Genomic DNA, 72,089 nt, shown 5'->3' on the forward strand with positions numbered 1-72,089 from the left:
TGTTTTAAGCTACCCCTCTCACAGCCCTGATCTCACACCCAGTGACGATCATCTGTTCACTAAATTGAAGGAACACTTGGGTGGAAAACACTTTTCTGAAGAGGACGAGGTGAAAATTGAAGTGATGAACTGGCTAAAAAAGGCAGCAGGAGACTTCTATGACACAGGTATCAAAAAACTTGTGGCATGGATGACAAAATGTACTGAACTGAATGGTGATTATGTGGAAAAGAGTACAAATAATGTAATACCTATGCTATAATCCATGTAAGTCTTATTAAAATCTATTCATTCTTTGTATTTTTTAAAAAAATCTTGTAACCTTACTTTCTGGATATCCCTCGTATACACACACACACACACACACACACACACGAATTAATAATAACAGTAATATGAGGGTTGAATAAAAAGTAAAGCTTCCACCTTCGTAACTCCTCAACAGATGGCAGTACTGGTATGCAGCAGTTACTGGCTTGTTCAGTAGACTCTCCTCCTCTACAGTTCCATTTTGGCAGGAAGCTTTTGCATTGAATGGTTGTCTTGTTAAAGTGCAAAGTATGGAACCCTGCACAGATGGTCAGTCAATGTGACTTAAGCAATGTGCAGTCATTGAATTCTTGACAGCAGAAGGTGTCATCCCAAAGGGGATTCATCAGAGAATGCAAGCTGATTGTGGTGATTGTGTTGATGTGATTACTGAGCATCGTTGGGCAAGTAAGTTTAAAGATGTTGATTCAGGACGATCGTCATATCACTCAAAGAGAAATTTCAAGCATTATTAGCTTTTCACAAGAATGTGTGGGTTACATTATTGCTTTGCTTGGCTATTGGAAGATCTGTGCACGATGGCTTGCGGAAACAGTGTCGACTTCTTCCAAGAGGGCTTCAGAAAACTTGTTCATTATTGGCAGAAATGTATCCAATTGTCTGGTGATTATGTGGAAAAGTGAATAGTGATAGTTAAAGAGCACATTCTAAGGATTATTTCTGCGTTTGATTTATTAAAATATTCCCATCCAAACCCAGCACTACTTTTCATTCAGCCCTTGTACAAAAGAAACTGTGAGAATTTTATAACACAATTAAAGATCTGTGTCTTCTACCCAATCAATTTTTTGGTGATAGCATGATAGCTGGGTCTGGAAGTTCCGAGAGTCATGGAGATGCCGCAAAGGCAGCTGTGGATAAGGGAGGGGGGGGGAGGAGTGAGAGTGGGGAGAGCGAAGGAAGGATAGAAAGGAGGATAGAAAGGAGGGGACGTTTAAGGTAAGGGTTAGACCAAGGTTTAGGGTTTGGGTTAGGGTTACAGTTAGGGTAAGGGTTAGGGGTTATGGTTAGAGTACGGATTAGGGTAAGGTTTAGGGTTTGGGTTTGGGTAAGGGGTTAGGCTTAGGCTTATAGTAGGGTTCAAAGTTAGGGTAAGGGTTAGGGTTTCACCATTAAAGAACTCTTACATTCCTTCTATATTATCTGTCTCCGGCTTGGCTTACATTAGCTAAGTCTCTCTTGTGCAAACAGCGCTCCTGATAGAGTGATGCAGCATCTCCGTAACGCTCGGAGCTTCCGGACCCAGCTATTGTACTATTACCTTATCAGACAGATGGCAAGCTGTTTAACCTCAGCAGACTGAAAGCCAAAACCAAAGTTACAACAACACCTATTATAGAATTCCAATATGCCAATGACAACGTCATCTGTGTGCATTCAGAAGACCTACAAGCCACTCTAAACACCTTTGCAGAAGCATACGAGAAGCTTGGCCTGTCATTGAACATCGAGAAAACCAAAGTGTTCTTCCAGCAGTCACCAGTCAATCCCTCTCCAATGCCAGGAATGCAGCTTAATGGTGTAACCAGGGGCAGCTCAATCCATTATGCAAAGTAAGCATTTGCAGTATAGTTGATTTTGCCCTGGGGCACTCTTGAGGCGCTCCTGGGGGAAAATAGATCTTGACATATGCGAGTTGTAGTTACTGGGATGTATAGTTCACCTACAATCAAAGAGCATTCTGAACTCCACCAATGATGGAATTGAACCAAATATGGCACACAGAACTCCCACGATGAACAGAAAATATATATCAGTGATTGGTTTGGGGGGGGGTGCCAAAATACTGTTTGCTTTACCGTTGAAAATTACCTAGGGCCGCCTCTGGGTGTAACATTAGAAAATGTTTATTTATTATTTATTTAGAGGTTTTCTATACCGGCCTTCTCAACCTCGATGAGGGACTCAGGTCGGTTTACAGAACATATCAAATACAATCATATGAAAGAACAACAGATACAAATCATTACATATTAAAATAGTACAACACAGTACACAGTATGTTGACCATTTCCGCTATCTTGGCAGCCACCTCTCCACAAAAGTCAACATTGACACTGAAATGCAAAACCGCCTGCCTGAGCTCTGCGAGTGCAGCATTTTTCTGAATGAAGCAGAGAGTGTTTGAAGACCGGGACATCCGTAGGGTTACCAAGGTGCTTGTTTATAAAGCTAGAATGAATCCATCTGTGTTGCCTCCAACAAAATCCTACAAATCTCTTGGGAAAACAAGTGGACAAATGTCACCGTGCTGGAAGGAGCAAAGACCACCAGCACTGAAGCGATGGTCCACTGCCATCAACTCTGCTGGACTGGCCACATTGTCTGGATGCCTGACCACTGTCTCCCAAAGTGGTTGCTCTACTCCAAACTCAAGAACGGAAAATGGAATGTTGGTGGGCAGGAAAAGAGAATTAAAGATGGCCCCAAAGCCAGCCTTAAAAACTCTGGCATAGACACTGAGAACTGGGAAGCCATGCCCTTGATCCCTCCAGTTGGAGGTCAGCTGTGACCAGCAGTGCTGTAAAATTTGAAGAGGCACAAATGGAGGGCGAAAGAGGGAAACGTGCCAAGAGGAAGGTGCGTCAAGCCAACCCCAACTGGGACCGCCTCCCACCTGGAAACCAATGACCTCACTGTGGGAGAAGATGCAGGTCAAGAATAGGGCTCCACAGCCACCTACGGACCCACCGCCAGGGCACCGAACTTGGAGGACAATCTTACTCAGACAACGAGGGATCGCCTAAGTAAGTACGATTACCTTAACTTCTGCATTTAAATGTAGCACAAATGAGTTTTAATGTGTTTTAAGCGTGTGTCTCTTTTAATATGTGTGTTTTAAAGATCATATCTATCTATCTATCTATCTAGCAAGTGCATTAATTAACCCTTCCTTTTCTCTTTGGAAAGGGTGGCAACCCCTCCCCCCCCGCCCGAGGCTGGAGGAGAAAGCGAGGGGCCTGCCGGGCACTGATTGGCTCTCCCGACCTGGGGTCTCGTCCACTGGGCGCCCGTGGAGACAAAAAGGCGGCGCGTCCACTCCTCCGCTCGCCCCGCGCGCGGACCCTTCGGAGGCCAAGATGGGGCAGGAGCAGGAGCAGGAGCAGCGCCGCCGCCGCCGCCGCCCCAGAAGCCCGGCTCCCACCCCAGCCCGGCAGCGCCCGCCCACGCTCCCCTTCCTCCTCTTGCTCACCTGCCTTTGCTCCGGACGGGACGCCGCCTCAGGTAAGCCAACGTCGGGCAACCCCCAGCAGAGGGTTTGCTCGGCATGATTGGCTCGGAGACGTTTGCCATCCGAGCCGGGAGAAGGCCACTTCCCTGCCATGCTTTAGAGAGGAAAGTGGGAAGGGAGGCGGACAAGAGGGACTGGGGTCCCCACCACCCTCTCCTCCTCCTCCTCGTCCCTTCATTTCTTTATTTGCCTGGAAAACTTTGGAAAGAGTACAGTTAAAACAACAGGGGAGGGTTTCGGGAGAGGTAGCAGCACCTCTAAGTTTATTACCACGACAAGGCACCTGTTGAGATAATGATGCCCGGAAAGCTGTTCCTCTTGTCGAAGGCTTTCACGGCTGGAATCACTGGGTTGTTGTAGGTTTTTCGGGCTATATGGCCACGTTCTAGAAGCATTCTCTCCTGACGTTTCGCCTGCATCTATGGCAAGCATCCTCAGAGATTGTGAGGTCTGAGGATGCTTGCCATAGATGCAGGTGAAAGGTCAGGAGAGAATGCTTCTAGCACATGGCCATATAGTCCAAAAAGCCTACAATCACCCATCGAAAACTTCCCCTGTTTGGGTGGAAGCAGGCTGCAAGCATGAGAGCTGATGCTCACAAAGCTGCCTTGTTCCTCCAAGTTCCACAATCTATCCCAGTTTGCCTTCTCACTGTGCAGTTCTAACACTCCCATTCCAGGAGTGCCTTCTACCCAACCCAGGGGTTTGTTTATTTGCTTATTTATTCATCATGTCAGAAGCAAGTTGAGGGTACAGTTAAAATGTATTTAAAAACACAAACGAGTTAAAAACTTGGCATTGCACTAAATGTCCTTTGACTAGAAGCTGACTACTTGGAGTGCCTCTGGTATTGCTATAAGAAGGTCCTCCATTGTGTACGTGGCAGGGCTCAGACTGCATTGTAATAGGTGATCTGTGGTTAGCTCTTTTCCACACTCCCATGTTGTGGACTCCACTTTGTGGCCCCATTTCTTAAGGTTGGCTGGGCATCTCATGGTGCTAGAGCTCAGTCTGTTCCTCACCTTCCAGGTCGCCCAGCCTTCTGTGTGCCCAGGAGAGAGTTTCTCATCCAATCTCAGCCACTGACTGAGGTGCTGGGTTTTAGCCTGCCACTTTTGGACTCTTGCTTGCTGAGGTGTTCCTGGAAGTATCTCTGCAATAACAACAACAACTTTATTTTTATACCCTGCCAATCATCTCCCCTAGGGGATTTGGGGCGGTTTAAAAGGGACAAGCCCAAAATTACACGTAAAAACACAACCAATTAAAAACATCAGATAAAATATAAAAACAAACATAATTGTAAACAACGTCAAACAATATGGCTGAAAAAAGAGCATAGCTAAGGTACAGACTCACTCAGTGCAATACATTCTGATGGGAGCGCAAAGAAAGTATAACACCCAAGTAGGCAGGGCTGGAAATACTGTCATCAAAAATGTTGAGGTAAACAATAAAAGGGCTGACATAAAGTGCTGAACTTAAAGTAGGGGCAGGAAAATTACTGATGGAACTGCTTAATCAAAAGCTGTAGATCTTAGGAAGCTGTTTTTTGATTTAAGGCATTGGCATGCTGGCTGATATCCGAACTGAGGATGAGCCGAAGATATCAATGCGTTGGTCCTTTCATTATTGGCTGCTACTTCCCGGCGGATGTCAGGTGGTTTGACACCTGCTAAACAGTGTAATTTATCCAGTGGTGTGGGGCATAGACATCCTGTGATAATGGTACAGAATGGAGGACACGTAGCTCGAGAGCAGTACATGTGAAAAAGATCTTGGAGTCCTTGTGGACAACAAGTTAAACATGAGCCAACAATGGGATGCAGCAGCCAAAAAGGCCAATTGGATTTTGGCCTGTATCAATAGGAGCATAGTGTCTAGATCCAGGGAAGTCATGCTCTCCCTCTATCCTGCCTTGGTTAGACCATACTTGGAATCACACTGTGTCCAGTTCTGGCCACCGCAGTTGAAGGGAGATGTTGACAAGCTGGAATGTATCCAGAGGAGGGTGACTAAAATGATCAAGGAGAACAAGCTGTATGAAGAGCAGCTCAAAGAGCTGGGCATGTTTAGCTTGCAGAAGAGACAGCTGAGAAGAGAGATGATAGCTAGGGGAAATTATGGGGAGGAAGGCTCAGGTTTGTTTTCTGCTGCTCTGGAGACTAGAATGTGAAACAATGGTTTCAAACTACAAGAAAGGAGATTCCACCAGAACATTAGGAATAACTTCTTGACTGTAAGAGCTGTTCAGCAGTGGAACTCTCTGCCCAGGAGTGTGATGGAGACTCCTTCTTTGGAGGGTTTTAAACAGAGGCTGGATGGCCATCTGTCGGGGATACTTTGAATGTGATTTTCCTGCTTCTTGGCAGGGGGTTGGACTAGCATGGTCAGGCCATCCCTTTATACAAGCTTTCTCATTTGACATAGACATGATGGTGGGGGAAGAAGCTATCAAAATCAAGTTACAGATAAAGAAACAAAGCATTTTTTTAACTGTGCTTCAATATTTGTTGCACACATTTGATTTACCTAAAGTCTACGCCCTCTCTTTGAGAAATCCATTTCCATTTGATTTATTATCAGTTTATTTTCCTCACCCTCTTCTCAAGAATGACAACATTTTTTTAAATACTAAGCACTGACAGTGAAAAATTATCCTAAATTCAGGTCCATCGTTCCAAGGGAAAGCATAGCTTTGGTTTTCCGAATTGTCTTGTGCCATTTGTTGTCCCTGGTCGTTTAGGATTTGTCCCAATTTTCTTCACACACTCCTGTCTTTATGCTCATTATTTCTGCTTTAATTAAAAACATTTCTATTCTGTCTAAATGCTTCTTCGCTGTTTTTCAGGTTTTCCTCAACCTTTTGCTGGATATCTAAGTGAATCAGACATTCCTAAAAGTGAGGTACATAACTTTTTTAATGTCCTATGTGTTTGCTAGAAACAATATGAACTCTGGGCTGTTGTAGGTTTTTTCGGGCTATATGGCCATGTTCTAGAGGCATTCTCTCCTGACGTTTCACCTGCATCTATGGCAAGCATCCTCATTACCTCTGAGGATGCTTGCCATAGATGCAGGCAAAACATCAGGAGAGAATGCCTCTAGAATATAGCCATATAGCCCGAAAAAACCTACAACATCCCAGTGATTCCGGCCATGGAAGCCTTCAACAATACAATATGAACTCTCATGGGGAAAGTGGGTTCAATCTCTGTTATAGAGGGAAGGAGAAAGATTGTGATGGACACAGTCAGTTTTGGTGTGTGACTTACTTTCTTAGGCGATCCCTCACAGCCCAACGATGATGGTCCTCCAAGTTTAGTGTCTTGGCGGTGGATTCGTAGGTAGATGTAGAGCCCTATTCTTGATCCACATGTTCTTCCACAGTGAGGACATTGGTTTCCAAGTGGAAAGCAGTCTGGGTCAGGATTGGCTTGATGTGCTTTCCTCTTGGCATGTTTCTGCCTTTTGCCTCCATTCATGCCTCTGAATTCTGCAGCACTGCTGGTCACAGCTGATCTCCAGTTAGAGTTCTCAAGGGCTTCCCAGTTCTCAGTGTCTATGCCATAGTTATTAAGCTTGGTTTTAAGCCCGTCTTTAAATCTTTTTTCCTGTCCACCAACATTACATTTCCCATGGTGTGTGACTATTCCTCAATTCCTGTTACTTTAAGATGGGCTGCCACTGTTCTACATTGGCTGTGAGATCAAAATATACGAGTGTAACGTATATACTAGTGTACATATTTGAGCTTAATCTTCGGGGAATGTTACAAGCCTCACAAAATCAAGTGATAAGCTTTAGTGTAAACTGCAGACTGCACTTGACATCTGAGTTTCTTTTCTTTTCACATTTTTTTTGTAGAGACTGGCACTGTGTTTCAGTCAGTGGATAGAACTCTCTGACCAACCTCAGGTAAAATCGTATTGTGATTAGCTTTGAATTTTATTAATATTTCTCAATGCCACCAAACAGTGTGTTTCAGGGTTAAAGATTATTCATACAAACCTTTTCTACATTGCCTGAACTACAAACAATAACTTGGTGTATTTCTTTATATTTCTTTGCATCACTTCAAGATGCATACTCAGTTTGGTTTCTTATCTCTAGATTAGGTATGGGGGCAAAATTGGGCCCTCCAGGTGTTTTGGACTTCAACTCCCACCATTCCTAACAGCCTCAGACCCATTCCTTTTCCCCCTCAGCCGCTTAAGTGACTGAGGGGGAAAAGGAAAGGGCCTGAGGCTGTTAGGAATGGTGGGAGTTGAAGTCCAAAACACCTGGAGGGCCAAAGTTTGCCCATGCCTACTCTAGATCATATAATAATACCATCACTTCACTTTCCATGATTATTTTTACAAAATATATTTATCTTGTAGGTCTCCAGTTCTGTTATGGATCTTTGTAACTCTATGTTCAATGGTCTGCAGATAGATGAGGTAAGATCCGAGTTTTGTATTTCCAAAGGAGCTTCGGTATTTTACCTAGTTTAAGTCATCATTAACTACTGTGTAATCTAATATCATCATTGTCCTCACTAGGAAAATAATCAGGAGATATATAAAAGGGTAAGTATTTGCATTTCTTCATCCTAAAAATTATGTACATTATGCAACTTTGTCGAAATAGTGTAATGTACTAAAACAGCTTTTTCTGTACAGTTTTTATTTCACTACTCCAGAGCGCAAGACCCAACCTATCCACTTAAAGCTGGGGTTAGTATTTTGTCATACATTGTACACTATACACACAAAGTGGTCTAGAACAGAGACAATTAATTTGTCTTAAATACAATGGCATATACTCAGTAGCTCAAAACACATGCATGAAGTCGATTAGCAGTTTTCTCCTATGTATATATTTATATATGGCTTAGTTCTAAAGAGTCATCAAACTACTTTAATAAACACAGTAGAACTTTGGATAAGGCTATTCCTAGAATATACAAAATAGTTTGTGATAGGATGGAAACAAACATTTTAAAAATAAGATGGGTTAATGCAAACTGAGTTTATTTGGACTACTGTATTTAATGGTAAATTATTTCATCCAAAGGGAAATATATGACTATGAAATGCTTTTAAGACATAATTAATACTTGGATAATGATGATTCACTTTATTACTACAAAGAAAACTATTGGGTTGCTGTGAGTTTTCTGAGCTGTGTGGCCATGTTACAGAAGCATTCTCTCCTGGCGTTTCACCCACATCTATGGCAGGCATCCTCAGAGGTTGTTTAGGTCTGTTGGATCTAGGCAAGTGGGGTTTATATATCTCTGGAATGTCCAAGGTGGGAGAAAGAACTCTTGTCTGCTTGAGGTAAGTGTGGATGTTGCAATTGGCCAACTTGATTGAACAGTACTAAAAAAAACTCTAAAATCGGGACATTAAATAAAGAGCAATACTCAAAAAAACACAGGGGAATTCCAGACAAGAATCAATCAGAGCCAACTAACACTTCCCAAGAAAGGATCCCCCAGGCAGCAACCAGCCAGTCTTTGAAGCTACAAGGCCATTAAATGCTAATGAAGGTGGCCAATTGAAACATTCAAACTTGTCTCAATCAGACAAGAGCTCTTTCTCCCACCTTTGACATTCCACAGCTATATAAACCTCATTTGCCTAGTTTCCAACAGACCTCACAATCTCTGCCGTAGATGTGGGTGAAACATCAGGAGAGAATGCTTCTGGAACATGGCCACACCATCCAGAAAACTCACAGCAACCCAGTGATTCTGCCCATAAAAGCCTTCGACAACACAATAAAACAATTGCTTTGAAATATATTTCTACACATGAACCCCATTTAAAGCAATGCTTTGAAATATATTTCTACACATGAATTGCTTTGAAATATTTTTCTACACATGAACCCCATTTAAATCAATGGGTTTTAGTCACTAAGAAGCATGTTAGAATGCACCATGGGTGGCCAATAGAACTGAACTGATGTTTGCATTAACTCAGAAATAATGAAATTGCTATTTCTATGATAGAAGCAATTATGCATAGATATCTCATAAGCGTAGGTCAACTCAAGATTGAGACAGAAGTGACAAAAGCCATGGGTCAAGTCCCCAAATGGTGTCTAAAAAGTGTTTGATATTTATTACCAAACTTAGCTTGGAATTAACTAGTTAGAATGACCCAGTACTCTGTGCATATGTCTCTTTTGAAATATGTGTGTTCATATGTTAGGAGTATAAGACTGTCAAAACCAAATAGGTTGTTCTAAGCTTTAGATATTTCCTTTTTTCTGATGTTTATCACAATATAAAACTAGTGTTCATAATATCTCTTTGTTGTAGTCTTTCCCTGTGCATCCTTTAATGAGCCTTGCTCCAAAGCTCTCGGAGAGAAGAATGAAAAGATTCCTTGATCCAGTATGCACTTATTACTTCCATAGTATTTTGTGGCACTACAATGTCATCTCAACTGTTGTCCTTTAAAAAGCTATTGTGCCAGTGTTAATACTGTGAGCTTTTAATATGAAATAAAAGCACCATCACTGCCCAATCCCCTTTCCTTCTTCTCTCCTTATTTTATTTCTTTCTGTTTTCATTTCTCCATGACTTTCATGCAAATGTCTCTAAGGTTTTTCACAAAAAATACTGATGAGGCACACTAATTAATGTATTTATTTACCATATCTATATCTCGCCTTTCTCACCCCGAAGGGGACTCAAGGTGGCCTTACAACAGGCAAAAATTTGATGCCATACACACATATATCAAGTAAACAATTACAATTAAAACCAAACAATTAAAACCAGAATAATAAAATTGACCATTAAAATAACTCCACTCAAAACATAATCCAGGGCAGTTCCATTTGTCAATCACATTATTTCATAGCCACTTATTGCACTGCCCCAGTTACTTGCCAAAAGCATGGAACCAAAGACACGTCTTAAGTTTTTTCCTGAAGGTCAGGAGAGAAGGGGCTGATCTAATTTCATTGGGGAGGGAGTTCCACAGTCGAGGGGCCACCACTGAGAAGACCCTGTCTCTCAACCCCATCAATCACACCTGTGAAGGAAGTGGGACTGAGAGCAGGGCTTTCCAGACTATTTTAATCTCCAATATGGTTCATAGAGGGAGATACATTCCATAAGATGTAGAAGTCTCCATAAAATGGAGTTGATATTGGTACTCAATCCTAGGCAGCATGGGATGTGAAGTTGCAAATCTACTCCAAGCTTAACTTTAAAGGAGTTGTCCAAGGTCCTGAACTATTTAAATTCCAGCTATAACTCCACTAACAACTATTACTGGGAATGTAATGGCAGCATTTTCCACGCACATCAAAAATAACACTGCCCATGCAATGACCATTTACAAAACTGTTAGAATGTAGGAGCATATAGTCTTGCCATTTCTTATGGAATAATTAATTTCTATTTGTCATCTGGAAGGAATGGTTCAGTTGACTACCATCCACAGAAGGCTTGAGCGTAGACTCATATGTGTAGAGTATCACAAAATGTACACACCCTTTAACAGCAAATGGTGATTATTTGAAGGCTAAGAAAATACATTTAATTAAATACATTAAAATCCTCTAGAACATGGCCATATAGCCCAAAAAATCTACAACAAACCAAATACATTTAAATTGAAGAATGTTATAATAAGGATTTAATCACAATTATCAAATCAAATCATTTATTTCGGTCATTGACCAGCACAGGAAATATTAATCACAATTATAACATAGTGAATTGCCATTTTTGGAGACTGTTCAAATTGCCATCCTTCATGCAGCAATGCACTCCCCTCATCGTTGAAGCACAGAGTTGCAAACTTTACTTAAAGTGTCTTTTGTAATTTCACAACACTCTACTGTTGAAAATGTTAATGCTATTCAGGATGTATACCTTTTTTGAAAAAAATGGGGGGGGGATCTAGAATTATAAACCCTTAAGGGTATGTATATGTGTGTGTGTGAGGGAGTGCATCTTTACTGGATTGTAAATAAGCATCTGTGGCTTGTGACTGCATTGAAATATCTTTTGAAAAACATAGAGTGGTAGATACAATATTCCAACAAAAATAAAATTGCCCTTTCAAAAACCAGCCCTAGAATGTTATTTTTCATCTAAGCTTTTGCACTGTGTTCAAGAGACTGAAGTATGCAATTCTGTATGTAGCAGGGTCTAAGAAAGGCCTCTGCTAAACTCAAGAAGTGTATTCTCTCTCTGTTTCAACATTGCCTGTTTTGTGTTTTAAATGTTCCAATACACTACCCAGATCTACTAAATTCCATTGCAAGGCTGCAGTGTGCTAGCTTTTGAGTAAGACGAAATTAACATCCTGATCTCTCATTGCAGGAATCGCAGGTGGCTGCTGCAGAATTCACGAAGAAGGTAGGAAAACACGGTCATTGTGACTGACAAGGCAGGGAAGGGGGGGGGGTGTCAAAATGAGGAGGCAGCATGCTGCAAAATAAGAGAGATGAATATTTTAATAAAAATAAATGAAACTCATCCAAGAAGAAACACATCTGTTATGATGCCATCTTGTCAGGTCAGAAAGAAACCAGAGTTCTTGGTTTACTTGTCATGATAAATAATTCACAGAGGGAAGGGCCATGGCAAGTTTACCACCATCCCAACTCACAAGAGTAACCAAATGCAAGTGATTAAGGATACTCTGCTGCCTCATTCAAACTTATGCATGGAGTGGCTGAAACAAGGGGGTTGACATTTTAGGAAAGGACATTTTATAATCCAGAAACAAAAATTGTGTTACAAGGTGTAATATTTTGTACCTCTCTTGCAGGGTGGACAGTTCTTTGCACTCTGCTTGCTGCGGGATCAGTTTCCTTCCCCGATCTGTGTCTGACTGTTTCCATGTTATACCCCAATATGTAGATAAACAATGCTGGCCTTTGTCAAGGAACTTAAGTCTACTTTACTTCTTTTATTTTACAGGATGGTTTGGATACCTTGGGCCGTCCCTTTTTCCTTTTTCGGGTATCTAATTTTTCTCTTTCCTTTGAAAACAATTTCCCTTCCACCTTCATCCACACAAAGAGTCCTTGCATACTATATAATGATAGCACAAAGACTCCACTTTGATTGCCATTCCTACATTTGATGAAATCCAAGAGTTTGTAGTTTGGTTAAGCAGTGCTAAAAATTCTAAGGCCTAAACTTCAAACCCCAGGATTTTGTAGGATGGAATCATGGCAATTAAAATAAATTGATAGTGCTAAAATTGTGAAAGGACCCATAGACCTGATTCGTATTGGTTAGTGCCAACCAAAATAGCCTTATGAAATCAACAGTTAAGTAACGGGTCAACATGTAGATAAATCTGAGTCAACAGGTCAACTTTAGTTAGGGCTAGCAATAGGCCACAATTGTGTCTTGCTAACAGGTGTGGAAGCAATGCTTTTGTTTCAGTTAGCAACAACTAATATGACCCATCAATTTCAATGTAAAATCTAAAATATCAAATTATTTTTTACACTTGAAGAAAAAAAATCCCAATGTGTTCTAAACAGACTCAAGCTCTTTTTTGAGGTCCAAATGCCCATGAGATTGTTGTATAATCATTATCTTGGCTACATCAAAATAAGTTCACATGTTTGAAGTAGCCATAAAGATTTTAGTGATATTTTTGGCACCTCTGCTAAAGTTAACCTAAACTAATACACACCAACATTTTAAGATAAACTTGGCTTCATGAAAGTAATTGGGATTTTCAGCATTGGCTTTATTAGTACTTCTTTGTGTGTGTGTGTCAGGATCGACTTGTGTGTGCAAGTCACTTCTGGTGTGAGAGAATTGGCTGTCTGCAAGGACATTGCCATGGGACGCCCAGATGATTTATGTTTTACCATCCTTGTGGGAGGCTTCTCTCATGTCCTGCATGGGGAGCTGGAGTTGACAGAGGGAGCTCATTCCCGCTCTCCCCAGATTCAAACCTCCGACCTGTCGGTCTTCAGTTCGGCTGGCATTAAACTGAATTTAACCACAGAACCTTGGCTTAGGTTAAAGCTTATTCATAGCTATGGAAAAAAAACAGAAAATAATGCAAAGAGGACCTTTAGCTTTTCATTGATGTTTAATTCTATTTTTTAAAAAAATGAAAATATTCACCTTTTCTGCAATTCTGGTTAGCCAGGATCACTTGGAAGATCAGCTCAGGAAATTTTGTCATTGGTCTTAATTAGTTTATTTTTATTTGCATTTGGTTATATCATCGCACTTCTGGACTCATAAATCTGAACACTATTGTTAATTCCAACTAGACAAATCCATTCAGTCAATGGGAATTATTTATGTGTTGATTCACCGGTGATCAGTTGATTCAATGAGTTTAATCTATTTGGGACTAATAAAAAAAATCAGGGCATTGGTTGGATGTATCACCATATCTAGTACACAATATTTAACTTTTGGAAGTTGATTTGACAAGAAAGCCCAAAGAAGAAAAAATGTGCCAAAAATCAGCATGCTTACTCTAGCTTCCATTCCAAGCATCTTTGAGATACGAGCCATGGTGGCGCAATGGGTTAAACCTTTGTGCCAGCTGAACTGCTGACCTGAAGGCTGGTGATTCAAATCCACAAGATGGGGTGGACTCCCATTTGTCAGCTCCAGCTTCCCATGCATGGACATGAGAGAAGCCTCCCACAGGTGGTAACTCATCCAAGGTGTCCCCTGTGCAACTTCTCTGCAGATGGCCAATTCTTTCACACCAGAAGTGACTTGCAGTTTTTCAAGTCGCTTCTGACACCACACAAAAAAATCCTTTTGAGATTGCAGACTAATAGATATACAGTTGTCCCACCACCTTTGCAATTTTGACTCTTGTGAATTTGAGTATTCATGGTTTGATTTAAATGTTCTTTCTAGAAATCTTGAGTTTCTTAAGTGTGACTCTTTTTCTGGTCATGCTGAGGGACCTAGAGATTTAGAAAATGCACATCTCTAACAATCTCCAGTGTGATTCTATGGATAGCTTCCAGCAGAATTAAACTATGGAGTCATTCTGGAAATCCTAGGATTTCCTGGAGGGATGCTCCATCAGATTAAAAAAGGGGAATTTTCTTTATGTTTTTAAACTTAGGGAGCATCTGTATTACACAAGATCCTGCAGTGTAGAAGAAAGGCCTAAAGTTAAGCCTAGATCAGCACCCCACCCCAAAATAAAAGACAAAGCAGAGAGCAATTATTCTCATCAATGATGCTGCTCTTTTGTGAATTCTTTCATTTCAAACTAGTAAGTCCATGAGGTACTGACAAAGCCAGGTCCGCACATGTTCTTTTCTAATGCTCACTTTGCCTGGCACAGAACTCTCATTATTTCTCAGGTTTAGTGCATAAACAATATTATAACATTTGTTTGCATATTGCATTTACAGCCTAGGAATGGAAGGACAGTGGATAATGGAGGTGAATAGGCCAAAACAAAAGGTGATTTTCATTTATCATCATGGTTGTTCTATTTGCTTATGTATAGAGCAGCACTGACATCAATGGAAGCTTCCTCCTCCCTTGAATTTATTATGAATGTGGCTGGAGAAATGTGGCCTAAATCCAAATACTATTTTAACTAGATTTGATGCATTTGATCAATAGATTTATTTATTTTTTTACAATTAGTGGGATGTTGATTTGCCATTTGGGGAAATCACTTATTTATTACAATGTCCCAAACCACATACTCAGGATGGGAACTGTAATTCAATCTGCTCAACAGGGAAGATTACTTACAATGTTTTTGTTTTTGTTTTTAAATTTAGTGATCTTTTTCCATACACCTGTGGAACCAGAAATCTTTGGCTCGGCCTCCATGCTCCATCCATTTGTACTACAAAGTGAAATGCTGGGACTATGCTTAGCCCCTGGTTGAAGAGACATGCCTCTCGACTATATGAAGTCAAACACAATAAACTTGCAGCCATGAATTATGCTTGTAAATTTTCTCTCTGTGTTTGCATCTTTATTTTTAATTCATTCAAACCTTTCATGTTCTTATTCAGCTGAAACCCAGGTGGGATTCTCCTGCCTCATTGCCCAAAAGGAAGCCAAGCAAAATCTAGATTCCCCGTGGCTTTGCGGAGATTCATTCACATTTCTCCAATCTCACTTGTGGCTTTTTAAAAGGGACATGGAGAGTGCTTAATAAACCCTTCACAAAGATTTACAAGTGGTCCAGTCATGAGGCTATGGGTTGTATTATTTGTGACTGTGTTGACTAATTGATATCACAACACAATACAGTTACCTTCCTTTTCTATGTTTTCTAGCATGATGTGGGCGGGAAGTATAGTCAGTCCCCAAGTTATGAACAAGATAAGTTCAGTAGGTCTGTTCTTAAGTTGAATTTGTATGTAAGTTGAAACAGGTACATTTTAAATGTAACTCCAGCCAAGGATAGATAGATAGATAGAGGGAGAGGGGTGAAATTTAGTTAAACCTTGTTCTGTTTAAGATATCTGGATTTTGGTGGACATTCAGATCCATTTTTCAATCTGACAACCAAAAGATCTGGCCCATTGATAGCAATGGGGAACTTAGGAGGATATAAATAAAGTTTGATGGATGGATGGATGGGATCTGGCAGGCTCCGTGCCTGAAGTGAGGTCGCACTAGGATGGGCAATTTTGCCTGTGTGATGAAGTCATAGCAATCTGTAGTCTGGATCTCTGCCCAGTCATAGAAATCTACTGGGAAGTCTTGGACAAGTTGGACTCAGTCTTAGATGATGACACCCTCAAGGTGAGAAAAACGGTATACAAATACTGTAAATAAATTTATTCCCCACAATAAATATTGTAAAAAAAACAAACAAAACCATTAGCTGAGAGTAATCTTGAAGGCATATAACAGCCACAGCAATAATTCCCCTTCAATGCTGCCTCTGTATCCCATGATCTGATCCCAGATTATCTGTATATCCCAGATTATCTGGCAGTGGAGACTCATATAACCCAGTTCAAAGCAGATAATCTGGGATCAGATCCTGGGATATAGGGCAATGTAGAAGGGGTCTAAGCAAACAGTTAGTCTAAAACAGTGATTCCCAAACTCTGGTTCTCTAGGAGTTTTGGACTTCAACTCCCAACTTCAACTCACTTTGGCCAATGGTCTGAGATTCTGAGAGCTGAAGTCCAAGATACCCAGAGGACCAAATTAGTATATCAACAGAGGCCCCCTGAAATTTAAGAATACTTTTATATTTTGCAGTCCATATTGTTCAATGTGACCAGGACTTCATTAGGATGAAGCTCACCTGATTTTGGCACGTAATACTTTAAAAAATATTTTAGCAGTTGCATGGCAGAGCAGTGCATCCGTTCTTTCCCTTTTAGAGCCTCAAAATGGTTTGCATACCAATTCCTTTAAGGCTGAGCTATTGTACCTGGCATTATGGGAGCTGTAATTCGAAATATTTGGATGACACCAGGTTGCCTGCTACCTGTAGTAACATTTTAGTTGTGTCCAAATACATGTCATTTTTATCTTACTTTTCTCCCAGTATAGGGATTCATGTTCTTTGTGGAGGGGTCTGTTTGTGTAACAATATAAGTTTTGGCACTTGGATGAATGTTTGGAGAAAGGAACAGCTGTCCATTACCACCCCAGAAAAGAAAAGATGAACTGTTTAGATGCATAAATACAAAATCCTTCTAAGAGAATTGGCTTTTTATTTTAACATGTACAAATTGTGAAAAATATTTTACAGTTCATAAAGATATGGTGTTATTTTACATTAGAAAGCGCACAGATCATTGCTGCATGTATAGCCCAAAGCTACGATGCTTACAAATTATTACCCAAGTCCATCTCTGTGAGATAGTAAGATTTTAGCAGGCTTTAGAATTCCTGAGACCGAGTATCTTCGGCAACCCCTTTCTCCCTCATAGTCTTCTTAGGGAGAAGCGAGGCATGGATATGCGGAGGAACTCCTCCTTCAGCAATGGTCACACCGTTAAACAACTGGTCTAGTTCTTCATCATTCTTCACTGCCAACTGGATGTGTCGTGGCGAAATCCGATGCTTTTTGTTTGCAGAAGCAGCAGTGGCTGACATATTCACTACCTCGAAAACCAGGTATTCCAACGCAGCTGCAAGAAACACTGCGGCTCCAGGGCTTACTCGGTCAGCATAGCGACCCTCCTTCAAGTAGCGTCTGACCCGTCCCACTGGGAACACCAGGCCAGCTTTGACACTCTTGTTTTTGTGGGGAGTAGAAGCAGGCTTTGCAGGCTTCTTGCCCCGTCCAGACATTATAGCCCCTATAAACAGAGAAAAATATCCCTTTAATATCACCATTTATTAGGCTTCATTAGATAGCATACCATCTAACATATTACTGATAAAAACCAGGACAAAGCAGAATGTGGTCAAGATGGGAAAAGTTATTAATGACAATGAAGAAGGCCCAGGCTATAGCAGGCATAGGTAAACTTTGGTCCTCCAAGTGTTTTGGACTTCAACTCCCACAATTCTGAACAGCCTACAGGCTGTTGGGAATTGTGGAAGTAAAAGTCCAAAACACCCAGAGGACTGAAGTTTGCTTACGCCTGAGTTATTGCAATTTGGTTTTGCCTGAACCTATTGGGAAAGGCAGGATTTCACTCCTTTTTCTCCCCCCTGTTTTAATTGTATGCAAACTACCTTTTTTTTTTTACCCTAAACTCAATTTGCACCAGTGGAAGTAAGATAAAGACAAATGGGGAAAGTGGAACTACAGAGGATTCATTGTAACTGTTCATACCAAATTGGGAGAGCTGAAAGATAAGAATAGATGAATAGTTGACTTCCTTGCTAGCTTGTCAGAAAGATAACAATTAAAGCTTGAACTTCTAAGCACGGTATTATTATCTATATCACCTTCCATGTGTATTAGATCACAGTATGTGCCACACCCATGGTGGAGCATGCAAGCAATCTGTGAGTGTGTGTCAACTGTAAAGGAAGATGCATGAAGCTGATTGGTCGGGCAATGCACCAGGTGATTGCTGAGTCTTGAACTTTTGGATACTGTTGCATTTTTGTTCAGGCTCAAGCTATGCAGTTGCAGAGAGATGAAGAGAGAAGCAGAGAGAGACAGACTGTTTTGCTTCTTGGCTGCTGAAAGAAGGTCTCTTGTTCATTACTATTCACCCACGTGGCTTATTTTCTTTATCTGGCAAGGCAGTGTGTGGGCTGATCAAACGTGAACTACACGTGGTGTATTTTTACATTACACCACAACCCAGGCCTCAGTTAGGCAAAGTCCTTAGCCTAAAATCAGTAGAACCTCTCAAAGTATATCAAAGTATTCCAAGTGAGAACCAGAAATACAAACTAACCCCCACCCCCCAAACTATGCTCAGGTCTGTGCTAGGTTTACTTAATTTCTATCATTGACAGGCCGTAGCCAGGATTTTGATTCAGGAGGGGCTGAGTTTGATTCGGGGGGGGGGGGGGGCTGAGTCTGAGTGAAAGAGGGTCTACCCTAGCAAACCTTTTGTATTGTTTCCCCAATACCCCCATGCATATGGGATATATTGAGCATGGTGATCAGATCATGATATGAATAAACATAACAGTTTAAATAATGTACCAGAAAGGCCTTCTCGCGGACCACCATGAGAATTTCGGGGGGGGGGGGCTAAGCCCCTCAAGCCCCCCCCCCCCCCCCGGCTACATACCTGATCATTGATATTCCTTATGTCTCTCATTACTCAAATAAACTTGGGATGAGTAGCAGTACATTATATACAGATATAAACAAGTATCAGAATTCCTTTGTTTTAATTCCGTTTTGAAACAACTGCATTAAGCATTTCTTCCTATTAACTTGTTCAGCAGTCAACATTCCCTTCTTGTAAAATATATGAAGATGTACTTTCTATAGGAATTGACTATGCATGTGGAAATAGATGCATACAAACATAAATACACACACCAAAATCACAAGTTTACACAAATACCATGCAGCTCAAGACAGAATAGTTAAGTTGAAGAGAAACTTACTTCCAAAATGTAGGGAAAGATTTCTTTCACTACACTTCACCCAACACCGAGGATGCCTCTCTCTGAGTGCCAGCAGCAGAAAAGTTTTTCCTGTCAAAATATTTCTGATGAAAAGAGGGAAACCCAAAATTTGCCCTTGATTGTCTTTTAAGCTCTCTATTGCAGCAAGCTCATTAGATTCCTTTCAGCTGAAATCATTTCATTAACTTGATTTAATCAACCACCCAATTAGAGAGACAGACAAGCACATGATGGAGAAATGTCAACTGCTTTATCTTGCAACAGGTGAGTTCTCTGCTAAATGGTAAATGTTACTGTATATTTCAACCTTCTCTCTCTCTCTCTCTCTCTCTCTCTCTCTCTCTATATATATATATATATATATAGTGTCAGGAACAACTTGACATGGTGGCGCAGTGGGTTAAACTCTTGTGCCTGCAGGACTGAAGACCGACAGGTCGGAGGTTCAAATCCAGGGAGAGCACGGATAAGCTCCCTCTGACAGCTCCACCTCCCTATGCAGGGAAATGAAACAAGCCTCCCACAAGGATAGTAAAACAAAAACATCCAGGTGTCCCCTGGGCAACATCCTTGCAGACAGCCAGTTCTTTCACACCAGAAGCAACCTGCAGAAGCAACTTAATTTATATGATTCAATGTTGTTTCATAGAGGACACTGCATTCACATCAATAGATATGCAATTGATAGGCCTACCAAACTGTGATTCTCTTAGATATGTTTGACTTTACACCTTCTAGGTTCAGAAAAACATGGCAAAATGGTAAAAAACAATCAGAACAGTAGGCCAACGTTGTGATTCCCAAATTTTGGTCCTCCAGGTGTTGGACTTCAATTCCCAAAAGCCTTAGCCATCTTTCCCACAGTTGGGGATCCAAGGTGGCATCTGCACTATAGAATTAATGTAGTTTGACACTACTTTAACCATCATGGCTCAATGCAATGGAATCACAGGAGCTGTAATGTTACAAGCTACTGTATTTAGCCCACTTTGCTAAAGAATGCTGGTGCCTCGCCAAATTATAACTCTCAAGACTCCATAACGTGGAGCCATGCAATTAAGAAACAAACTGCATTAATTGTACAGTTTAGATGCATCCTCAATTGAAGTGCAAAGCATCTGGAGGATCAAAGTTTGGGAACCATTGGTTCAACAACATATGGAGAACCAATAAGTTTGCAAACAATTCATCTCCTTCACCTTGTTCCAGGGTGCTCATGTTTTGCTACCATAAATCTATTATTGAGATACCACTAAACAGACCTTTGCATAGCTTAAAGGTGCTTGCTTAAATTAGCTTTTTTGGGGTTTTTCTAATGCTAAATGTAAAATTTAGTATGTAACCTGCTAGGGTAGGTGATATATGAGGAAGATTTTAGAAGCTGAGATGTAGCCAGTAATTCAAAATGAAGTTTAGATTTTGCAGGTGGGTGACAAAATTGTGTGTGAGTTCTGTTGCACAAATTGCATGCTATTTATTATTGAGGGGTGTAATGCTTGTGTGGGTGCTGTGGGAATCTGTGTGTACCCCCCCCCCCCCATATTCATTCTAAGTTTCTGAATAAACAGAAGGCTTGCCTTGTGAAAGGCAGAGTTTTCTGAAGGATCTTATGACTTGGAGAACTAGAGTACACATACATAATTATACATATGCACACACTCCATGGTGACTCTTGAGTTCCCAAAGATTATAATAGATGTGTATAAAGTCAACAAGGCTTCACCGATAACCATAGAAGTGAACTCTTCAATTATTGTTCAAGGCTAAATATGAAGAGGCTAATCAGTAGAAGAATGGCTACCAGGTAATAAACTGGTTTTAGCAACAATTCATGGGTTAGCAGCCCCTTCCATTGATGGAGGCACTTCCCCTTTAGCAAAATCACATATATTCAAAAATATAGCTGTAGTGATATAAGAGGAGCCCCTGGTGGCTCCCTTGTGCCGGCAGGACTGAAAACCGACAGGTTGGAGGTTCAAATCTGGGGAGAGCACGGATGAGTTCCTTCTGTCAGTTCCAGCTCCCCATGTGGGGACATGAGAGAAGCCTCCCACAAGGATGATAAAACATCAAAACCTCCAGGCATCCCCTGGGCAATGTCCTTGTAGACAGCCAATTTTCTCACACCAGAAGCAACTTGCAGTTTCTCAAGTCACTTCTGACACGAAATAAAAAAAAGAAGTGATATAAGAAAACAGTGAGATAAGGCAGACACAAAGCTTTGTTACATTGCAACTACATCATCCACTTAGATTAGTTGTCAACCTTTGGTTATCCAGATGTTTAGGACTTCAATTCCCAAAAATTTGTGTGAATTGGACTTATTGGCTGGGATTTCCGATAGCTGAGAACCACTGACTTTGATAGAGCCAGTCACTGGCATTAGAGAATACCTGGTCATTTTGCACCCACCAGCATATCAATAGATACTTCCAAATTTGTCTTCCATGCTTCTTGTTCAGACTGCCACTTTTAGCCACATTAGGAACTTATATACTAACCAGAGCTGAGCCTGTTTAGCTTTCAAGATCAAACATCTGGAGGGTGCACAATCCCTAGCCTCGTCCTCGGAGACTGTGCAGCAGGATCTTGGGACCAGTACCGTAAAAAGCAGTTCAGAATGCAGAAGGGGTTGAGGAGCACAAGCAAACAAGTTCAGCTCCAGGACTTGTATCTTTCTGCCTTGAAGGTGGCTTTAAGAGTAGACCAGAGTTACTTTGCACTGCAGCTTCATACAGGTGAAACATTTCATATTGGTGAAATGCTATAATTCTTTTTTTAAAAACTCATACCACTTAGCACCAGTTAAAGTGATAATGGGCATTATATGAAACACTCAAGATCTGTGGCTTAAACTGCTATTCTAGGAAACCAATTTAATTTTTCAAAATGAGTGCCAGGAGGTTGTAGGGAATCAAGAAGAACCCGTGTATGCATTTGTTTTAATGATTCAGTAGCAGCTGAATTTGTCAGTTTTAATGCAGTAACCAAACACGGGCCTCCTGGTGACACAGCAGGTTAAACCACTGAGCTGCTGAACTTGGTTGGTGGTTCAAATCCGGGGAGCTGTTAGGCCTAGCTTCTGCCAATGTAGCAGTTCGAAAACATGCAAGTGTGAGTAGATCAATAGGTAGTGCTTCTGCAGGAAGGTAACAGCGCTCTAGGCAGTCATGCTGGGCACATGACCTTGGAGGTGTTTACGGACATCGCCAGCTCTTTGGCTTAGAAATGGAGATGCACACCACCCCTCAGGGTCGGACACAACTAGACTTAATGTCAAGGGGAAACCTTTACCTACCAAACACTCTGCTCCTGTTCAGAAACCACTTTACACTTTAACAGTAGCTTCACATTATGTGCTGTAAAAAGTGAAAGTAGCCCTAAGGGCATAAGACATCAAGCCTCACTCCCTCTTTTGCTGGGCATGAATGGGAAGTTAAATTTTGAGCTTAAACTATTGTTTAATATGCTATTGGTTGTATCTTGTTTTGCATTCTGTGTTTATTTTATGCATTGGGTTGGGCACATTGTGCCATATGTAAGGCACCCTGAGTCCCTTCGGGGAGATGGAGGCAGGGTCCAAAAATACAGTTGTTGTTACTGAAGCTCAAAGCTTTTCAAGGACCCTTTGTTACAATGTAACAGAAGAAGAGTCTGTTAATGCTTGGAAATATTCTCTATCTGGATAATTTTCAAAATAAAGTCTTACCTGATGAGCAGGAAGGAAGAGAAAATCTCCCACAAGGATGTAAATGCTAGAAGAACACATGGGTGTTTGCTTAAGACTGCAAATTTGTTCAAATTATATGACCTAGACAAATTTGAATTTGTTTCCGAGCCCAGTCTTTAAGCAATGGAGAATAACACTGAGGATTTTTGGAGATGCAAGACCTTCTTCATCTGGCATCCCAAGAGTCTGTTGTTTTGCAACAAGAACAAATATTAAACAACGGGTAGATATTAATAGTTGTTTGAACTCAATGTAACTTCAACCCGTAGTGCTGCTAAAGGATGTGGGTGGACTTAAAGATTTTACCAATATGAAATGTTTCACCTGTATGAAGATGCACTCATAACTGCCTGGTGAGTCTCATCAACAAGCCCCCTTAAAGGCAAAGAATCTCAAATGTTAAGAATAAGGTATTTGGGAATATGGAGGAAAAAAAATTCTCTGAAAAAAAAAAAAACACAACCAGGTGCCTCTGCCAGGGCCCTTTCACACTACACATTTATAACACTATAATTCTACTGTAACTGCCACGATAACATCCTGTGGGATCCTAGGATTTGTAGTCTAGTCAGACACTAGAATTCTCTATTGCAGAATTCATAAATTCTAAATTGGAGCCTTCCATAGGCAATTGCAGTTAAAGTGGAATTCTGGCACTGTTATTGTGGGGTGTGAAAATGTCCCAAAGAGCCCATAATGAAGAGAGGGCCTTTTGCTCTTACCCTCCAACCTGCCCTGAGCATTAACAGCCCTACAAAGCAACTGTCAAGAGTCACTGGCTACTACCTATTAGGAAATAGCATAGAAAGAACTTTTCTCAAGTCTGTTTAAGCTTCTTCTGAACATTGTGTAGCCAAACTTTGAAAATATTACACTAACTGCATAGAAAACTCACTTCTCTTGTCACACATGAGCATTTGATCGGGTTTTTGTTGTTTTTTGCTGAAAGAGACACCAGTCAATTTTTGCATTGTGGAAATTTATTACTACAAAACATACTAAAACAAAAATTAAGTGCATACTTATTAAATGGTCACGAATGCCATGTAAGTCACATGGGCTGGCTTTCAGAAGCAGCTAAGGATGCTGTCTTCTTTGGGAGAAGCTCGGCTTGGATGTTAGGCCGCACTCCTCCTTCTGCAATGGTCACATGGGCAAACAGCTTGTTCAGTTCGTCATCATTCCTCACTGCCAACTGGATATGCCGTGGTGCAATCCGCTGCTTCTTGTTTTCATGCGCAGCATTGCCTGCCAACTCCAGTATCTCTGCGGTCAGGTACTCTAGGACAGCTGTCAGGTACACAGAGGCACCGACACCTATCCGTTCAGCATAGTTGCCTTGCTTCAGGTACCGGGCAACACGAGCCACAGAGAACTGCAAACCAGCGATTTTGCTCTTGGTTTTCTGGGTAGCAGCTAAGGGCTTTGATGGTTTCTTACCACGTGCTGACATGGTGACTCCTACAAACAAAGAAGACAATCTCCTTTTATTGCCACCATTTAATTGGTTTTGTCCCATACAGAAAATCTGGTTATAAAGCTGAGTAAATAAGTAAATGTCAAATACAATTTCCTTATTTCTCACCCAGCCCAAGATAGCCTGTAAGAAATTGTAACTAAAAGAATGTATATCAGAGAATGATTTCAAGCCTGGTATTACATCTTTCCAGAGGTGATACACTACAGCATCCATCACCTCCCAAGTTGGCTGGGTATAATAGGAGCTCAAAAATTACTCCCACCTAACTGAGGAAGGCCATGCTAGGTCTTCAAATTCTACTACTTTTTATAGTAGAGCAAATTCTGAGTACAGTCTCAATACCCCATGGCAAAAAATAATAATACTCTAGAAACACTTGCAGAGTTTTGACATTAAAACAATAATTTCAGCTAATAGAAAACCAAAAGGAAAACAGGAGTGGTATTATTTAAAACGACACTAGATGTGCCACAAGGCTCCCAGGTATTACTGAAGGTAGCTCTACCAAGAAGACAACTTACTTCACTTGTAATCCTGGTTTTGCCCCACATGTAGCATTTGGTTTTTAAGAGAAAACTCCTATGTCACACACTCTCAGCCCAAGAATACTGTGTTAAGTTTGCCTTAGAGTCATCACAAGTTGTAAATGACATGAAGATGCACAAAACAACTACATGATGTTTACAAAGTGCAGGGGCCTTCCAAACACATCTCCTAACCCTCCCTGATCCAATGCAACATCCAAAGCCATGCAATATTTATATACCCATGCAGAAGTGATTTATTACATTGGCCCCTGAACCTTTTTTTTTTTCCGTGTCAGGAGATACTTAAGAAACCATAAGCCGCTTCTGGTGTGAGAGAATTGGCCATCTGCAAGGACATTGCCCAGGGGAAGCCCAGAAGTTAGATGTTTTTACCATCCTTGTGGGAGGCTACTCTTATGTCCCTGCATGGGGAGCTGGAGCTAACAGAGGGAGCTCATCCATGCTCTCCTCAGATTCGAACCTTCAACCTGTCAGTCTTCGGTCCTGCCAGCATAAGGGTTTAACCCATTGCACCACTGGCAGCTCCATCCCTGAACCTTGAACAGTGCTAGTTATAGAGAAAAGTAAATGGGCAAGAGAAACTCTCAAAATACTGTGAAAACCTTAACCCACTGGCTATCTATAAAAAAGTGACTGACTGGTGTTTCTAGTTTATTGATAGGCTTATGTCTTTGCAATGTTTCATTAAAAGTTGTTTATACTTCTCCAAAACAAATTATAACATCTTTCATTGACATATACAACTTACTATTTAAGTTTTATATATTACAAACAACATTATAAACTAACAGTTGTTAAAGTACTATTGCATATAGCAAAACAACTCAACTCACCGTTAAATTTTTAATAGTCTTCTCTAGCCAGACAGCAAATTCTTACTGATTTGCAATCAATGGTGCCTCTTTTTAAGCCCTCCTAGTTAGACCTAAGGAGGTCGGCTCATTCACCTGCATCAATTTTCCCACTGAACTGTACTGGTTTCCCCTTGATTAATTAGACTGCAAAACCCAACATGTTTTCTCTAGAGAAGTCTCATTATGACCAATGGGATTGTCTGTGTTTTACGACCTTGAGATAAGACACTTCCATTTTGAGAATGGCAATTTTATGGTTAAATATATTAAATACCTATGGTGTTTCATTCAATGTTGTTTCACATTCATATAGGATTTTATTTATACAATATCATCAGTGTACACCTTCACTTTAGTTTTCATTTGTTTTCTTATTATCTGAAAAAAGGATATATTTTCCCATTATTTTACAAGATCAGTTCAGTAGTGTGGGTTAATGGCAACCCATTGAAATTATAGGGTATCTTTAGAAAAGGAAAACTCAGTGATGGCTTTGTCAGTTCCTTTCTCTAAAGTATAGCCCACTGTTCACAATCTTCCATCCAGGATTGACCCTACTTAGCTTACAAGATCAGTCAGGATCCTCTGTGACAATCCAAATGACTAGATGTTGCTTTGCATTTCTTGGAGAGTGCTAGGTAATACTATTTGTATTTTTAAAAGCTATTCACATGAGTTTAGTATACAGCCTCACAATTGGGGGAGGTGGAGAAGATCCAAGTCTTATATTCATTATATTGCAATGGTGGTGCAGCAGCTTAAACCACTGAGCTGCTGAACTTGCTGACTGAAAGTTTGGTGGATCGAATCTGGAGAGCAGGGTGAGCTCCCACTGTTAGGCCAGCTTCTGCCAACCTAGCAGTTTGAAAACATGCAAATGTGAGTAGATCAGTAGATCAATAGGTACTGCTCCAGCGGCAAGGTAATGGCGCTCCATGCAGTCATGCTGGCCACATGACCTTGGAGGCATCTATGGACAACGCTGGGTTAGAGCACCACCCCCCAGAGTCAAACACGACTAGAGTTAATATCAGGGGAAACCTTTGCTTTTACTTACCTGGGGTTTTTTTTTTGGGGGGGGGGGGTGGCTTCAGGTTGCCATTGAACCACAAACCTGACTGGGTAATTGGGTGACCTTTGGCCACACCATGCACTCTGTTTGATCCTAACTTACAGAACTGTTGTAGGGATAAAGTAGGAGGAAGAAAGTCATGCGCAGCTCATTAACAAAAAGGTGGGCTATACCCGCAAAACTACCTAATATCCTTCATCTATTTACAAAAGGCTTGGTAAAGAAGAAAGGCATTTTGCCAGGGCAACAAAATACAGATCTGAAGTAGCCACCACCTGCATCATGTTTTGAGATCTACAACCTCATGAGTAAGAGGTTAACAACACTCACAATATTATTTTCTCACTTAGGTTTTAAACATCCTCATCCATTTTACTGAAGGGTATTTGAGGTGGGGGAGGGGATGGGGGCTGTGATGCTGCCAGGCTGTGTTGTAACTTTTGAGTTATCCTGTGAGTATCACATGCACGACTGGGTCAAGGGTGTAGCTACAAGGAGGACACAAAATGAGAGCATCTTTTTTCAGTCCTCAAATGTATAGCATTGCAGTAAATTTAAACTTCAACTGAGTATGTAGAGCCTGGAGAAAAAAAATTACGTTTTTGAACAAAACTCCTAGAATCCCCTAACTCAGTGCTACTCAGAATGTGGATAGGGGCTGGTCTCTGAGCCAATGGCTACTCATTCCTAGCAAGTTCCTACAAAGGAAAGAAAGACTTGTAGTCAAATGGAAACAGTTGTGCACCAGTTCTTGGTTTCTGTTAACTATGTAAAGCCAAACGTCAACTTACAATCACCCTATGAATGTGTGAATGAGAGACAGACACAAACACACAGTCATCAACAGCCCTGATCAGGTCTTGCAGACTCAGGGCCATCTTGTATGTGATTTTCCTTTTTTTCTGCTGCCTTCTGTCTTACCAAGCATTATTGCCTTTTCTAGAGAGTATTGTGGGATTTTCAGCCTTGATATTCTGGATTACATGGTTGTGTGGAAGGGTCCATGGTTTCTAGGAATTGTTTAGATTTAATTTGGGCAAGGACCCATTGAGTTTTCTTTTTAGCAGTCCATAGTATCCTCAAAAAGCTTTTTTCACTGTCCAGTTTTCCCAGTGACACATAGAAATGGGAAATACGATGGCATGGACCACCCTAACTTTAATCTTCAACTATGTATCTTCAACCATTCACAATCGTGTCCAGTTCCTTCATGGCTGCCTTTCCAAGTCCTACTCTTCCTCTTACTTCTTGACTGGAGTTCCCACTCTGATTAATGACTAAGCCAAAGGCTGGAAAATCTAAAACAAATTCAATGTACTCATCCCAACTTTATGTAAATAATCTGTGGTGCAGCAGGTTAAACAGCTAAACTGTAGAATTTACTTACCAGAAGGTCTGTGGTTCGAATCCGCGGACAGGCTGAGCTCCCATTGTTAGCCCCAGCTTCTGCCAACCTAGCAAATTAAAGAATCTGCAAATGTGAGTAGATCAATAGGTACCGCTATGGCGGGAAGGTAACAGCACTCCATGCAGTCATGCCTGCCACATGACCTAGGAGGTGTCTACGGACAACACCGGCTCTTCAACTTAGAAATTGAGATGAGCACCCCCCCCCCCCCCAAGAGTAAGACACAAATAGACTTAATGTCAAGGGAAACCTTTACCTTTAGTCAGTGCTTGGAACTAGGCAACAGTGGTGACCAGGGCCTGAATCTCCTTTTGACGATGGAAACCCACTGGGCAACTTTTGGCAAAGTCACATTCTTTCAACTACAGAGGAAGGCAAACTACTACCAAACAAACAATGCCATAATGCTATAAATTGGAAATGACCTGAAGGCACACAAAGTGATGCAGAGTCTTTATTTTATTTCCTTTATGTTTCAACTCCAAACAATGAACAAAATCTGGCTGCCAGTATTTAGAAACTCTAAAATCAGGATAATACATACATACATAATACAAGACTCAAAAAGCAGGGGAGTTCAGGAGAAGAATCAATCATGGCCAGCAGGGCCGTAGCCAGAAAAAGTTTTTGGGAAGGGTTGAAATTTTCGGGGGGGGGGGGGGTGGGAGTTGAAAATTTCGCGCGGGGGGGGGGGGGGGGTTGAAACCTGCCTCCTAGCTCACGCTGAATCAAAAAGCACAGCAGGGGGCAGAACAGTCTTCCATAGCCTGCAGCTCTGCCTCTGTCAACCACCTCCACCAAGTCTGGCCTCCTTAATGAGAGCATTCAACACACCCCCAACTTGGTTGCTTCACTACATCGGCTATTGTTGCAAGTAATGACAGTGTGAATAAATTGTCAATATTTGCCTGAGACAGTGCTTGCAGTTCTGGAGGGACTCTTAATTTTTTGCATCTCATAGACTTAGCATGGGAATTTGGTTAACCAGTTAAAATTCATGAGTAAACCAGGCTTTTTTTAACCTGAAAATTTTCAGGGGGGGGGGTTGAACCCCTAAAACCACCCCCTCGCTACAGGCCTGATGGCCAACAAACACCTCCCAACAAAGGATTCCCCAGGCAGGAATCAGCCAGGCTTTGAAGCTGCAAAGGCATTAAATTCTAATCAAGGTGGCAAATTGCAACATTCACACGTACCTCTAGTACAGTAGTTCTCAACCTTCCTAATGCCACGGCCCCTTAATACAGTTCCTCATGTTGTGGTGACCCCCAACCATAAAATTATTCTTGCTGCTCCTTCATAACTGTAATTTTGCTACTGTTTAGTTTTGGAGTTCACTTACATCCAGGGAACACTGTGGACTCAAACAATGATAGATCTAGACCAAACTTGGCATGAATATTCAATATGCCCAAATGTGATCATTGGTGGAGTTTGGGGGAATAGACCTTAACATTTGGGAGTTGTAGTTGCTGGGATTTATAGTTCACCTACAATCAAAGAGCATTCTGAACCCTGCCAACAATAGAATTGGGCCGAACGCCCACACAGAACCCTCACAACCAACAGAAAATACTGTGTTTTCCGATGGTCTTTGGCGACCCCTCTGACACCCCCCTCATGACCCTTCCCCCCCAGGGATCCCGACCCCCAGATTGAGAAACACTGCTCTAGGAAATAAGGGTTATTTTCCCCCACCTTGGACATGCCACAAAAATATAAACCTCATTAGCCGTCCCCTGCCACGTGTTGCTGTGGCCCAGTCTGTGTATATGTGCTACCTGTGTGTATTTGTATGTGTATATATTTGTGTATATGTGTATATATGTGTGTTTGCATATATATGTGTGGTTTTGTGCATGCTTGTAATGTATTTTTATATTTTTTGGCTTTTTAAGTCTCTTCTACTGTGTTTTTCAGTGTTTATATGAGTGATGGTCACTTGCTGGCCTGATACATGGATTGTATCCAAATTTGGTATCAATTCGTCCAATGGTTTTTGGATTATGTTAATCCCACAAATGAACATTACATTTTTATTGATATAGATTTACTTAGTTTCCAACAGACCTTTTTCCTGGGTCTTTATTGTTATTGTGAAGTATAAATATAGATCAGGTATGGGCCAACTTGGGCCCTCCCTCCAGGTGTTTTGAACTTCAACTCCCACCATTCCTAACAGCCTCAGGCCCCTTCCTTTCCCCCCTCAGGCCTGAGTCTGTTAGGAATGTGGAGTTGGAAGTCCAAAACACCGGGAGGGGGGCTCAAGTTGGCCCATGCCTGATCTATATTTATACTACACAATAACAATAAAGATCCTGGAAAAGGTCTGCTGGGAAACTCAAAGATGCTGTAGGTGATATTTCAAAGGAAGGGGGAGCAATGAATATCGGGAGGGGGCGCTGAGCATGCCTCTCCCATATCATGGAATTCAGGCGCAGGTTGAGCCTCCTCCTGGCCAGCCTGGGCTCCGCCTTTGGCCTCTCCTCGCGCCGCCTCCCTGGAAGTGCCCGGATGAGTCCTAATACGGGCAATTCAGGAAGCTGCGCGCGAGCTCTCCCTGAAGGCGGCTCGCGACCGCTAGGAAAGTGGCCTGTGTCCGAGGATCCCTTCCTTTCCTCTCCGGTTGAGCCCCTCCTTCCACACCCAGAATGCAGGTGAGCCGTGGTAAAGTGAAGGGCCTGGAGGGACCTCTATATGCCGGGGAACGTGGCGCGCGACAGAGTTTGGTGGCAAAAGCAAGGGAAGGAAACCCGGAAGACCCTCCCTTGGCCCACGCGCTTTCTGCTTCCCCGATTGGGTGTCACGTGATCGCTCTCCCCTCTGCAAAATGTCACCCTTTTTAAAAAAAATCCCTAGCCTCTCAAGCGTCCATTTCGATATAATTAAGCATTTATTTATTTAGTTATTATTTACAATATTTATATTCCGCCCTTTTCACCCCGCAGGGGAACTCAGGGCGGATTACAATGTACATATTACATGGCCAACATTCATTGCCATAAGACACACAACATATATAGACAGACACTCAGAAGCTATTTAACAATCCAGCTTTTTCATGAGGGTATTCTGGCCACCAGGGGAGCTGTCGCTTCACCGTCCATTTGTGACACTGATGAAGTACGTCCTCATTATTTGCATGCTTGCTGGAGATGTTTATGGCCTCGTAACCCTAAGAAAGTCATAGACACATATACCCATGGTTTTCCCTAAGCTTTCAATCAGAAGCGCTGCTTTTTACCTCATTGTCTCTTTGACATGACACAATAATTGTGGGTGACACAGCCTTCTTCGTCGTGGCCCTACTTTGCCAGGCATAATCTAGATAGGGGTGGCTAGAAGTGCGGTCTTCCTAATATTGTTAGACAGTGTTGGTTCCCTTAGCCAACCATGGGAGATGCACTTCATTCATCTCTGCAGTACCATAGTCACGAGGCTTCATTGTGTATACTGTACAACACAACATCCTAATCTGCAGAACAAATATACATGGCTTCATTTATTCACAGTTTCACTTAAATACCCTTCATCAATAATCCCATTGAAAATAATTGAGTTCACTATAACACCACATGTCTATGCAAAATCTGTGAATGCATCCCTGCAGATACAGGGGTTGTTTTGTATTCTGAAATACCAAATAATTTGCTGCTTATGGTAATTCCATACATTTTCACCCTGCAATTTTTCATTGTTATTGCTTTAATTTCTGCAGTTTTTCCCCCCACATAGCTATTTGATTTATGTAAGCAGAATTTTTCTTCCAGTTCATCAGTAGAACATGGAATAAAGATTGTTATTGTTTACCTTGAAGTAAGTTCCACTCATTTCAATGCTTACTCCCAGATTGATGTGCACAGAGAATCATGCCCTTACTTACTTACTTACTTCTTTATTACATTTATATACTGCTTTTCTCCCCCTAAGGGCACTCAAAGCGGTTTCCAACATTATAAAGGCAAAATGCAATGCCGTACATACATGTGACAACCAAAAAATAATAGCAAAACAATAGCAAAGAACTATAAATTAACCTAACCAAATTAAAACATCAACAGAAAAGAACATTTAGACATAAAGCATAAAAACTAAACATAGATAATATAATGACATTTATATTAAAACTCACTGATAAACAACACAATTTATTAAAACCACGCCATCCAAAATCAAGTCCATAGTCGTTCCATTGATCCATTCACTATTCCTTATTTCACTACGAGCTTGCGATTTGAAATCTTGGTCACATAACCATGTTTTTACTTTCTTCCTGAATGTCAGGAGGGAGGGGGCTGATCTAATTTTACTAGGGAAGGAGTTCCATAGCTGAGGGGCCACCACTGAGAAGGCCCTGTCCCCACCAACCGCACCTGCAAAGAAGGAAAGACCGAGAGCGGGGTCTCCCCATAAGATCTTAATCTCATGTACATTTTATGCAATATATTTGTGAATACCTAACAGTAATGTTTGTACTGTTAAACACTCTTGGTTCTTATCATAGTTGAATGTATAGGATTACAGGCCCAGTTGGAATATCCTGTGCAGGGATCTGTTTGGCTGGCATGATCTCTGTAATCTAAAACATGTATTACATTGTATTGACAAGGTGGAATGTGTCCAGAGGAGGGCGACTAAAATGATCAAGGGTCTGGAAAACAAGCCCTATGAGGAGTGGCTTAAGGAGCTGGGCATGTTTAGCCTGAAGAAGAGAAGGCTGAGAGGAGATATGATAGCCATGTATAAATATGTGAGAGGAAGCCACAGGGAGGAGGGAGCAAGCTTGTTTTCTGCTTCCCTGGAGACTAGGACGCGGAACAATGGCTTCAAACTACAAGAGAGGAGATTCCATCTGAACATGAGGAAGAACTTCCTGACTGTGAGGGCCGTTCAGCAGTGGAACTCTCTGCCCCGGAGTGTGGTGGAGGCTCCTTCTTTGAAAGTTTTTAAACAGGGGCTGGATGGCCATCTGTCAGGGGTGATTTGAGTGCAGTGTTCCTGCTTCTTGGCAGGGGGTTGGACTGGATGGCCCATGAGGTCTCTTCCAACTCTTTGATTCTATGATTCTATGTGAGGCACTATTAGAATCTGAAAGGGGCAAATTTTTTTTTGGACTACAGCTTTCAGTGGCCATTCTGATAGAGGAATTCTGAGAGTTGTAGTTCAAGAGCCACTTGATGTTGCATAGTGTAACTCTTTGATTTCATTTGCTGTATTTACGTCCTATGGGATGTTTGTATTTGTATTTGGTGGCACAAGAGATTTGTGCTTTACAACTCTGAATACCCCTCCCTAAATGACAGATCCCATGTTTCCATGGCATGTTGTTATGGAAGTAGAATATAGAACAGGCATGAGCCAACTTGGGCCCTCTGGATGTTTTGGATTTCAACTCCCACAATTGCTGTTAGGAATTGTGGGAGTTGAAGTCCAGAACCCCTGGAGGACCGAAGTTTGCCCATGCCTGATATAGAACCATAACTGTGTGGTGTGAAAAGGTCCAAAAGTGACTTTCCCAATCTCTGCAACCCAGCATGTCAAGAACTAAACAACCACAGTTTTGTTACACCAAGCGCAATGCCAAATGCTGTGGATCATAGAGGTCCAAATGACAACTTGAAGTTCGGGAACCAGTTGTTTACCTCCCATCATTATGTCTGTTCTAGGATCCTAATGCAGATACAGAATGGAATGACATCTTACGTAAAAAGGGCATCCTTCCTCCCAAAGAGAAGCTGAGAGAGCAAGAGCAGGCTGAAGAGGAACGGGAGCAACAGATCCTCCAGCAACAATCTGTTGGTGAGTAGCCTAGTTTTACGGGATATATGAATGCTTTCTGCAACCCAACTTAGGTGACCACTTACCACTTCAAAGTCTGTAAGTCTTAATACTGCAGACAAAACCCTCATTAACTTCAGTGGCCCTTATGGCGTTGGTTGCCTATATGAGATGTTTTGGAAGCGGTAATAGTATTTTGTCTCTGTTTGCCCAGTGATTTATGAAGAATATCAATACTGGCAAGCATATAGAGCATTCCTTGAAAAGAACATACAATAAGGACTTATAAAGAAAAGTCCTTACTGATTAAGAGGAATGGAGAGTATGTAGTTATTCAGAAGCAGCTGGGCTACAACTCCTGTCATCCATCACCATTATCTATGTTAGCTAGGGTTGATGAGAGTTGCAGTCCACCAACAAGGGTCCAGTAGTATTCTTCTGCTATATGAGTTGGTTGTTGTGGGATTTAATTTAATCTGTAGTATATACCACACAGATGTAGGTTTGGGTATGGATTTAAATTTAATTTTTGATTCACTCAAATCCTGAGTTGAGGTGAAGCATGGCCAGGGGTCCTTAGGTTAGTGATGGACTGAAGGACCCAACATGACTCAACATTGGCTATGCTGGTTAGGTGTGATGGCATGATTCCCTAGTGTAAATAGAGGTGATTCCTAGTGTAAATAGAGGTGGAATTTCTTAAGCCTTACTGGACTTTCATCGCTTACAATCAGCATTATTGTAAATAGTGATATAGTACAACACATACAGTAGAGTCTCACTTATTCAACATAAACGGACTGGCAGAACATTGGATAAGCAAAAATGTTGGATAATAAGGAGGGATTAAGGAAAAGCCTATTAAATGTCAAATTACTTAATGATTTTACAAATCAAGCACCAAAACATCATGTTTTACAACAAATCGACAGAAAAAGCAGTTCAATACATGGTAACATTATATAGTAATTACTGTATTCATGAATATAGCACCAAAACATTGCAATGTATTAAAACAGCTGTGAATCCGGGCGGGTGGCAGACTGCGTTGGATAATACAGAACACTGGATGAGCAAAAGTTGGATAAGCGAGACTCTACTGTACATCCATCAGTCAAGGATACATTCCAAGAATCCCCATCCATACCTGAAACCATGGATTTGCGAACCCTGTATATATTTGAAGTGTACTTGGGCTTGAAGTATGCCATAGAATTGCACTGGAGGATCTAGAGGGGCCAGCAAACATATCCAGAGGGGAGATACATTTTATGGATATTAAATCTGTGGATAAGAGGGTTGTATGGTACTTCTTTTTGCTCCAGTGTGTTTTTCCAGAGGGCATCTTCTGTGCTCACTACAGAAAATAAATTGTATCTGCCCCACTAAATCTAAGCTGGCAAGGCAGTGTGAAGTGACTATCTCAAGCAGCAGGTACTGGAGGGCAACAATGGCAGTTTTCTTCCTCTTCCTCTTGAATGCCTCGTGTTGGAGCACAGCACATTATAGGCCACACAACCTGTCTTGAGTCCCATAAACTAGGTAGTTACCTCAAGTGTAGTCAAAGACACATTGCCAGAATAATAATAATAATAATAATAATAATAATAATAAAAAATATCATCATCATCTTTATTAATACCTCTCCACCATCTCCCTGAAGGGTCTTGGGGCAACTCACAGAAGCACTGCCAGTGCGTTAAAATGAACAATACATAAACATAGAGACTATAACAACATATATGCATAAAATGACACCTAATAAAATTCTTAAAATTAATAAATTGCAGCAGTTCCTGCGGATAATACTGGCAGTCTTAAATTAGCAACCCAAGTGTCGTAGTAAAGCAACCACTGGAAATAGTTCAGCTGCCAGTCCAGTTGGCTTCTGTATGTGGACCGACAGTGGTGTTCTTGGTAGGGTGCCGTTTTGCTCTTTACTTGTGGCAGAAATATGTTTGGGCTGGCTCTTAACTTGGCTCCAGCGATAAAAGTTTAAAAAGACAATTGTTGGCATCCTGTTTCCCAGAGTTCAGATCTTGTAATTTGTGTATTCATGTTTACAGTTGTTAATAAGCAAGTGTGATCCCCAAAATATACCTCTTAGGCCTCACAGTACTCCATCTAAAGATCTTCTTAGGTCCCTTCCACACAGCTTTATAAAATCCCACATTTTCTGCTTTGAACTGGATTCTATGGCAGTGTGAACTCTGATAACCCAGTTCAAAGCAGATATTGTAGATTATCTGCCTTGATATTCTGGGTTATATGATTATGTGGAAGTGCCTTCAGACCCTTCAGTTCACAAAACTGGGAAATAACAGCTACAGTCCTCTCCCGGTTACAGAATTAGTTGTAGCAGGACCTCAAATGGGGTCACTCCAGCTGCTTGTCTCATTGTGACCTGTGAGTGGGAGAGGACACCAGTCATCATTTCCATTGCCCCAAGTTGCAGTGCCTTAGAAACCCTGCTATTGGGGCTCTGTATGACTTCAGAGGCAAGTTCATGGGGCAAGCATTGTCAGAAATAGCCAAGGCAACGAGTTCCCCATCATTGTAGCTGCATCTGACAATGTAAGATTTTGATCCATAGTTTGAAAAACAAGCAAACACATGACTGCATTTCACAATGTGATAATGGAGTAGGCTAGAACTTTATGGACCTTTATAGCATGGAAATAGTACCCTTTACTTGACCTTATGTACTTTTGTTAGTTTACTTGTGCAGATTGAGAGAGAAAGCTTGAAAGTGTCCTCAATAAAGAAATTGTTACACACACACACACACACACACACACACACACACATGATAGCTCTCTTGACACCCAAGGGGCACTCTTGTGGTTGTTAAAAAAAACCCTTTATTGAACACGAGCCTATCTCTCAGTGTGGGTTGTAATTGTGGTTGTTAAAAACCTTTATTGAACAAGAGCCTATCTCTCAGTGTGGATTGTAATTGCCTTTCATGTTTTACGTCATTTAAAAAAGAAACGGATGATTGCCACCTAAAATAAGAATTGGCTCTGTGAGGCTGTAGCCTTGTAACAAATGAACGCTCTTGGGAGTAAGTGGTGGGAGCAGAGCTAATAAGACAATGTGTGCTTTTGAATTCTATACAGATTGGCCTTTGAATTGTTGCTTAAAACTAGTTCCCACTTCTTTTACAGCAGGTGAATTTGCCACACTCACTGCCGTCCACAAAGACGTTATCTCCACACGTTGTATTGTTTGTTTCCGCAAACACAAACGTATACAAGGCAGATACTTTTACAGAATAAAATATAAACTTGTTTCTAAATTGTTAAGGTGTCTTGTGTGGAGATTAAATTATTTACAGAATGAAAATATTGTTTGAGTTATTCTCATTCTAATTTTGTCAAAATTTCCTCTGATTTAAGAGAACGCTTCAACCCTCCCCCCCCCCCCAATGCTGTACCTTACAACATATCATGACCTTGAATTTCTTAACTATTAGTGAAAACATATGAAGACATGACATTGGAGGAACTTGAAGAAAATGAAGATGAATTCAATGAGGAAGATGAACGTGCTATAGAAATGTACAGGTGAGAGATTTTACATTCCACAGGCAGAAATACCAATCAGTTGATTAATCAAGTGATGGGATTATTGGATGAGGGAGTGGGGTGCTATTAGCTGAATCAACAAAATCCACTTCTTGGCTCCTCAGGTTTTCAACACATGGTCTTCTGGTAGCTAAGTGAACCATGGCCTACCTCATTACCATCAACACTAGATTCGATCCCATTGTTAGCATAAGTTGTTGTTGTTGTTTATTGATTCAATCGCTTCCAACTCTTTGTGATCTCATTGACCAGCCCACTTCAGAGCTCCCTGTCAGCCATGGCCATCCCCAGCTCTTTCAAGGACAATCCAGTCATTTCAAGAATAACATGCATCCATCTTGTCCTGGGTCGGCCCCTCTTCCTTTTTCCTTCCTTTTCCCCCATCATCATTATTTTCTCCAAGCTTTCCTGTCTTCTCATTATGTGGCCAAAGTACTTCATCTTTACTTCCAATATCCTTCCCTCCAGTGAGCAGATGGGCATTATTTCCTGGAGTATGGACTAGTTTGCTCTTGCAGTCCAAGGCACTCCCAGAATTTTCCTCCAGCATCACAGTTCAAAAGCATCTATCTTTCTTTGCTCAGCCTTCCTAATGTTATATGCATGAATTTAACTAATATATAGAACATTACTAATATGCATGGAACATTGAAATAAATGTAATGCTGGGAAGAATAACTCATAAAGATACAAACTAAGCAAAGCAAGAAAATCGGAAGTTATTCATTACCTTTCTAAAGAATGAAAATTGCTTTTGATAGAAAAATGAGATGTGGTCATGAGTCTACATGTGTGAATAGTATGGAGAGAGTCAGCATGATGCAACAGTTAGATTGATGGACTTGGGATAGTAGTTTCAAGCCATGAAACACAGTGAATGACCTATTTCCCAGGGCTGTTGTGACAATAAGAAGAAGGTGAGCAAGGAAATAATATGCTGGCTTGATTGAGATCTTTTTCATGGAGTCAACACAAGTCAAAGTTGACTTAACAACAAGAAGGTGTAGTAAAGACTGGAGAAATCCTGAGCACCAAGGGTTCTGGACACACAGTACTGTCAATTTTTAATTCATTTTTATCTTTTTGTTTCTCTCCCAACTTTCTGTGGTACAGGCAGCAAAGGCTAGCAGAATGGAAAGCCTCTCAAGAAAGCAATAAATTTGGACAAGTTTTGGAGATCTCAGGTCAGGATTACGTCCAAGAAATTACAAAAGCTGGAAAGGATATATGGGTGGTGTTGCATCTATATAAACAAGGGTAAGCAAGTGTTTCAAGAGGGTTTTTTTTTCTAGTTTTTTTCCCTTCCTCAAACATCCCAACATTTTAAGATTGTGTTTTCCTGAAACGGATTATGTGTCAATTTTGACCTCATGGTTGAGGAATGATTGCTTTTCCAGATATTTTGGACTACAAGTCCCATCATCGTTTGTAAGACATGCTGGCTGGGAAATAGTCCAAAACATCCAAATGCATGTACAGCATTCTGAGAACCATGAAGCCATGCAAAGGAAAGGAATTTTACAAAATGATAAAAATATGTTATTTAACTTAACAGCAGGCAGTGCTAACACCTGTTGAACCTTGAAAGGAAGGACATTCCACACAGGAAATAATGCCTTATTTTATGTCTTCACACAATATTTCTTCCACTGGTGAAACAGACCTTTAACAGATCTCAGTCATTAGGAAGAAGTTTAGAGGTCATAGTGTATATTTGTGAGAACATACTGCACATTGTAGAAATTCCAGTACAATATCTATATCAACAGGGATACATGCCGGAACTTTTTGTGGGTATAAATAAAATCACAGATAATACAGAAACTTATTGGAAAAAAGGACTTCTGGCCCAAGAATAGAGCTGGAGGACCTAGATAATGCCTGGAGAGGAGCCATTTTGTGGGATGTGAATAAATGAAACCATGGGTGCCTGTTCTGCAAATAATAACATTATCTTTATTTATAACCCACCCTCTGTTCCCAGAGGGACTCAGGGTGGTTTCCAAAAATATAACAGAAATGGCAAACATTCAATGCCATGTTAAAGAAACAGCAATCAAAAGGAAGCAAAAAATAAACAAACTCAGTAAGGAATTTGTACTGTGATTATTTATTTATTTATTGTATTTTTACTATCTCACTCTGGAGGGTACTCAGAGCACCTTACAGATATTACCTATCTTTCAGAAAAAAGAATGGCTTTCAATTGATGTCTTTTATTTTTCTTTTCCATTTAGTATTCCTCTTTGTGCCTTGATCAACCAACACTTAAATGGACTTGCCAAGAAGTTTCCAGATGTCAAGTTTGTCAAAGCCATTTCTACAACTTGCATCCCCAACTATCCTGATAGAAACCTCCCCACAATCTTCATCTATCTCGAAGGAGACATCAAGGCCCAGTTTATTGGACCGTTGGTGTTTGGAGGCATGAACCTGACAAGAGAGGGTAAGTTTTTGCTTCTTAGCTGGAGAGACCAGAGAGCGAACTTGGGGTCTAGGAATTTCTAGGTCCTCCAGAAACAGTTTGTGGTCAACGTCTGCCAGAAGCTGATCATAAAATTGCACTAGTGGCCCTAAAGATTCCTAAAAAAGGAACATTTTAATCAAGTCCATGAAAAATCAGATCCACAAAAGTCAGATCTGCAAATGTAGAGGGCTGAGTGTATTTAGGTTGGGCTAAACATGTATTCATAAGGACAATGTGCAACTTTTTAAAATGTTTCTTTGCATCAAATTGGAAGCTGGTCACCTGCTGCTGATGCTGAAATATAACATAAGTCCTGAACAGTGTTCATATTCAATAGGACTGATGGTCTTACTGGTTCAACAATATCTGGGGGAATCAGGGGAAAAAGTGGTGTTTAGCCATCTCAAGAAGTTCATAGGGCCAGGTTCGGATAGAAGTCCAGCTGGATTTGGCCTTGGATCATGACGTTCCCCACCTTAACTATTTAACATTTCACAAAATGGCTTGAAGGAGTGAGAAAACAGCACATAGGCGTGTATGTCCACACAGTTAGGAACACTGTGAGAGTTTCCATGTTTGCAAGTTGACATGTTGTTTTCTCTGCTTGAGTTTAGAACTGGAATGGAAGATTTCCGAGTCAGGTGCCATCAAGACGGATCTAGAAGAGAACCCCAGGAAGCAGATCCAGGACCAGCTGATGACTTCAATCAAGTGCTCTGTTCCAACAAGGAGAGAAGAAAGTGACTCAGAAGAGGACTAAGGCATTCCTTCTGGACTAGTTTTATGCCTGATTACAAAACATTTAGTTTTGACTGAAATCAGTAGGACTAACTTTTGCACCAGAGTGCATGTGAATGCCTCCTAATAAATACCATTGGTGGTATTTCTTCTTTTCTAATTTGTTTTTTAAAACCAAAACAACACGGGTTATGGTTTTCTGTATCCTGAAAGGGAACTAAAATGCCTCCTGACAAACCACAGTTCAAGTGCTACTGGAAATAATTGTTATGGACATTCACAGTAGTGAAGTTAGTAGCAGCATTAGTGTGCTGGTCATAGCATTTGTGTGTTCCTTTTTTACTGAGTAGTAATGATTACCTCTGCACCACTTTGAGGTTGTTATAGTTTTGCTAGAGGTTATCAGGGGCCCCTGCTGGCGCAGCGAGTTGCTGAACTTGGTTTGAATCCGGGGAGCAGAGTGAGCTCCCATTGTTAGCCCCAGCTTCTGCCAACCTAGCAGTTCAAATCATGCAAATGTGAGTAGATCAATAGGTACCACCTTGGTGGGAAGGTAACGGTGCTCCAAGCAGTCATGCTGGCCACATGACTTTGGAGGTGTCTATGGACAACGCCACCTCTTCAGCTTAGAAATGGAGATGAGCACTACCCCCCAAAGTTGGACATGACTAGACATCATGTTAGGAAAACACTTTACTTAGAAGTTATCAGCATTTGAATATTGTCCCCAAATGGCCATTATGCAACATTCAATTTTTTTTCTCAAAGACGTTTGGAAGACTGGCCTGAAAATCATGAATGCTTTTATTGAACACATCCAGAAGTTGTTGGTTATGATTGCCACCAACACATCTGAATTATATTGGGAGATATGTCAATGTATTTTAGCATCCTGCAAACTCAAGCAGCTGACTTCTCAGAGGAAATGCAATGTTAATTTCATCTTGAAATCCAATCTGATCTCAGCCTTGTCCATGACAGAAGTTTAAAGAGTAGTACCTCCCCAAGTTTTTGATTCAGGTTCCATTAACACAACATAATGGTTTCATCCCTTTTTTTTCTTTGAAGAAAACAGTATGTTCAGTAAAAATTGAAATTATTTAATGATTATTTGTTTGTCAGAGTTATAAAAATAGGCAACAAAATAAGGAGAATATTCAGCCTTTATGGACATTTTAATTAGTAACAGTTTGGATGCAATGCCAAAGCAAACGTGTTGAAAATTGGTTCTACCATTTTAAATTGGAAGTATGATTGATCAGATATTGCAGTTCTGCACCTTTAGAGAGTGACATATCGTGAAAAGACTGGACTACTGATCTTATTGGCCAAAATACATTTTGATGCTGATAGAGTATTTAGGTATAGGATGGCCAAGGTTTGCTGGGAGGGCAATAGGCCTAGAAGGATATTTTGCAGTGCCTACATGGTTCACCATTAGCCGTTTTGGCTGAGAGGGCAGAATTGTATGTGACAACCATCCTGATGCAAACTATCACTAGGAAGTCGTCATTGTGAAAAGAAGTATTTGATGCCTCCTTATGCAACAATAAAAAAGGATTTCTGCTTATAGAATCATAGAGTTGGAAGAGACCATGTGGGCCATCCAATCCAGCCCCCTGCCAAGAAACATGAAAATCGCATTCAAAGCACCCCCGACAGATGGCCATTCAGCCTCTGCTTAAAAGTCTTCAAAGAAGGAGCCTCCACCACACTCCAGGACAGAGAGTTCCACTGCTGAACAGCTCTCACAGGAAGTTCTTCCTAATGTTCAGGTTTCCACCTGTAGTTCTCCTTTCCTGTAGTTTGAAGCCATTATTCTGCGTCTTTGTCTCCAGGGCAGCAGAGAACAAACTTGCTCCCTCCTTCCTATGACCTCTCCTCACATATTTATACATGGCTATCATGTCTCCTCTCTGCCTTCTCCTCTGCAGGCTAAACATGCCCAGCTCTTTAAGACGCTCCTCATAGGACTTATTACACAAGCCTAAATAATAAAGAATATTATGGCCACTGTTAGTGGTCTATCTTTCTGTCTGGAAACTCAGGGCAGTGTCATCTTGCATTTTGCCCCAGAGTGTATCTACACTGTAGAATTAATGCAGTTTGACACTACTTTAACTACCATGGCTCAATTCTATAGAATACTGGGAGTTGGAGTTTTACAAGGTCTTTAGCCTCCTCTCTTAAAAAGTGCTGGTGCCTCATCAAACTACAGCTCCCATGACTTCATAGCATTGAGCCATAGCAGTTAGACTGCATCAATTCTACAGTGTAGAAACCCCCTCCTCCCCTGTATTTCTCTTTGCTTGAACCTCTTGATGAAAAGATTTACAGCAGTTGTTCCCAGCTGGAGTAAGCGTTTGTGCTTTAGGGCTTCCAGAATACCCAGCTCTTGGCCATGGTGCCAACAACTTTTGAGAGCTGAAGTTTAACATCTCATGCTCTGCTGGTTGTGAACTATTGGTCTTGAAGTTAACTTTCTATGCATTTTCTGTAGCATTTTAACCCACAACATACTATAATTCACATAGGTTTCTTAGTAGCTGGATGAAACTTGTTTCTTCTTTCAACTAATGACGACATATTAGTATAGACGACTACTGCAGCAAACAATGATGGGACATTAAAGAAATGGAGTGTTGACTCTGTGAGAAGACCTAGCCATGAGTTATTCTGGAGCCATGCAGACAGCAATTTATCTCTTCTCTTTGCTTCTTGGCACCCACGCTTCTGTGAGAATAATTTCTTACCATCCTATCAACACTTCCTCCATTTCCAATCATTTTCCCAACTTGGGGGCTTTTAAGTCAAAATGAGATCTCTACAGGAAGCAGATAATGAGGTCAGATATACTATGACACAGTATGGGCTATACAAGCATGCGGCCAAAGGAACAAATGTGATTCAAATGGTCCTTGGAAGTAAAAAGAAAATGTCAAAAATACATAAAAATCAGAAACCAGGTTCCACATTATCCAGTTATTTATTATATTCCTACTTTCTTGCTAGGAGCCCCTGGTGGCGCAGTGGATTAAAGCGCTGAGGTGCTGAACTTGCAGACGGAAAGGTTGCAGGTTCGAATCCGGGGAGCAGCATGAGTTCCTGCTGTTAGCCCCAGCTTCTGCCAACCTAGCAGTTTGAAAACATGCAAATGTGAGTAGATCAATAGGTACCACTCCTGCGGGAAGGTAACGGCACTCCATGCAGACATGCCAGCCACATGACCTTGGAGGTGTCTACGGACAACGGCAGCTCTTTGGCTTAGAAACGGAGATGAGCAATAACCCCCAGAGTCAGACACGACTGGTTTTAATGTCAGGAGAAAAAACTTTACCTTTTACCTTTCTTACTGATGAGCCCACAGTGATATGTATTGTTCTTCTCTCCCTGCTTCATACTGCCCTTGGTGGCTCAATGGGTTAAACCCTAATGCTGTCAGGACTGAAGTCAGAGGTTCGAATCCAGGGTGGATGAGTTCCCTCTGTCAGCTCCAGCTCCCCACGTGGGGACATGAGAGAAGCCTCCCATAAGGATGGTAAAACATCAAAACATCCGGACATCTTCTCTGCAATGTCCATTATCTCACAGCAGAAGCGATTTGCAGTTTCTCAAAATCGCTCCTCACACACACACACACACACAAATCCACAGGATTTTTTTTTTTGTCGTGTCAGGAGCAACCGCTCCTGTTGTGAGAGAATTGGCCATCTGCAAGGATTTTTGATTTTTGATGTTTTATCATCCTTGTGGGAGGCTTCTCTCATGTCCCCGCATGAGGAGCTGGAGCTAATAGAGGGAAGCTCATCCGCCTCTCCCCAGATTCAAACCTGCGACCTGTCGGTCTTCAGTCCTGCTGCCACAGTGCTTTAACCCACTGCGCCACCGGGGGCTCCATCCACAGGATGAGGAGATACTAATAGATGTTGGTGTTATCAACAGAACTTGAGAAAGTTAGCTTTTTGAACTCCCTAATTCCCCTGGTTTAGTCTTGGGGATCATTATGCAAAGAGTGTTTATTCCCAGCTCTGCATTTAACCTTACCTTCTAGGTCCACGTGACATCTTCTGTTTGATTTAGTTTGCTTCAAGGTTGTTTTTTTAACTTTAAAATATGTGTCACCCCAACAAAGGTTGTGTACTTGTGTACTATCAAGTCATTTTCGACTTACAATGATCCTAGATGATGGTCTTTTGGGGAAGATTTGTTCAGTGGGCGTTTGAATCTACCTTTGAGGCTGAGAGAGAGTGGGTTGCTTAAGGTCACCTAGTGGGTTTCCATGGCTGCAAATGTTACACAAAGAGAAAGTAAGCAGTTAAGATCTGTACCAGCCCAAGGCATCTTCTTACCTGACGCAAAACTCAAATGTTGCCCACAACTACCACCACACACATAAAATCTTCAATAATTCAGAAACTAGTTTCAGGGCCATTCATAGCACCGTGTTCCAGTTTAACTGCCATGGCAACTTATCCTGAAATATTAGGATTCGCAGCCGTAGAAGGAATATTTAGAATTCTGTGCTGGAGAGCTCTTGTGCCCCCTCAAACCTGGATTACATAGGATGTTGCCATTACAGTTAAAGTGGAATATAATGTTACAATTATGCCGTGTGGATGGGGTCAAGCTTTTGCTTCCCCCTGCCCAAATCCTTGATATACAGAATCATCAGGTCATGAAAGATATTTGTTCAAAATGTTCAAAATTTGTTCAAATTTGTTCAAAATGGCTAATTTTTTCCCTTTCTGAGGGTTGTTTGTGTTGTTGCTATTGTTCATTACAGGCCAGCAACCGGATGCTTATGAATGCAATTTGAATTCCATGGGAATCCAGATTGTGTTCTGCATCAGGTAGCTGACATTTTGCAATTTCTAAGCCAGATATGAAAGGAGACATGCAGGGAGTTACTAGCATAAGGATTGTCACTAGGCCACTTTGGAAGAATTGAATTCGGGCCTTTGTTTAAATGCCTCTTCTATCTGAAAAAGTCTCTCTAAAGAAATTCTATTTGCTGATTAGAAATGTCAATATTTGTATGATTGCAAAAAAAAAAGTTCTTCCACCAAAGGAAGAAATAGGAAGGACAAAGGGAGGGAAAATACAGTCTTATTATTACAATTTCCGCAGTGTGACTTGAGGCAGCAATGAATTTGGATGTCTTCAGGGCTTGCAAAAAGGGGAATTCAAGGGGGCACCTGGATTGCACAGGTGGTTTGTCTTCTCTGGGAAACAGCACCATCTTCTGGACAGAGCTAAAGCTATTGTTTTGTTGTTTTTACATGAAACAAGGTTTGGGTCTCATAACATTGGGTTGCTGTGAATTTTCCGGGCTGTATGGCCATGTTCCAGAAACATTATCTCTTGACGTTTCACCCACATCTGTGACAGGCATTATCAGAGGTTGTAAGGTCGGTTGGAAACTAGGCAAGTGGGATTTATCTATCTGTGGAATGTCCAGGGTGGGAGAAAGAAATCAAGGTGGCCAATTGCAACATTCACACTTGCCTCAAGCAGACAAGACTTCTTTCTCCCACTCTGGACATCACCCAGTGATTCTGGCCATGAAAGCCTTTGACAACACCTTCTCATAACATTGTTTATGCAGGCAAATAAAACTGAATGCACACCTTTACATGTTTAAATGTTGTGATCTAAATTACCAGACAAGACAAGAGTTTCCAAGGGTTTCCACTAATGTCTTTAGTACTGGGAGCATATTTCTTGCTCCTGGCATATAGTTGACTTTTGTTACCCTTGTCATTACAAGTGAGCATTGGGAGAAATCTGTTGTTGGTGGCTTAGCTTTCACATTTAACAACTTAACACAGAATGCCAATTTTAGTGTGAAATGCAATGTATCATGAACCTCTCAACAGGTTAAAAGGGAAAGCTTCATTTAAATCAGTGTATGATACAAATAGTGGAATCTTAATTTGTAAAGGTGTACCTTCTTTTATTTGCTTGCACAAACAATGTTTTGTGACCCAAGTATCCTGTTAATGCTGCACATCAAAACAATAACTTTAGTTCTGCCCAGAAGATGGTGCTGTTTGCCATGGAGAAAAAAACACTGTTCTCCTCCCTGAACTGAATCCTAGGAATGCAAGATAGTGTTTGTATGATTCAGTATCAGCAGATGTGTCTGGCTTATATATACTGCAGTTCAAGTTTTTATATACAGCTTGTTTATTTATTAAAACTACAGGGAACATTGTTTATTGGTCCAGTGTGGTTTTTACTAGTAACATACATTTTGCTGAATAATTAGCAAACAGTACATGATGAGAGTACAGGCAATCCCTGAGTTACAAGTATCTGATTTACATACAACTCCTAGTTACAAACAGGGGGGTGAGACAACAGAAAGTGGATTAAAATCTACACCTAGGAGGGAAAATTCAGTCCTGTAAGAGTTATCAAGGGGGAAAGGTGTCTTCACAGAAGCTTTATCACCATTCCTTGCTTCCATGACAACACAAAATTTTCAAAATCCAATTGTCACAAGGACAGAAAATGAGGTGAACACTTCTGAACAGGGGCACAGACAGCAAAAGAAAAACCACAGGGGTGTTATCCCTTTCCCACACTATCCAAAGCTTTAAAAATGGCTAGAGTTACACTTAAAATGTACTTGTTTCATACAAATTTTACTTAAGAACAAACCTACAGAACCTTTTGTCCATGATTCGGGGACTGTCTGTATTTGCAAAGGTACCAAGGACCTATTTGATCTTCCTTGGATAGTAAATTGCTAAAGAAATTACAATGAGCTCCTGATTAGCTCATTGGTCCAGTTCTGAGTTGGGCAAAGATAGGAGCTTCCCCAGACAAAGGCACAAGGCTCATAAAACAAAAGGTGATGATTCTGGTCAATCAAGGGTTAGTCTGCCAATAAAGAGGTTTAAAAAATGTACATACTCTGAGTTTTTGTTTCTGCAGTCAGCAATCTTTCAGTCTCAAGTGTACAGTTTAGCTAAACAAATAATTCTGTGCTTATCTGGGTTGATACAAGAAACTATCTTTGCATACATGAGCAATGGATTATGACGATTGCCTGGCTGGGAAACAGCCAGAGGGATTTGCCCAAACTTCTTATTCTCAGGAAATTCCTCAGCAGGGTTAAAAGAGATTATTGTCTCTGGGCTTATCTGGTTACATTTTATAAAGAAGTTTATACATTTTATATAAAAGAAGTAAATACAGTACATGAAAAGATACAAGTTACACAGAAAGTCAAGGAAATCAGATACAATTTATTCAACGGTTGAAAAGATAAGAGTCTGGGGAGAGCAGGTTGAAGCTGCTGCTGGTCCTTTCTCAACCCCCAATGCTTCAAAATAGGGAAAGTTCAAAAAAAGATTTTAAAAATAATAAACATAATATAATTATTGTGTAGCCACACAACAATTAGAACTTGTTTCCAAGTTATGGTGACCCTAATATGAACCTATCACAGGGTTTTCTTGGTAAGATTTGTTCAGAAGGGATTTGTCTATTCTTACAACTATCCAATCACAGAAAATAGGGGCTTTAAAATTCATACATAAAATATTCAAAAGGATCTTGAAATAGACTTTTAAAAACTGGTGTCTGACTTGACTCTGATAGAGCTTGGAAGCAAAGGTTAATACATCATTTGAATCCCTATGAACATTGTGAGTTCTAAGCTCAGTGCAAAACATTATAAGCTATAATGATGTCTTTCTATCTTAGGCATGTGAGAAATCAAAATGCCTCAGATCCTATAAAAGTTATTCATGGATTTTAAAAAAATTGTTTAGATAAACCTTTAGGTCCAGGACCAAAGTGTAATTCCAGTCAAAATATCATTTAGCTTTGAATAGCATAGGAAAGGGTTAACACCCCTGTGTCATTTGTTTTATTGTCTGAGCCACCTGTTCTGAAGATTTCATTCACTTTCTGTTCCTGTGATAACGATTTTGAAAAATATTGACTTTCTGTGGAAACAAGGTTTGGTGAGAAAGCTTCAGTCAAGACACTTTTTCCCATAGTTCCTTCAGGAGTGAATTTCCCTTCCTAGGGGGTAGATTTCTCTCACTTCCTGCTGTGTCACACCTGTTCTTAACTATAAATCATTTTTAAATCAGACGTTTGTAACTTTGGAACTGCCTGTACTCTTAGGCCAGATTGACACTGCCATGTAATCCAGATCACCAAAGCAGATAATACACATCTGCTTTGAACTGGGTTATATGTGGTTGGATTTACACTACCCTATATCCCTGTTGTCTCACCTCCCATTCTTAATGTTGTTTGTAAGTCTGATGTTTGTAACTTGTGGACTGCCTGTAGGCCATTCTGGTTCCCTCAGAAGCAAGAACGGAGTGAATTTTAAGATGAAATAGCTATTTGCACTTTGCAAAACTTCTTTGAAAACACAAGCCATTTAAGTTCAGTAAAAGGCAGTTCCACAGCCCTGAGGCTGCTACTGAGAAAGCACTGTCTCTATTTCACACAAAACTTACAAATCTCAAGGGGGAAATGCTCAAGAAGAAGCCTGATGGTGTACATCTTAATATATCAGAAAGGTAATATAAGGTCAAAGTGGTCCTTCAAGCAGTCTAGTCTAAAGTCGAGTTCATTTGAACATAATTAAACCTGATTAGGATTGCACAGCACATCCAGTGTCATAGATATTTTCAGATTTTTGAGGTCAGATATCCTTTTCAGTAACCATCAGCACATTTTGGGTTCACTGTCATTGCCAATTAATTAAATGGAACTTAACATTTCATTAGCATGACTGTTTCCTTGCTGCATTGGTTGTGTTGGCTTTACAGAACACATAAACTAAATAGATTTAACACCAAAAGAAACTGGATTCACATCTTCCAACAGTTCATGGATGAAAATAAGGACACATGTAGCCAAAATGATAAGGCATGCTTATGATGGGGTTTTCCTAGAAAGATTTTTTTCAGATGCAGGTTGTCTTTGGTTTGCTTTGAAACTAAGAGGGCAGAATTTGCCCAAAGTCAGACAGTGGGATTCCCTTGATGAGTAGGAATCTGAATCCTGGTCTCAAGAATCGCAGTCCAGGGTTCAAACCACTATACTATGTTGACTCATCTGTGAAGGAGACAAGGGTATAAAATCTCCAGTTTTGGTGAGGGCTCAGATTTGACCAAATGGAAAGATCTCCAGTTCAATCATTTGCTGTTATTTGCAAGGCTTTCTTTGTTACTTCAATCTGCAAAAACTCCCTTGAGGGTCAATGCATTTAGTAATTTAGCTTCTTTGTATCCAGACCTTACGGCACTAGGGCCCACCCTCCAGCATATGTTCAATCTGCCTTCATCACCTTAAGTAGCACCTAAGAAGCACTTGATTGTGCATTCCTACTTGGCAGGAAGTTGGCCTGGATGGCACTGTGGTTTCTTTCAACTGTATTATTGTAATGGCTCTTTTACACTATGCTAAAACCTGAGAGGAAGTGGGTTAAAACAACCCGCTTTCTCTCGGTTATAGTTCCCACTCCCAACCCAAACCTCAGGGTTTCCTGAGAGAGGTGACTAGATGGCATCCCAGGTCAACCAAAGGTTGACCCAGGATGCCATCCAGCCCCCCTACAGCTCCCATTTTGCCCTCAAAACTAACCATAGGGGCCTGCTGGCAGTGCAAACCTCTCTCTATATAGTCCTCCTGACCCAAGAAAATTATGTCAGGAGGTGGGAAGGGAAGGAGGGAATTCCCCCACACCTCCTGATGTGCCATTTTTTCACATCAGGAGGACTGTAGAGATAGGCCTACATTGCCTACAACCCCCTCTGGTAGGTTTTGGCATGAAATAGGGGGCTGGGGGGCACCATTCTGCTCCTCCAGGCTTTTTGTTTATCTGTTTATCTGGTCTGAACTGGATTATATTATTCTACACTGCCATATAGTCCAGTTCAAAGTAGATAATCTGGATTTTATATGGCAGTGTAGAAGGGACCTCTGCAACTGGAATTCCGTTATGGTGATATGCAAGATAAACTGTGGTCCCTTCCAGACAGATCTTAATCCCAAGAGGAACTGGGTTATTTTAGCCAAATACACTCCCACAACCCTGGGCTTTCCCTGGAGGGGTGGTGGTGGCTACATGCCCTTCTCCCATTTCTGCCCTCTTCTCACAACCTCCTGACACATCATTTTCAAATGCCAGGAGGGCTCTCTGGAGGGGCCTGTGCTGCCAACAGGCCTTTCAGGTAGGTTTTGTGGGGTAAATGGGGTACTGGGATCGAAAGGTGGGGGTGTCAACCTGCTCCTTCGAGCTCTTACAGTATGATGAACCAGGATTGCTGTAGGGATAGACCCCCAGGGCCTCACCTGGAAAGATCCAGACCTTAGCATAAGGTCCGGATCTTTCCAAATGTTTTATTAATCTGGAGAAAACCAGGAAATCCTATCTTTCTCTGGATTAATTCACTTTTACCTGAGGTGGCATTTTGATACCTCAGCTAAAACCGAATCAGGTCCCTGGATATGGGCCTGTTTGGATGGGCCCTGTACATTTCACATGTGGGTGTCCTTTTTTATGTGCTCGCAGGGGTTTGTATTTCATCTTTCTTGCCACCCAAAACCTCCCCCCCCCCCCGATTTATTGTAAATCCACCGAACCCACCACATAGCCATCCCATGCTTTGTGGTGAGAAGATTGATCAGGGAAGTATCCAACTACATCTCTATCATCACACATGAAATGATGACACCCAGGGCTTGAGGGTTCTCATTGCCATTGTAATCATTGTGTACCTAGCAGCTTACATTGTTGGCAAACAAGCCTGGGAAGGTGATCAAACCAAGAGAAAGCCCTCTTAGGAAGATTTAAAACTCAAGCAGCTCATAAATTTCTGGGTATCACACACTAAAATCAGTTCAAACAATTTAAAACAAAGTCTGAAGCAGTAAAAATAGATTTTACCCTCTAAAACATATTAAACTAATAAATCAAAGCACATTATAATGGTTAGAATAGTTCGTACACGTACAAATTGGACAGAATCAGTAGACTCCTGAAGGCTTTAATAAAAGGCCATGTTTTAATTTGTTGCCAAACTGAAGCCAATGTCAGCATCAATCAGGCATCTAAAGGGAAGGAAGTCTGAAACTGGGCTACAAACAAGGAAGCCTTTCCCCATGTCCTCATATATAGTCTCTCTATCACTGATGGATCCACAGAAAAGTTTGTCCCACCACAGAAATGGGCTTCATTGTTTCCTTTACTGCATTCGGTTCAGCTGCAAGAAATATTGCATAGTAAACTGGCAACTGGCTGATGCCCAGAACAGCACTGCTTTAGCTTCAGTGATGTTTGAAGCTAATGTGATGAGCAGGTTGGTCAAACACTAATCTCAGTAGCTGACAGGAAGATTTAGTATAAAAGCTCTTTCCAAGTTTTAATTGCTTTTGTGTCAGAATTATATGACCTCAACCACGTGCAGTTCTTTACAGGTGTTATCAAAGCTTTTGGTGTGAGGCTGGGTAAGTGTGTTGCCAGTCCCCCAAATAAGTCTGCACTTCCTTTTGCAATGAACTTACTTATGCTCTTTGAACTTCAAGGTAGGAGGGGGGAAATCAAAAGGATGATGTCTCCCTGGAGTTCCTGACCTACTTTGTAGAGATCTGCTCATGTTTCCAGCAGAAATGTGGAAACTATGTCAAGAGGATTTACTCAAGTTGTTGTTAAGCATTTATTTCTTTGAACACAGTGCATTCCAAGGGAAAAGATTTAACAGAGACATTTGAACAACTGTAGGTGGAACTGAACAAAGAAGTTGCTTTGCTTGTCAGATGGCACCTGCATCAAATGAAGAACTTACCAGATAGGTTATCTAATGCACTGCGAACTCTGTAAGACAGGCAGCTGCACAGAACTCTTATGAAATAGATGATGTCAATGGTTGTGTGTTGCAGATTCCTCATTTAACTCTAAAGTAGGGATGGGAAACAGACACGTTTGCTAGAATGCAACTCCAAGCAACTCTAACCAGTACAACCAATGCAGAAGAATGTTTGGAGCTGCAGTGTATGCTTAGCGAATACCATAATCTTCATCATTGTCTTAAAGTGGTTTCAGTTAGATTGCAGTTGCCACTCCCATATCAAGCTTGTCATCATTTCACCATCTCACCTACCCCTTCTTCCTTGGCAAATAAACCTTCTCTAATTGGGAAAACCAAGATGAAAACACTTTTAATTAACTTCAAGAAAACAGCTTAGACTACATTTGTAGCAACAAATACCCCAACCTGCATGGAAATTGTGGCACCAACCTTCATTTTTGTAATGCTTAGTGCCTCTCAGGACATTCGAGAGTCATGTTCTTCATCTTTAAAAAATTCTGTGCCATTTCCTTACTCGAAAATATTTCAAAGGGATCAAAACACTGCTAAATGTCACAATTTTACTTCTATCTTCCTGGTTTTCCAGATTTTGACCAAAATAGAGCCAGATGTGATACCATATCACTTCTGAATTTGGGGTGGAAAAATGGTGGATGTTGTTGTTGTTGTTGTTCATTTGTTCAGTCGCTTCCAACTCTTCGTGACCACATGGATCAGCCCTCTTTCTCACTGTCACACTGGCCACTATCTTTTGTTGTTTATGTATTTATCATGTTTATATGCGGATAGTGAGCATGGTCTGAATGTTGAGTTAGGGCAGCAGGAAGTCCAGGTTTCAAAGACCTGTTCAAAACTCCACTGGACAGTCTTTGTAAGGGCCCTTCCAGACAGGCCCAAAAACTGGTAGTTGTTCATTCTTTCAGTCGTCTCCGACTCTTCATGACCTCATGGACCAGCCCATGCCAGAGCTGCCTGTCGGCCGTCACCACCCCCAGCTCCTTCAAGGTCAGTCCAGTCACTTCAAGGATGCCATCCATCCATCTTGCCCTTGGTCGGCCCCTCTTCCTTTTGCCTTTCACTTTCCCCAACATAATTGTCTTCTCTAGGCTTTGCTGTCTCCTCATGATGTGGCCAAAGTACTTCAACTTTGTCTCTAGTATCCTTCACTCCAATGAGCAGTCGGGCTTTATTTCCTGGAGGATGGACTGGTTGGATCTTCTCGCAGTCCAAGGCACTCTCAGAACTTTCCTCCAACACCACAGTTCAAAATATCGATCTTCCTTCGCTCAGCCTTCCCTAAGGTCCAGCTCTCACATCCGTAGGTTACTACAGGGAATACCATGGCTTTGACTATGCGGATCTTTGTTGCCAGTGTGATGTCTCTACTCTTTACTATTTTATCGAGATTGGACATTGCTCTCCTCCCAAGAAGTAAGCGTCTTCTGATTTCCTGGCCACAGTCTGCATCTGCAGTAATTTTTGCACCTAGAAATACAAAGTCTGTCACGGCCTCCACATTTTCTCCCTCTATTTTCCAGTTGTCAGTCATTCTTGTTGCCATAATCTTGGTTTTTTTTATGTTTAGCTGCAACCCAGCTTTTGCGCTTTCTTCTTTCACCTTGATTAGAAGGCTCCTCAGCTCCTCCTAATGCAGTAGTAGGCATGAATTATGCAAAACAAGTTATCGGAAATGGACATAGACATTTACCTCCAACAAGAAAATACTTGTTTTCCAGTGGAAAATAATTCATCAGCTTTTATCTAGAAATTTAGAAACAGTCTACTATATCTCCGATGACAGCTGTTCTTCATGTATAGACTCTGACTCCTTAAGTCCTTGATGTTCTATGTCATTGGTTTGTTTTTTTATGTAGGCGGTGAGCTGATTTCAAAAGATCTCTAATAGCAGAACTTTGAAGCAAGGATTAAATCTTCAATCAATCCTCACTGCTATGAATGTATAAATAATATGGTCTGTGGCATTTGCAGTACTAGGAAAATAGTATTTGATTTATAGGCAGTTCCTGAAGTCTTATTTTCTCCTGCTGCCCTTCCTGTATGCAGCAATTCCAACAGCTCTGTGACATGGATGGTTTAAGACAAGGGAGAGATTACTTTTCCTCACTGATTCATTATGCCTCCTTTCCCCTTATTTTCAGCACGCATCCAGCAGTCAAGCAAAAATGCTCCTTGAATCACCTTTCTTACCTCACAATGACAGAGATAAACCTTTCCAACACAAAACAAATAAATAATAAAATATGTAATTAAAATCTGAGTGATAATGGACAGTTTAATAAAAATATATTCCGAGCACCCTCCATCAACAGCATATTGACTTTTTAATAAAATTGTCCTTGTCCTAATACTGTCTGTCACACAATCTACCATAACCAATCCACACATAAAATAAAAACTTCATTTTGGGAAGATACATACCAGTCATTACCCAAAAAATAGGTCAGTAGGTCACTGATTTTAAACTTGAACTGAAAGATATTTCTTGAGCTGGCATATCAGAGAAGGGACATGGATAGGCAAGTCCAGAATCTTCTCTATGTGCTTTGAAATTCAATTTCATTTTTATCTCAGAGTGTAAGTAATAAGAGATCAAAATCTAATTCCATTGAAGAATCTAGAAATTGAAATATCCTTGCTTAGCACCAATGATGGAGCCCTTACTACAGAGCTGATTTCACACTACTGTTATGCCACATAGGCAGGAAAATGTGTTTCATCAAAAAGTCCTCAGTGCCACAAATAGAAGGCTATCAGATGTTCCCCGTCACATGTTTTACTTGCCTTATACTCCAGAGTGTATATATCAGTAGATCTAATTGGTTTTAATGGATGTAACATCTTACTATCACAGCAATGGGATGCACCACAGAGAAAACGAAGGAGGTAGCCATTATGACTCCTTCCCTGGGAATTAATTTGTGTGTGTGTGTCAGGAGTGACTTGAGAAACTGAGTCACTTCTGGTGTAAGAGAATTGGCCATCTGCAAGGATGTTGCCCAGGGGATGCCTGGATGTTTTGATGTTTTACCATCCTTGTGGGAGGCTTCTCTCATGTCCCCGCATGGAGAGCTGGAGCTCTCCCCAAATTCAAACGTCTGACCTGTTGGCCTTCAGTACTGCCAGCACAAAGGTTTAATCCATTGCGCCACTGGGGGCTAGAATGATCCTGTATAGAGAGATTTAGCCAGTCCTCCCAGGGGAAAAAATAGATGAAAGAATGAACATCACACTCAACTCCTGGAATGATTCCATCAGCACTGCCTCAGAAAAATCCTACAAATCTCTTGGGAAGACAGGTGGACAAATGTCAATGTGCTGGAAGAAGCAAAGACCACCAGCATTGAAGCGATGCTCCTGCGCCATCAACTCCGCTGGACTGGCCACATTGTCCGAATGCCCGATCACCATCTACCAAAGCAGTTACTCTACTCCCAACTCAAGAACAGGAAATGTAATGTTGGTGGACAGGAAAACAGATTTAAAGATAGGCTTAAAGCCAACCTTACCTTAAAAACTGTGACATAGACACCGAGAACTGGGAAGCCCTGGCCCTTGAGCACTCTAACTGGAAGTCAGCTGTGACCAGCAATGCTGTGGAATCCAAAGAGACATAGATGGAGTGCAAAAGGGAGAAAAATGTCAAGAGAAAGGTGTGTCAAGCCTTCCACCTGGAAGCCTATGTCCTCATTGTGGAAGAACATGCAGATCAAGAATAGGACTCCACAGGCACCTACAAACACACCGTCAAGACACCAGACTTGGAGGACCAACAAGCTTGTTATGGCTTCTTATGTTGCAAATCAAGAGTTTAGGAGGATGATTTCTCCATATACCTCATCCCACCAGCAAGTCAGGCTGTGAATAACAGGGCCCTTGTGTCAATTCCTCATTATGGTCTCACCTGATGGAAGTGGATGGCTGGACAGGTCATTCCCCTGCGACTTGATTGCCAGCTGAAAAGACTTCTATAGTTCAATTTGGCTGATGGCTGTTAAGATAGGTTGGTGGGGACATTGCTCCTGGAGATGTTACTAAGCTACAAATGCGTAAGTAGGTAGGCGATGTAGGCAACTATTACTTGTATGCTGCTTCCAGAAATGAAGGTGGTGAATACCATAACAACTCCAACACTAAAATCTAAAAATACAACCCTAAAATAATCATGTGCATTTTGGATTTCAAAAAATAAAGCTGCCATTGGCTAGGTTATCTTTCAGAGAAAAACTCCACATGAAGCTAAGGCCCCTTCTACACTGCCATATAATTTAGATTATCAAAGCAGAAAACTCACATTATCTGCTTTGAACTGGATTATATCAGTCTACACTGTCATATAATCCAGTTCAAAACAGATAATCTGGATTTTATATGGCAGTGTAGAATGGACCTTAGGACCCTTCCAGACAGGCCCTATATCCCAGAATCTGATCCCAGGTTTTCTGCTTTAAACTGGATTGTATGAGTCTGCACTGCCAGATAATCTGGGATAAACAGAAAACCTGGGATCAGATCCTGGGATATAGGGCCTGTCTGGAAGAGCGCTTAGTCTTAAGGAAATGCATGATTGTCAGAATGGTAGATTCTGCTTAATGCCAAAGGGAAGAGAATTCCAGCAAGAAGGAACTGTCCAAGGTCCATGTCCAAGGCTCATGTACGATACTGAACCACCATTGACTGTAATACCCAATTCTGGCATAACGAGGCTTCCCCCTTCCTCTTTCCTTGGCTTGGCATACATAACACATCAAAGATGCACTGATTGTATGCTATACAAATGGAACAATATTTTTGAATAGAATTCTAAAACAATGCGTTTAACATATAAAAGACTAGAAATATGAAATGAAGGTTTTTCCATGTGGGATATAGATTCATAAGTCGGCAGTGACAGCTTTCATCCCCCCCCTTTAAAAAAAAAATCCCATGAAAAGTTGGAAATAGCTTTGTGCAATACTTGTGTGCCTCTCGCTAAGATGGAGCTTTTCATCCTTGACCTACTTCTGCTTCCTGCACAATATACCTAATGAGTAATAATGACTTCAGAAAGGGCAGCTCTAGAGAAAAAGCTGAAGTAATGCCTTAAGATGGTGTCTACAAAAACATCAAACAGCATATTCTGAAGTGAGCCAAATTTCTCTTTTTAAAAATAGGTCTCGGATTAAAAGAGCACTCTATTGCTAATATTGAAAGTTCTGTTGCGTGCAGTATTAAATATAGGTTGTTGTCACCATTTCTCTTGGAGTGCAGGAAATTTCCAGTGCAATTTGACAAGTGAGAGGGGGATTTGAAATGGGAGGGAGAAAGGAAGCTCCCTAGTGTTTTGCGTCTCTTCCACTGCCATGGGAGTTTCCCATTTTTCTCTCACTTGCATCCTTTTTTCATCCTCTTCACTAGGGATATATCTACACTGTAGAATTAATACAGTTTGGCACTACTGGTACTACTAGCTCTATGGAATCCTGTGAGTTGTAGCTTTGTGAGGCACCAGCACTCTTTGATAGAGAAGGCAAAAGACCTTGTAAAACTACCACTGAGCCATGGCAGTTAAAGCGGTGTCAAACTGCATTAATTCTTCAGTGTAGATGCACCGCTCTATATTCCAGGTTATCTTCTTATCCCAAATTATCTGAGAGGGTGACTCTGGGCCTTTCCACACAGCCATATATCCCAAAATATCAAGACAGAAAATCCCACGATATCAGCTGTGAACTGGGTTAGCCGAGTCCACACTGCCATATATTCCAGTTCGAAGCAGATAATCTGGAATCAGATCCTGGGATACAGGGCAGTATAGATCCAGCCTCATATAATCCAGTTCAAAGCAGATAATCTATGGCCCCTTCCACGCGGCAGTAGAAAATCAACATTGAACTAAAATATATAGCAGTGTGGACTCAGATAACCCAGTTCAAATCAGATATTGCGGATTATCTGCCCTGATATTCTGGGTTCTATGGCTGCGTGGAAGGGCCGTAAGGCTGCCCCCTATCCCAAGATCTGATTCTAGATTATCTATGTCCAGATAATTTGTTTATCCCAGATTATCTGGACATGAGGGAAGCCTCCTACAAGAATGGTAAAACATTAAAGCACCCAGGCGTCCCTGGGCAATGTCCTTGCAGACGACCAATTCTCTCACACCAGAAGCAACTTGCACTTTCTCAAGTCACTGCTGGCATGAAAAATAAAATAAAATCTTGAGTGTAGACTCATATATGGATATAGGAGCCAAGCAATGTGGGGCAGCACTTGGAAAAAGTTTTATTTGGACAACAACTCCCAGAATCTCACAGTCAGCATAACCAGTAGCAATTCTGACCAGGATACATGGGCAGTTATAGTACAAAAGATTTTTTTTTTTTTTTGCTGGTGTTGGGTCCTCAAAAAGATTCCAAATAAGGGCTCTATGTAATTTTCATCCAGTTCTCCTTTTATCCCTTTCCAGTCCCTTCTACTTTTTCTCCCATGAAGGAGAAAAGGAAACAGGGAGGAATGTGTGTGAGCATGCATGCGTATAGTATTCAGCATAGGACAATCTGTGTTGAAATATATGTCTATGCTTCTCTTTCTAAGGAGATATGACCCATCTGAAATATGCAGGGCATGCTTCCATTATTTAATGCACAAGGCTGTTTGAAAATAAGTGAGACTCCTCACTAAATGCTTTGTAAGGTAATGCGCGTCCTCATTATATTGAAATATGTTGCTAGCTATTCAAGAAGAAAAGAATTAATGAGCAACATTAAGAGAAACTGACAAAAGCTTGCTCAGAAAGAGCACATTCCTGCATCTCTGAGATGCATACTTGTGCCCTGCATAGATGCCCACTTTCCTAATTATAGAACATTATTCTAGCATTTGATATGTATACAATAGGTCTGACTCATATACCTGTGAATGAAAGTAGCTCTCCCTCCTGCTGATATTAAGGAATGATATTCACTAATAAATAATCCACTTAGTAGAAACTATAACCATAGCTCATTACTTGAAAAAAAAGAGGACTCTGTGAAAATGGTAGCATGGGCATGTCTCTTTTTCTATTGGTCAAAAATAGCACATGTAAAACTGCCAGACATTATTTCCTTCAGATGAGATGGATAGTACCAGAGCACCATTCCTTTTATCTTTTAATGGAATTAAAAGATTTGAGTCGAATATCAAGAGACCAACTCTCTTGTGTGTGTGTGTGTGTGTGTGTGTGTGTACACATTTAAAACATGGAAAGGTCACTTTTGAGGTCAAAAGTCATAACACCTCCCCACCAACAAAGGAAGGGTCTGGAGCTAGATCTACACTCCCCTCTATTTCAGGATTTGATACCAGGTTATCTTCTTATCCCATATTATCTGGTAGTGTAGATTTATATAATCCAATTCAAAGCAGATAATCTGGGATCAGATCCTGGGATACAGGGCAGTGTAGATCCAGCTTTAGATTTCTGGGTGGTTTGGGGAGCTGAAATCTGAAACTCAAGGTCAATGCCCACCAAACACTTCCAGTATTTTCTTTTGGTCATAGGAATGCCAAGTTTGGTTCAATTCCATCATTGGCAGAGTTCAGAATGCTCTTCGATTGTAGGTGAACTATAAATCCCAGCAATTACAACTCCCAAATGACAAAATCAATCCCTCCCCCCAATCCCATCAGTATTCAAATTTGGGCATATCAGGTATTGGTGCCAAATTTTGTCCAGTGAATTAAAATACATCCTGCATATCAAATATTTACATTACAATTCATAATAGTAGCAAAATGACAGTTATGAATTAGCAATAAAAATAATTTTATGGTTGGGAGTCACCACAACATGAGGAACTGTATTAAGGGATCGTGGCATTAGGAAGGTTGAGAAACACTACCATAGAGCCAGTATACATACAGCAGCCATATGACATTTTACTTATTTCAAAGTATTTCATGGGAACTCCTCACATTAGGAAAAACTTTTCATTCCCATCCCCAGGGTGATTTAAATTAACCAGGTACTTTCCCAAATGTAATGTATTTGTACTTGCTGAATGTTCCTATTGTCTCGGAAGCAGTAGTGATGGCTGCTCCCAAGTAAAACACAGCTGGTCTTTCCAGGATATAAATTCAGCAAAGATCAAGGCAGGGAAAGAGGAGTGAAAGCATTGCTGTAAAATGACCCAAATGATTAACAAATCCAATCTCACTGGAGCACTGCCGCTACTTGATTATAATTCTTAAATTATAATAATCATGGGTTCAGTAGAAATCAGTGAAAACTAGTTGCATGATACTGGATGTGACATGTGAGCCATATGAGGGGGAAACAGAGCAGAAGGAGAAGGAGAAATAGAATTTGTGATATTTCAAGAAAAAGACTTGATGCAAACCCATTGCTATGCAGGTAAAAGAAGAACTGGACAGCCTTGATCCGGAGATATATTTAACCCATCTGGAGGCACTCCAGTTTTCCATTGATTAATCTTGGAATTGGATTTAGACCAGGGATAAGTTGTTGTTGCTGCTGCTGGACTGCAGTTCCCAGTATTCTTCACCATTGGCTATGATGGCTAGGACCAGGCATGTAGCTGGGGGGTGGGGCCAAAAATCTCAGGGTAGTTCCTGAGAAGGCCTTACTGGTACATTATTTAAACTGATATGTTTATTCATATCATGGTCTGATCACCATGCTCAATATATCCCATTTGCATGGGGGTATTGGGATAATGATACAATAGATTTGCTAGGGTAGATCCTCAGTCCCCGTCCCCCCCCGAATCAAACTGTTGTTGTTGCTGCTGGATTGCAGTTCCCATTATTCTTTACCATTGGCTATGATGGCTAGGGCTGTTTGGATTTGCAGCCAAATGACTTCTGAAAGGTCACGTGCTTCTCACCCAGATTTAGACCATTAATCTAAAATCCATGCCCTGAAAATTCTGCAGCAAAATCCTGCTTTTATTTCTTTAGCTGTGTTCCTTCAATGGAACATTATTTGCTTGCAGCTGGCTTGCAAACTGTATAATCAGTGCAAAGCAAAAAAATGTCAAAGATGCCTATATGCATTACACCATACAATAAAGTAATACAGTGCAGAAGAGAAGTTGCCTCCAGGCTATGTCTTCAACAGGCACGAAGACAATACAATAGAAATACATTCTCTGAGCCAAGCACTGAAGAGACATATTTACACCAGGGACATCTTTAAATCATAGAGTACCAGAAAATGTTTTCTCGGCAGACAAAGACAAAATACTAGAAAGCCAATGTTAGTCGTTCAGTCCACTTGTGGTGGAGTGAGAATTTGGAGAATTTGACTTGCCATTCCCACACCCATGCCATGTATTAATTAGACACACTATTGCCACTTCAGATATAAGCCAAAAGAAGCATTCTGTAATCTATTCAAGACATGCTGTTCACCAGTCATGGTGAATGCACATATATGTTTGCAATGTTGAGAAGGAAACCATTGTTGAGCTTAATCCATGTTAAAGATGTTGAGAGTTTGCAAAAAACAAACAAACATGTTAACAGGTAGGAGAAGGTTTTCAGATCTGATGAGGGGGATCCTGAAATGTTGAGAGTTATTGTAAAATATTGTATGTAGTGCAAAGTGAATAGTATGCATTGCCCCAAGAACACCACTTTTGTGGTAGAGCATGGTGAGGGGTAACATCATGTTGTGGGAACACTTTTCCTTGGCAGAGACTAAGAAACAGATTAGGATTTGGGGTAAAATGGATGGAGTCAAATACTAGACTATTTGGGTTAGAGGGTAATCTGTTTCAGCCTACAGGAGACTTGAGACTAGGTTTAGAGGTTCACCTTCCAATAGAATGTGGTTCCCAACCTGTGGTCTATGGACCACCAGTGGTCCGCAAGAACTAAAATATGGTCCACGGCCTCACCGTTACTACACCGTTGCAACGAGAGCGACGGGTCTCGTGAAACCCTCTTATAGTGCTGGGACGTATTAAATATTGTTTTCTGTTGGTGAGCAGATGGCAACTACTGGATGGTATATGTTCTGTATCAGAAATGAGAGCTGATGTAGTCTATCCAACGCAATTTTCTGAATCAGTACCCCAAATAACCAAACCAAAATGAGAGTTGACCAAAAACTGACTTGTAACCCTTTTGGTATTAAAGTTGGAGAGTGGTCAAGACGGTCCTTGGTCAAAGTGGTCCCTGAGCAAGTGGTCCCTAGTCAAAAAAAGTTTGGGAACCACTGCAGTAGAAAAATGACCTTGAAAAGCCAAAGTAACACTGGGGTAGATTATTAAAAAATAACCTGAATGTCTTTAATTTACCTAATAATTTATGGCAAGACTAGAAATTTGCTATTATCAACAGTCCCCATCTGGCCTGACAGACCTGAAGCAATTTTGACAAGAAGAATAGACTCAAAAGTGCAAAATCCTGATGGACAAAATTGGTAAGGATTTAACAAGAAGGATCACAACTGAAATAGTTGCCAAAAGCGCTTCTACCCAATATTGGCTCACGGAAGTGATTCCCCTAAAAACAATAAATGTAGATTGTTTCTGTTTACTTATCTTTTGTGACACTGTAAAAAATCATTTATTTGTGTATTTTATTTTGCACTTTCATAGTTTTGGATATCTTGTACACATTGGGTATCTTGTACACATGATATTATAGTAATATCAATTAAATCAGGCCCCATATCACAGCAAAATGTGGGGAGGGGATTAAAAAGGAATGAAAAATTCTACAAGACTCTGTAAAATTGGGATTATGTGTTTTTTTCACAATCATAGAAGGAATCAATAAGTGTGCCATAATTTCTCTGCTGTTTTATTAATTTCAAAGTTTGGAAAAGTTCCCTTTTGAACTACAACCCCAGGATCTTCGAGCAGCATAAAATCTAACCATTTGAAAAATATGTTCCTGGTTTGAAAGTATTATTTCCTGTTTAATTGTGCGGTACTTAATTTGATTAGACAGTTTTGATTAGGCAGTTCCAAAGAATTGGCCCTTTAAGTTCTGGCATTTTAGCATGGCCCTCAGCTCGACAATCCTGACATTATAAAGTCCAAGGACATTATTCTCTCATCCTTGCCACTGAATTTTGCACTTTCCCTTAGCTCTATCTAGGAATTTTGCACAAACTCAGAGTCCTCTGAACTCAGCACTTTAATTGCTCCCATGGTACTGTTTTCATGATGTTATGTTTTATTGTGATATGTTTCTATTTGGCTTTGTTTTGTTTTTATTTTATTGCATTACAAGTTTACTCTGTGCTCTTTGGGCTTGTCGCTTTGTAAGCCGCCCCGAATCCCTTCGGGGAGATGGAGGCGGGGTATAACAATAAAGTTATTATTATTATTATTATTATTATTATTATTAATAATAATAATTTGAAAGTAGTTGTTATACTCCCAAAACTTCATTTTTGTGGCTGCCACAAACTATTTTGAATTTGTTGACACTCTATGAGAAATTCATTGAGAAACAATAGCAAAACGTGCTGTAGGATGTCCCACAAAAACAAAAGTTTTGCATTTTAATAATCTTTTTCCATGTTTTTGTGATAGAATTTTAACCCAGGAACAAAAATTGTCAACAGAAGATGTTAGAATCACTTTTAAAAGTATGCCAGTGTTTATCTAAGATGATACCCTACATCAGCCTTTCCAAATCCTTCACATGCGCATTGAGGTTACTGTTCCTATAATCCCTCTGCTGTCAATGAATGATGGGAGTGGTAGTGCATCACATCAAGAGGCCAGGGTGCTCTTTGATTGAAAGTAGGCATGGGGTACAGAAATGAAGCTGAAGGTTGTTGCTTTCTAAACTGCAAAGTCATTTCCTGCAAGTTATGACATGCTGTGAGAGTCTGCTTGGGGTAGTGCTTTGTGTGTTGGACTGGGGACCACAAGGACTTTCTCGTCCCAAACCCTGGAATAGGCAACTCAAGCACGCTTGGGACAGTCATCCAACCTCTACTTTAAAAGCTCTATCACTTTCTGAGGATGTTTCTCTGCCAAACAGCTCTCCTAGCCCATCTACACTGCTATATAATGCAGATTCTGAATCCAGTACTGCTCCATTATCTGGGCGGAAGTTATTAGGGGGTGCTAGAGAGAGAAAGTCAATTGAAGAGGGAAGTCAAGGAGGAAAACCATTTCCTCCATTTTACCCCTCCTCATTTCATAAAGGAGGGTTGTTTTCATGATGGGGATATGGGTGAGGGGAATAACAGGAATACAGGGGGAAATGGTTTCACTCTTTCAACCCACACTCCATTCCCATAAAATGGACGATCCTTCTCTCTCGCATGTCGCCTAGTGGCCTCTGCCCAGATAATGGAGCAGTACCCTGAATCTAAATAATCTGTTTTGAACTGGATTATATGGCAGTGTAGAATCATATAATCCAGTTCAAAGCAGATGATTTGAATTTAGAAAGGGAATTATATGGCAGCATTGATCCAGCCATAGTCAAGAAGTTTTGCTTAATATTTTGGTGGAATCCCATTTTTATGAATCCATTACTTTGTGTTCTTGTACTTGGAGAATCAGAAAAGAAGACTGCCTCATCTTCCGCATGACATTTCTACAGATATTTAAAGATAGGCATCATATCATTTTTTCTTCTTCTCTAAGTCCACATGGGAAGTGAGAAACTTCAACGGTGAGAGGGGATTGTTCCCTACGAATTCCACTGTTGGAAACAGATTGAAGGATCTGTTGAACCCTGCCACTTCATTTGGGTTTGTGCCATGGCTGTTTCACCTCAGAGAGAAGAGACCAATTCTGCTGCAGTCATTGTGAACTCAAATGTCAATATTACCATCATAGGCTATCATTTGTGGCCGAGTATGATTGCCTTCCAAGTGTAGGATCTTGGCAATGGGTATGTAGGTGACTGTAAAGACCTATTTTTGATCTGCATGTTCTTTCGCAATGGACATCAATTTCCAGATGGAAGACAGTCCCAACAACAGTTGGCTTGACACACCTTTCTCTTGACACATTTCTCCCTTTTGCCCTCCATTTGTGCCTCTTCAAATTCCACAGCACTGTTGGCAACAGCTGATCTCCATTTGGAGCACTTGAGGGCCAGGGCTTCCTAGTTCTCAGTGTCTATGGCCCCCTGTGAGGGTCTTCCTCCAGGGGCAAACCAAGAATGGGCAACTTGGAAGTCCCTGAATAGACTCAGAAGCGGAGTGGGCAGATCAAAAAGACAACCTGGCAAAATGGCACTACCTAAAAGAATCCCATACCTTGTGTGACTGTGGAGCAGAACAGACAACTCTGCATCTTTATGCTTGTCCATTGTGCCCTGCCTCATGTACAGACGAGGAACTGTTGGAGGCTACAGACAATGCCGTTGCTGTTGCCCATTTTTGGTCAAAAGATATTTAGCTGCCTGCACACCTTCTATTTTTATCAGTTTTATACTCATTTATGCAATGCTTTTGATACGAAATAAAAATAAAAGTGTCTATGGCACAGTTTTTAAGGTTAGTGTTAGCCCATCCTTAAATCTCTTTTGCACATTCCATTTTCCATTCTTGAGTTGAGAGTAGAGTAACTACTTTGGGAGGTGGTGATCAGACATTCAGGCAACGTGGCCAGTCCAGTGAAGTTGATGATGGAGGATCATTGCTTCAGTGCTGGTGATCTTTGTTTCTTCCAGAATGCTGACATTTGCCTACCTGTCTTCCCAAGAGATTTGCAGGATTTTTGAGAGGCAACGCTGATGGAATCATTACAGAAGTTGAGTGTGACATCTGTAGATGGTCCATGTTTCTCAGGCGAATTGGGAGGACAATAGCTTTATAAACAAGCATCTTGGTATTCCTATGAATATCTTGATCCTCAAACACTCTGTTTCATTAAAAAAATGCATTCTTTTTCAATATTACCAGAACAATGTGGGATTAAGTCCCAAGGAAGTAACTTTCTTACTCCAGTAGCAGAGGTGAGAATTACTCGACTCCCCTATTGTTGCTGAACTACAACTCCCATTATTCCTCAACTTTACCTATGCTGAGTTGATATCAGTTGCAGTCCAATATGATCTGGAAGGCCATGTAATTCTCACTCTTCTCCTACCTAATCAAGCCTCAGCAATAAATGTACATCGGTTAAGAATGGAGAAAGGCATTTTAAAGAAAGGTGAAAGTGTTATGAGGACAGAAGGAAAAGATTTATTCACAGTGTTGGGGGCGGGGTTACCAATACTGTAGCTAATCAAAATGATTGTGCAAGCTGATGCAATACGGAAATCTGCAAACCTTTTTACTGGGGTGGAGGAAGAAAATAGAGGAATAAAGATGGGAAAGGAAGAGCATACATACTATGAACAATGATCCCTGCTTCAAACCACCTTTAATCTGTTAGAGGCTTGCTGGTGGGGGGGGGGGGGTCCACTAGCATCTGTCTTCTGCCTTCTGTAAGCATAGCCGTTATTGCTGGTGCAGAGATAAGAGTACAGTCAGTGAAGGCTTACAAGGAATTATAGAAAGCACAGCAGAAGAGAATTCAGGGCTATCCAGCATGACTTCAGTGAACTTGACTGTCTGTTCCTAAGAAGAAAGAGAAGCACGTACACGGCTCATCATTATTTGTGTAAATATGTTCAACAGCAACTTTTACGCATTAGTGACTTTAATCTTTTCACAGAGCCTGCGGCATATTTCCCTTCCAACCCATGAATCACCTTCTAATTATGCCTCCTAATGCATGTGGCGTTCTTCAGTAATGTGGTTCTTAACCAGATGAAGATTTCCATATGTTTATATAGGAATTTTATCCATGTGAGAAATACCAAAGAGTAGGAAAAAAAAGAAAAATCAGAAGAAAGGGAGAAAAGCATTGACATTTTTCTGCCAATCTACTAGATTATCCAGAAAGTAAGGTTACAAGATTTTTTTCATACAAAGAATGAATATATTTTAATAAAACTTACATGGATTGTAGCATAGGCATTACATTATTTTTCCACATAATCACCATTCAGTTCAATACATTTTGCCATCTGTGGGATGAGTTTTTGATGCCTGTGTCATAGAAGTTTCCCTCCAACTTTTTCAGCCAGTTCGTCACTTTGATTTTCACATCATCGTTGTCAGAAAAGTGTTTCCCACCCAGGTGTTGCTTCAATTTAGTGAACAGATTATAGTAACTGGGTGCGAGATCGGGGCTGTGAGAGGGTAGGCTTAAAATATCCCAATCAAATGAAATCAACAACTCTTGTGTTGCATGAGCGGTGTGTGGATGCACATTGTCATGAAAAAGACAGACTCCCACTGTCAGCATCCTGCAACGTTTTTTTTTGGATGGCTCTGCGAAGTTTCTTCATGGTCTCATAATATATTCCATACCCATTTGGTCACATGCTGTCTTGACATTATGTCCTCTCCATAAACTGAAATGATTTTGTAATTAACCGCACCAGCGTTCATGCCCTTAGCATTTAGGTAGCGTATTGCAGCAGGAACTTTGCACTTGGAGGGAAATGGAATGAGTATGCTCATCTCTAAGCTTCACCACAATGCCAGTTGATGAGCTACTGACGGTTGGCACTGCTCGTTTGCTTCCACTGGCTTCCTACTACACTGCAGTGTTAGCAACTTCCCTGCAAAAATTCCCCACGGGAGCTATGTGCCCTGTAACCTTACTTTCCAGATAACTCTCGTATATGTATGAGTTAATGTGTAACTTTCTGTGCTTACATGTAAACATGCATTGCACACATTGGAAGAAGGATATAAACATTAAAATATGGTTACTATAATATTTTTAGATAAAAAAAATACACTCCTGATATTTCTTTTTCATGGCAACTATATCTTTAGTAAGAGCCCAGGGATTATTCTCAAGCCGCTGGCAAAATAAATTGCTTTTCATCTAAAGTTTCCTTTCATTAAGAATACTTCAGTGAGAAAATCCCATCAAAGAAGAATGATTCCAATAGTTATTACTTGTGGTGACTTGTAAAGAGCTGAATCCTTCCAACATTTGGAGTAGAAACTGGTGACCTCCATTAGCAAATGGGAGTATATTATGATGCTAAAGATATTTTTCTGCGTTTGCGAGAGCTGCTGCCAATTAGAGACTGTATTGGACAAAGGTACAACAATTGCCTGGCAAAGTGAGGCAGACTCATATAGGAGCAGATATTGCCTAATGGAGAACTTCCTCATTAACAATAATTCATGAAGATGGAGACACTTAACTGAGTATCATGAATCACTAAGGGAATGGATCATGAGCAGCTAATTTCCATACACTCTGCACACAATTAACATGATTTGCATAAAATTTGTCAGGATGCTGCAGATCTCAGGCAGTGATGATAGCAGGAGTACTCAAAACGTGGTTTCTGAGCAATGTGGTATTGGTTTGTTTTGTTTTTTAAAAGCAGAAAGTAAGGGTAGATAAATTAAACCAAATAATTGTCTCCAAGTGTTTGTAAGCAAAAATAAGAAATTGTGTTGTCGAAGACTTTAATAGGTGGAATCACTGGATTGCTGTAAGTTTTCTGGGCTGTATGACCATGTCCCAGAAGCATTCTCTCCTGACGTTTCACCCACATCTATGGAAGACACCCTCAGAGGTTGAGGGGTCTGTTGGAAACTAGCCAAGTGGGGTTCATATACCTGTGGAATGTTCAGTGTGGGAGAAAAAACTCTTGTCTTCCTGAGGCAAGTGTGAATGTTGCAGTTGGCCACACTGATTAGCATTGAATAGCCTTGTAGCTTCAAAGTGTGACTGCTTCCTGCCTACGGGAATCCTTTGTTGGGAGGTGCTATCTGTCCCAATGAGAAAAATAAGAAATCCCATAGAATCTGTCACATCTGCGCTTGTTGATTTTATGACCTTATAATCTTCTGTAAACAAACATTCATTTTGAAGCAGCAATGCACCCAAATGAATGTGACCATGTATTCTGAAAAGCATCTACTAAGAGTATATCTACATTGTAAAATACGTGCAGTTTGATACCACTTTAACTGCCATAGCTCCTGGGATTTATAGCTTGGTCAGGCAACAGCACTCTTTTGCAGAGAAAGCAAAAAAAAAAACCAAAACACTGTAAAACTACAATTCACATGATTCCATGACAGTGAGCAATGGCACTTGAAGTGATGTCAAACTGCATTAATTCTGCAGTGTAGATGCACCCTAAATCCCACTAAATACAACAGGTAAACATACTACAAACTGTCACTAAAACAAATGTTCCTAAATTGTTATGTTCTCACATTGTTCTGTTCTTTCTGATAGGTTTGCCTTTGGGTCATCATAGGTCATAAACAATGTGAAGACACATAGCAACAACAGACTGGAAAGCAGACTCCTTCCAACATTATGGTTTTTGTTTTGTATGCATGTAGTCTACCCAACTAAAAGAGCATAAGAAATATTTTGGGGGCAGTTTGTTGAATGTGTAGATCATTGCTTATGACAAGTAGGTTAATTGAAATGAAGGAAAATGTGACCCTCAGCTAGAATTGCTCCTTAAGGGCACCGAGTTTAATGTCATTATTATTACTGTGTTCTGAAACATTCTGTGAAAAAGCACAGTGACAGGCTAAACTTCGTTCTTAACTGCAGAAACAGAGAGTGATGTGGATTAAACATGACTACAAGTTGCCGCAAGAAATCTTTCCTTGAAAATTCTTGTAGCTCTTGCAAATATTTATGAAGTATTATAACAACATTAAATTTCCAGTTTAGGGACAAGAACACAACAGAGCACTGCAGTGTGCTGAACTGAAGCACAGTAAAATCAGATCCATTGGGGTTGCCATTGGGCACCACCAGCGTAGTCACTAGTGTTGCCAATGGGCATTATCCGAGGGCCTTATTGTATATTGGAAGAGTGAGTTCCACCATTATTTCATGGTGTACAACCCAGTCTTCTCAGAGTCTTTCCCACCATATTACTTTCTGACTATTTCAAATCAGAAGACCATCCTGTTGAGCTTTAGGACACTTCCAGACAGTAGGAAATAGTGGACAAAAACGGGTTAAAGTAACCCGTTTTCACTCGCATTTCTGTCCACACCGCCCATCCCAAACCCCAGATTTTCCCTCCCAGGTGGCCAGATATTATCTTGATACCAGCCAACCACTCCCCAAACCACAAATTTAGTCTCTAAATCTTACCTAAAACTCCTGCCAAGAACTAAGCCTTCTTGTAAGCTCTTCCGGCACCCAAAAATGGCACAGAAAGAGGATTTGGGGTTTGAGGTGAGGGGGTGGGTGCCCTCTTGGTTTTTTGGGCTCCTAAAGCCTGAAAAACCAAGATGGCTGTGTGGGTTGTGCCCTGGGATCATGTGATGCGATCCCCAGGCACAATCCACACAGGGCCCACACCTGGTAAGGCCCGGATCTTACTTAAGATCCAGGTCTTACCAGATATCTAATTAATTTGGATTTCCCGGAGACGTCATTTGGATACCTCCAGTAAAATCGAGACATGTCTCGGGTTAAAGGACTGTCTGGATGGGCCTTAGTAATGCAAGAGTGTACTTGAATAACAGAACAGTGCTATGATGAACATATTCAGTATGAATGGGTCTGTGAAGCAGAAGCAAAAATCAGCGGTAGAACTCAGCTTTGACAATAGCCCTACTGCTTGGGAGCTTAGCTTTTTTAGTCTATAAATAGATGTTTTAAAGTTTGCAATGTTTTAAAAGTAATTTGCTATTCTACTCATTACAGAGCTTAGAAAAGGAATTATGTTACAGGATGGTTAGGGGACACATACTATGTGCTGTTCTGCTTTGGGGAGCAAAATGATTGTGCAACTGGATTAGTCGTACTTATTCAGACACTGTATTACCAATAAAATTGTTGTGCATTCGTTTTATTTATTGCATGTATATATCTCTCAAAATAGCAAAGTGACTTCCAAAACATCATGCCAAGCTGTGCCTAAACGTGCGATATGAATCTGAATCCAGCTTGAAAGAGTAACCAAGTTACAGTTAAGGAAAATGCAGCTTAATAATAGCACAGGAGTCTGATCTGATCACT

At 40.9% G+C, this 72,089-nt stretch overlaps 4 protein-coding genes across 7 annotated transcripts; 2 read left to right on the forward strand and 2 right to left on the reverse strand.

The window, feature by feature from the left end:
• Positions 1-3,394: 3,394 nt before the first annotated feature.
• Positions 3,395-15,487, forward strand: NMS (neuromedin S). 4 transcript variants are annotated; one of them, XM_067466309.1, is made up of 11 exons: positions 3,395-3,555; positions 6,414-6,469; positions 7,430-7,480; positions 7,945-8,004; positions 8,107-8,133; positions 8,227-8,280; positions 9,876-9,950; positions 11,898-11,933; positions 12,501-12,542; positions 14,942-14,993; positions 15,323-15,487. In XM_067466309.1, the coding sequence occupies exons 1-10, from the start codon at positions 3,411-3,413 to the stop codon at positions 14,978-14,980; spliced, it is 585 nt and encodes a 194-aa protein (XP_067322410.1). In that variant the 5' UTR covers positions 3,395-3,410; the 3' UTR covers positions 14,981-14,993; positions 15,323-15,487. The 4 variants fall into 4 exon arrangements, with proteins under 4 accessions (XP_067322410.1, XP_060623083.2, XP_067322411.1 ...); XM_060767100.2 differs by lacking the exon at positions 9,876-9,950; XM_067466310.1 differs by lacking the exons at positions 8,227-8,280; positions 9,876-9,950.
• A 1,912-nt stretch (positions 15,488-17,399) lies between these two features.
• Positions 17,400-17,813, reverse strand: LOC132771583 (late histone H2A.1-like). Its single transcript, XM_060769766.2, has one exon. It carries the CDS (start codon positions 17,811-17,813, stop codon positions 17,400-17,402), a length of 414 nt encoding a protein of 137 aa, XP_060625749.2.
• Positions 17,814-24,349: 6,536 nt separating this feature from the next.
• Positions 24,350-24,751, reverse strand: LOC132771582 (late histone H2A.1-like). The gene has a single exon (XM_060769765.2). The coding sequence runs from the start codon at positions 24,749-24,751 to the stop codon at positions 24,350-24,352; it is 402 nt and encodes a 133-aa protein (XP_060625748.2).
• A 6,403-nt stretch (positions 24,752-31,154) lies between these two features.
• On the forward strand, positions 31,155-41,375 carry PDCL3 (phosducin like 3). Its single transcript, XM_060769763.2, has 6 exons — positions 31,155-31,317; positions 34,327-34,459; positions 37,914-38,004; positions 39,139-39,282; positions 40,263-40,471; positions 41,107-41,375. The coding sequence occupies exons 1-6, from the start codon at positions 31,312-31,314 to the stop codon at positions 41,250-41,252; spliced, it is 729 nt and encodes a 242-aa protein (XP_060625746.2). The 5' UTR covers positions 31,155-31,311; the 3' UTR covers positions 41,253-41,375.
• Positions 41,376-72,089: the final 30,714 nt, after the last annotated feature.

Source organism: Anolis sagrei, chromosome 3 (genome assembly GCF_037176765.1).
Source record: "Anolis sagrei isolate rAnoSag1 chromosome 3, rAnoSag1.mat, whole genome shotgun sequence".
NCBI lineage: Eukaryota > Metazoa > Chordata > Lepidosauria > Squamata > Dactyloidae > Anolis > Anolis sagrei.

What these genes read in the sequence shown, in the direction of transcription:
- LOC132771583 (XM_060769766.2), bottom strand. Translation starts at nt 17,813, where the DNA reads ATGTCTGGACGGGGCAAGAAGCCTGCAAAGCCTGCTTCTACTCCCCAC.
- NMS (XM_067466309.1), top strand. Translation starts at nt 3,411, where the DNA reads ATGGGGCAGGAGCAGGAGCAGGAGCAGCGCCGCCGCCGCCGCCGCCCC. An exon ending in CAGACATTCCTAAAAGTGAG is followed by an intron (nt 6,470 to 7,429) that starts GTACATAACTTT and finishes TTTTTTTTGTAG; the next exon opens with AGACTGGCACTGTGTTTCAG. An exon ending in GTCCCTTTTTCCTTTTTCGG is followed by an intron (nt 12,543 to 14,941) that starts GTATCTAATTTT and finishes TTGCATTTACAG; the next exon opens with CCTAGGAATGGAAGGACAGT.
- LOC132771582 (XM_060769765.2), bottom strand. Translation starts at nt 24,751, where the DNA reads ATGTCAGCACGTGGTAAGAAACCATCAAAGCCCTTAGCTGCTACCCAG.
- PDCL3 (XM_060769763.2), top strand. An exon ending in CGTGCTATAGAAATGTACAG is followed by an intron (nt 38,005 to 39,138) that starts GTGAGAGATTTT and finishes TCTGTGGTACAG; the next exon opens with GCAGCAAAGGCTAGCAGAAT. An exon ending in TTGCATCTATATAAACAAGG is followed by an intron (nt 39,283 to 40,262) that starts GTAAGCAAGTGT and finishes TTTTCCATTTAG; the next exon opens with TATTCCTCTTTGTGCCTTGA.